The sequence below is a fragment of the Triturus cristatus genome, chromosome 1_1, assembly GCF_964204655.1.
Source record: "Triturus cristatus chromosome 1_1, aTriCri1.1, whole genome shotgun sequence".
Lineage (NCBI taxonomy): Eukaryota > Metazoa > Chordata > Amphibia > Caudata > Salamandridae > Triturus > Triturus cristatus.
Window position 1 is genome coordinate 52,406,221 of NC_140579.1, and position 72,089 is coordinate 52,478,309.

Consider the following 72,089-nt stretch of genomic DNA (forward strand, 5'->3'; position numbering starts at 1 on the left):
CTGATCTGGGTTTAATCCATCATCAATCTTTAGCTCACTCCGCCACCCCAGTTCAGACATGGCCATATGCAAATCAGTCTGACCCTGTGCCTCATGGGAACAGTCCAGCTCGAACTGCCAAGCCATGTCTTCCCTGGCCCGGAAACAAGCATCCTGGGACCGGTTTCTGACTAATCAGCTGTCATCAGCCAGGCTAGCTTGAATCCAGTGGCAAAGTGAGCAAGGGACCCACGTGTGGCATACCCTGCCAACCTAGGGCGAACAAAGCAAAACCAAAGGGGATGATGGACGGAGTGTTGAACATTGCAAGCACTCACCCCCAGTCAACTGATCTGGGTTTAATCCATCATCATTCTTTAGCTCACTCCGCCACCCCAATTCAGACATGGCCATATGCAAATCAGTCTGACCCTGTCCCTCATGGGAACAGTCCAGCCCAAACTGCTAAGGTATGTCTTCCCTGGACCGGAAATAAGCATCCTGGGACCGGTTTCTAGCTAATCAGCCGTCATCAGCCAGTGACTGAGGGTGAGTGTCTGAAAAATGTCAGCGCTCCGTCCATCATCTTCTTGTGTTTTCATAGTGACCAATAGCACAGGCAGCCTCAAATTGTCTATTATTGATTTTAAATCATCTATGAGTTTTGACGTATCAATCGATGAAATTTAACCTTCTCTTGCACACAAACTGTATCTGCAGTTTAGATATGGTATCCTTTTGGTCAAATCCTTTATTTCTAATGGGGCAGCAGGGAGTGAGGCTAGTGATGGCCAATGCCCGGCATGTGGAGGGGGGCTGGGGAGGGGGAAGGATCTCTGGAACACTTCTTGTACTTTTGCCCTCAATACTATAGTTTGCAAGTGGATTGTTCTACTGTGCAAGAATCTTGGTACTAAGAGATACCAGGTTGCTTTTAGAATTTTGAGTACCACTACATCCAGGTCCCATGTTTTCAGTGTGGCAACATTTCTCATGGCAACCTAGATAAGACTCTCCAAGTGTCCATAAGACGTGGTCGCCACCTCCCGAGCAGCTATAATAGGGATGAAACATGTGGACTGCTTTGCAAATTGTAAATGTGTTTAGCCTATAAACTTCCCTTCTGTCTTAATAATTTTATCTGTTTTATGACAACAGCTGGCATGTTTTTTAAATCTAATTTGCACTTTGTAAATTGTGTTATATTTTTCTACTTTCTTGATCTGTGTGATCGAAATAAAGTATTGTGACTGACTTTTATGATGTCAGTTTTTAGTCATTGTTCGCATTCACTGAGTAATATGCGATACTACTACAGAGAGGGGTCAGAGACTCATGTGGCCATCTGCACATTGTATTTAGGGTGAGTTTGGAAACAGTGTTAAAGACAGCGCAGAGGGTGATAATGGCAAGAGGGTTGTTTTCTTTTGTGAACAAAACATTTTCTCACACCGTGACCTCATCTGCTTTAGTGTACTCTGACCAGAGATCTTGAAGGTTGCATGACAGCTTTCTTTAGAACATAACACATTGTGGGTATTAACCTGCATTGAGAGCAGGAGATCATTGATCCCTGGTGGCAATAAGGGGAAATACTCCTGTTGAGTCAAAACAGATGTTCTGCACTCAAGTGAAAACAGATTGCATATCTTGACAGTAAGGGTGGGCAAAATTAGGACTTCTCCTGGAGAGTTGGGTGAAGATTACAAATAGTGTATTTTCCAAAGGCTGCAAATGTTTGTAAACTTTGAAAAACTTTGCTTGTGCAAGAAAATCCTTGCAGAAATAGATTTACATGAAAAGTTTCTCACACAAACATTTTGAGAGAGAGGTCTCCCATTACAGATGAAGTTTTGTTCTGTTGTATTTCCTGAAAAACATACTTTTGCAGAGTTTTATTTCCCACAGTTTAACCCCTTCCCCACTCATGACGGAACCACTCCGTCATGAGCCACGGTCGCCGTGTGCTCATGACGGAGTGGTTCCGTCATGCTGCGGCCGTTGGCGGCCGCGCCGCCCACGCGGCGCTAATTCCCCGCCTGTGCGGGCGATTAGCGCAGTGGGCGGAGTCATGACGGAACCACTCCATCATGAGCACAGCTCAACCGTGGCTCATGACGGAGTGGCTCAGTCATGAGCACTGCGCCACCGCGCTGCCCCCAACCCCCCCCCAGCGCTGCGGCGGAATTCCCACCGCAGCGAAAGGGTTAAATTAATTTTGCAGCGGAAATACTTTGCAGCTTGACTGTTTATTTTATAGAACTATTGGCAGTTTGTACGTAACAGCAGATCACAAACAGTGAGTGTACGTTGTGCACCCAGGTTTTGCGACCTACCTATAATTTTGCGATGAAACTTCTAGACCACTGTCTGCTTTTTCCCACTCCCCCCACCCTATGGATCACTACTTGATACCCAAAGGAGACACACTGCCTGCCCTTAAAAAATGAAACTGAAAAGTTTCATTTCAATTTTTTTTAATGCATCCTGTTTTCCTTTTTACTATAAGCTCTATAACGTCATCAGAAAGAAGTTTTAGGTCTTTAACTAGATGGACATGCTCACTTGCGAGCTGTTAAGCAGCTAAATGGGCTCAGCAAACATTAAAACCTGGTAAAGTGCCTTGGCAGCTCATAAATGATAGGGTGACATTTGAACTTTATAACTTGACTATTACCCAAAAAATGATGGACTAAAAGACTGCACTTACTTGAGGAGATGGAAAGCACTCTATTTTCTATAACAGAAGAGCAACATATAACATGAGGCCTTAGGTTTAAAACTATTTTGCGGTTGTAAAGGCTCCAATTTTGAGATTCTGCGAATAACCCTGATTCACAAAATCGGAGCCTTTGCAACCACAAAATAGCTTATGGGTATGTTCAGAACCTATATTTATAACTCATTACCGAATTGCAAAAATAGCTTGCAGCTGCACACCGAATCACAAATTGAAAGGTGCATGGTAAGGACGTCCCTTCCAATTTGCGATTTCTTATGGTATATATCAATGGTTTGCGACCGTAATTGCAGTCGCAATTCATTGATAGGTTGCTACCTACTCAAATGAGGTGGTAACCCACTTTTAAACTGAAAGAGGTCCCTTAGGGACCCCCTCCCGTTTGTCAATGCTGTAAAAAAACATTTTTAGGAGTAGACCGTGAGCAGATCTGTCCTTGACTGCACCCCTTGTCCTCGCTGTGACTGCGAATCTTTCCCTGACTTCGGCTCCAGTGAATCTAGCCCCAATGCCATCCACAGCCACACCCACAAAACCCCTTTTAGTGCCATCACCAACACCACCGGCGCACATATGAACGCCAATCCCGACCTCACTTACCCCGAAAGTGGAAGCAATGATGCTTTCAGATTTGTAGACCCACGCTCTACCTCCTAGCCCTAGACAATTTGCCCATCATGAATTTTAATTTTTAATTGGCTCTCATGAATTAAAAAAAGAATGCAAAAACAACAGGTTTACAAAGCATCCCTGAAAAAATATCACCATGCTGTTCGTAGAGTCCGGGTCAATGACTTTGCATAGAGGATTAAGCAATCCTCAAACTCTACTAAGGACATTGACAATATTGTAAACTCCTTCATAAAGCCCGAGTTACAAGAGGCCGGTCTCCCCCATCAGTAGAACATTGTGAACTACTTGCAGACTACCTTCTTGGAAAAGTGAGGAACATTTACAATGCTCTATCGGGTTCAGTAGGCCACAAGGGCAGGCCAGAAGGAATGCTTTTAGTTAATAGTCGTAGAACCGAACTTCCTACATTTCCACAATTGCTTAAAGAGGAAGGTATTAAAGTGGCAAGTTCAGTTAAATCATGTTCATCACTTGACCCTGCTCCAAAGGATGTTCTATTAAAAGGGGGAGATGTTATGTTTCCGCTTTGACAGATATATATAATCTGCCCCTGAAAAATTGCAGTGTCCCAGAACAATGGAAACATGCCAAAATTCGCCCTCTACTTAGGAAACCCATGCTGGACTCTGAAGGGGCAGAAAACTACAAACCCATGTCATTACTCCCTGGAGTCAGTAAGATTTTAGAAAAGACAATAAACAGGAGTTTCACAGAATACCTGGAAGCCAATAAAATCCTTCCCCTCACTCAAATAGGTTTCCTCTCAGGGTGTAGCACTGTTAAAGGCCACTGAAGATCTTAAAATGGTCCTGGATCAGGGTAGCTCAGCGGCTTTGATCCTCCTTGATCTAAGTGCTGAATTTGATACTGTCTCCTTTTTTTTTTAATTAGTTTTTTTATTTTATGCCGTCAGGTACAAACAAACATACAGATAAAGAAGTAGATACATTAGGATTCAATCTTATAGCAGTCAAAAATTAATAAAACCAAACATATATAGGAAGCAAAAAAAAAAATGAAGCATAGATGAGCCATAAATCAATTTAACCATTTCACTTTCAAATCTTCTGTTATCCCCTTTACCCTATTCCTGTCCTCTCCTCCAACTCATCATGACTTCTTTCTAACCAATTAATAACTGGGGCCCAGATCTTATCCCCTTTTTTCCTAGCTCGAAGGCCCTTGTTTTTATATAAAGCCATTTCCATATTGTATATATTCAGTAAGCGATACAGCCAATGTGCATATACCGGTGGCTCCATATCTTTCCACGCCGTGGCTATTAGTAGCCTAGCGACTGCTATTGAAACAAAGACAAAATCCCGATGTATCGATGTTAGACTAATTCGAGTATCATATCCCATAAGCATCAATGGCACACTTATTTCGATTGTATAGTTGATTGATTCATACCAGAAAGTTTCTACACCCTTTTTCAACGGCATCAAAGTTTTACATGCATAAAACATATGAGTAATGTCCGCTGGACTATGTTGACATCTAGGGCATTGATCATTGTCTCGTTTACCCCATCCGTAAAGTTTTGCTGGTGTATAATATAAATTAAAGAGGGTTTTATAATGTTGGGCCTGAAGGTTAGCAGCCATAAAAATATTCTCACGCAGCTTTAGTGACATGTCTACATCTATATCATCATCCCCTAATTTGGATGCCCACTTTATCTCTGTTTTTTCCAAATCATCAGGTATTGTTTCCATTAGTATTTTATAGAGCACTCCAATCCTCTCTTTTTCCCGATATATCATTTCCATTAGCGGTATTACTCTGAGACTCTCCTGTTTCCTGACTTGATTCTTAATACATCCCCTTATTTGGATATATTTAAAATATGATCTGTTATTGATCTTAAACTTCTGCGCCAGTTCCTGAAACGGTAATATGTCTAAATTATCGCTAAGTAGGTCCCCAATTCTCTGAATACCTACCTGTGCCCATTCTCTTGCCATATTATCCATGAGCTCAGGTGGAAATATCGTAGTTCCCCACAATGGAGTATATCTATTACATTTTGAAATATTCATAATCTTGCTTATTTGGTTCCATATCGTTCTGGCAGCTTTCAAGCATTTGGAATGCTTTTTTTTTATAATATTTGGGTTCTAATCGTCTGAGGAGGAGCGCTACTGCTTCTTTCCCCACTATAAGTTGATATATGGATGGTAGATCGTTCTCACCCACATCGCTATCTGTACCCAACAAAACACCAATTTCTTGCAAAAAGGTCGACAGATAGTAAAAGTATAAATTTGGGGCAGCCCACCCCCCTCTCTCTCGTGGGAGAGTCATTGTCTGCATCGCCCGTCTTGTTTTTTGATAACTCCAAATAAAATTGGAAAACATTGAATTCATTCTCTCGAATGTGCTAAATGATAGTTCTAATGGAATTGCTCGAAATAAATACAAAATTCTAGGAAAGATCTTCATTTTTAACACATTTACTCTACCCACTATCGTTAAATGTAATTTGTCCAATCTACGAAGCTCAGAGGATATATCCTCTAATATTGGGTCAATATTGTTTGCCCATAATGTATCCAGATCAGACCCAATCTTCACCCCAAGGTAGGTTGCAGTTTCTATCTGGCGGTGGTCTTGTAAGCTTATTGCTCTAGTGGAGATTATCTGCGTCTTCCCTTTATTGAGACAGTAACCAGATCTATTTCCAAATTCCTCCGCCAGTCTTTCAACTTCTGCTATTGCTGTTATTGGATTTGGTGTAACTACAGCAATATCGTCGGCATATGCAAGTATTTTTGTCTCATATCCGTTGGTTTTATAAGGTTCAATCACAGAATTCTCTATTATCTGATTGATAAATGGATCCAGATATATAGCAAATAGGATTGGGGAGCATGGACAGCCTTGCCGGTACCCCTTGCCACCTCTATCGGACCTGATGCCATTCCCATCATTTGTAATCTAGCATAAGGTTGACGATACATTGCCTGAAAGGCTGTTATCATTTTAGGGCCGATCCCTCGCTCCGCTAATGCCTCCCAGAGATATTGCCACATCACTCTGTCAAATGCCTTCTCGGCATCCAAGAGAATCACTGCCAGTTCACCCCCCCCTCCCGCGGCTATATCTAGCAAGGATATTATTCGTCTAATATGATCCGTTGTTCCCCTTTCTGGCACAAAGCTGTGTTGCCAGGGTGAGACCAAACTGGCAATAATTCTCTGGAGCCGAGTTGCTAGAATCTTAGAGTATATTTTGGCATCTGAATTTATCAATGAGATGGGCCGATAAGAACCTGGTGCTGCAGGTGGTTTTCCCTTCTTATGAAATATAATTATATCTGTTTCCTTCCATGTATTGGGGGGAATCCCACGATATTGAACATCTAAAAACAGATCATGAAGAAAAACTGCCAGTTCACCATGAAGCAATTTATATAACTCTATCGGAATTTTGTCTGGGCCAGCGGCCTTCCCTGAAGAGAGTGAATTTATGGCTAGAAGCGTCTCTTCCAGCGTAATCTCTTCTTCTAATTCCAAACGTATAGCTGGGTCTAATTTTTTAAGCTGTAGATATTCCCCTTCCGTTATTAAGTTGTTATCACAAAGATCTTGTTGATATAATTTAGTATAATATTGTTTAAAGACCTCCATTATCTTAACAGGGGCAGTTTCAACTTGTCCTTCCAAATTTTTGATTTCTTTTATATTATTTCTGGTGGCCTTGTGTCTAGTTCGTAGAGCCAGATGTCTACCTGCCTTTTCCCCATATTCGTACATCTGGCTACGGTATGTTTGGTATGTCTGAGCTGTCTGCTTGTGAAACACGTTATTAATCTCTGACTTGCCTATCATTATCTGGTTTTTAATGGTCATTAATCTATCCGTCTCCCCCAACCCCTGAGATTGCAATTTAGTATATTCCGTTTCTAGCTGTGCTAAATTAGTCATTAAAGAGGTGATCTGGTTTTTCCATAGTTTCCGCTGTTGCCCCACATAGCTTATTATTTCGCCCCTCAAGCACCCTTTATATGTATCCCATACAATTGTTCGCGAAGCACTATATCGGTTTATTTCAAAGAATCCTCTAGTCCATTTTTTAATATACTTTATAAACTTATCATCTGACAGTAATTTCCTATCAAACGACCAGGAACGGGATTCTCTTTCCAAAGTCTGACCTCTAATTTTTAGCATAAGTGGATTGTGATCCGAGAAGATACAAGGCAATTTATTGATCTCAGCTTCCCCCAGTAAATTGGCAGACACCAAAAAATAATCTAAACAAAAGTGTTTTTGATGCGGATAGGAAAAATAAGTATATCCTGGATCTATATCTTTTTTATATTCCCATACATCTATCAAACCATGACTGAGCTTAAAGTTGTTTATTGCCTGATGTACCCGTGGTTTACGTCCTTTATACTTTTCCCCCACTGCCTTTGAGCTATCGATATGTATATTAAAATCGCCACATACTATTAGTGGGGTTGACCAAGTAGCAAGCTCTAATTCTAACTCCTCCCAGAGTTCTGGATCGTCTTGATTTGACGCATAGATAGACACAATTGTTACACCAGTGCCTAGTGTTATGATAGCCCATCTACCCCATTTGTCTGCCAAAGTCCGTTTAATAATACCTACTCGACGCTTAACAAAAATAGCTACACCTCTTATCTTTGAAGTTTTGAGGAGCATATTGCCAGATCATATCCTATTATCTGTAAACTATCTCGGTTGTTCCACGGAATATGGGTCTCCTGTAGACAGATAATTTCCGGTGTGATAAATCGAAAAAACTCAAACACTTTTAATCTCTTGGCTCTATCATTCAGGCCCGCAATATTAACTGAACAAATATGTATTTTATCCATACTTTACTATAAGATTACTCCATCTTAACATTTTACCATTCCAACTTTTATTTATCCCTTCATTTTCTACATTTCTAATTCTGTTCAGCTTTGCGTACCTGATCTGGCGTTTCTTCCCCCCTAGACCTCCCCCAACCCCCTCCCCACCCTTGCATCCCTCCCAATCATCCCAATCCTCCCTACCTCAACCCTACCCATGAAAGCCACTAGACCTTGGCCTAGTAATGATGTGTCAGCTCTATGTGTGATCCGAAAAGACCCCCTATTTCCTATTAGCCCAAAAAAAAAAAAAAGAAAAAAAAAGACTCATTTCCTTCTTCTCCCCTTTTTGTCGGATTAATTATCCAAATTCACTTATTCATTTCTTTTTTTTGTTTTACACCTTCTCATATCATATCACCCTAAGTGAACTCTCAAGTTTTCCTGACTTTTTCCTAGCTTATCCATATATCTCTAGTCTACTCTTTCTATGATTTTTTTTTGCTTATCTCGTCCAAAAATTCCTTAGCTTAATTTCAGAGGTGAAAAAGCGAGTTCCACTTATTATTTTAAGTTTTGCAGGATTCAGGAGAAATGCCTGAGCTCCCTTTTCTTGGAATGGTGTAATCATCTGTCGTAACCGCCAGCGTCTCTCCACTGTCACATGGCAAAAATCTGGCCTTGTAAAAAATTCCACATCCCCCATATGTCTCTTACAATCAGGCCTTGCTTTTTCGAAAACTATCTGACGTAAAAGATAGTTTCCAAAAAAAACTAGCACCGCGCGGGGTCTTGTATTAGAACTTGTCTGTGGTTTCTGATGTTTCTGACTCATCGGGACCCTATGTGCGCGTTGCACTTCCTGATCCCAATTCCATCCTTGGACCTCGGGGAATGCCTTAGCCAACAGTTCAACCATATAGGTTCTCATATCCACCGCCCCTTTGTCTTCTGGGATACCCATGAACCGCAGATTATTCCTACGCTGGCGGTTTTCCTGATCTTCGAGCTTCCATTGAATATCTACAAGTCTGGCTTCCTGAGCTGTAGTCTGCTGCTGTGTATTCATCAGCTCCGTCTCCATATTATTCGTTCTAGCCTCGAGATCTGTTAGTCGGTCCGAGATCTCTGTACACACTTTTGCAATTTTGCGGACCGATCCTTGGATTTTCCGTATGGCTGCCTGGGATCGCCTATTGTCTTGTTTGGATTCCTCCCTATGTGCCATAACCGACTGCAATATTGCGTCCATGGTTGATAGAGGTACTGATTCCGTATTGGCGGTTGTCTCAGAATTACCCCCCACCAACTGACTAGTGGATGTATAATCCCAGTTTAAATCTTGTGTTCCCCTTTTTTTTTTAATTACAGCTACCAGAAATTTAGCTGGCCTACGTATCGTTGTTGCGGAGTCTCTACCGCTAGTTTCTCTACCACTTGTATTATGTGGGCTTTCACTATCGTCTTCGACCTCACTGCTACTACCACTTATAGATTGGGCCGACTCCACCAGTGACTCTGTGTCCTCGGAGAGGGAATAGTAGTAGTCTGTCATCTCGATGTCCGTCTCCTTCCCCTGTTGTATTCTCCGAAATAGCTGCTGTGGTCGTAATTGAGCTGGATTATCCGGTGCTATTATGGTTGTATCCTTTAGCTTATGGGAGGTGTGGGGGCTTGGGTTGATTTCACCTTTATCTAAATATGTCAAGTTTCCCTTTTTAAATTGATCACGATCACAATCATGGCCCTTAGCTTGCTTGCCTTTTACCCCCCGCTGCTGCTGTTGTATTAGCTGGCTTCCTTCTACTGTATCGATTTCCTCGTCAGATAAGGCAGCATTAATTTTGCCCACTGCTACCTCCTCCTGATGATTATCCAGAACCCCACCGTCCATCACATCGCTCCCCACATTAGTGTCATTCTCTCCTTGAGGGGCTAGAGGTATAGTAGGCACATCCATATTGCCCCCCCAGTAATCACCAAATCCGCTATATCCATTGTCCGCTCTTGTCTAGCATTTTGACTAGCAATGTCCTTTTCCACCATTCCCTGTCCTTCCTTCCTGGCACCGCTGGTCTGCCCCTTCTCACCATGTTTGATCTCCTTTGTTTGCCTCTCCCGGCACTTCGTCAGCAGTTCCATTACAGTGGGGCCGGTTGGTGGCTGCTGGGGCGTTCTCCTTCCCGAGCAATCCTTCCGGGTTGAATTCTGTCTGAGCCGTCCCGGGGGACATGCCTCATCTCCTCCTGCAGCCGCGTCAACCTCCGGCCTCCGGGCAGATTTCACTGCTAAACTACTGGCCTTTCCCGGGAGAGGAGGAGGAGTATCATCAGCTGGGTCCTTGGCAGCTGCTTTCATCCTTGGTTTGGGTTTCATCTCCTCGTGTTCCATGCAGCGCTGCTCCGCCGAAAGTCCTCCCTGGTCACTGCTCCGCTCTCTGCTCGTGTCGACTCCAGAGGTCACCACACGCCAGACTTGCCAGCAGGTAAAAGCCGAGGCTATGTTGCAATAGTTAATCCGTTCACTTCTGTTGTCAAGGGCTAAATTCTTGCAAAGGCCATACATCTCCAAGGTTCTCCGAGATACATTGCGATATTCATTTTTTTTTTCCGCAGCGAGGGGTCACTGGATCACATCATAGAGCTACGGCAGTCTAACCCTAGGCTGCCGCCATCTTCGGCTTCCCTTGAATTTGATACTGTCTCCTATCGGATCCTACTCCACCCGGTTCAGTGACTAAATATCAAGGGACATAATATAGAATGCCCAAAATATCGACTTCAAAATATAGAAGTACAGAATGTATAATCCCTATCTACAAACAGGTAAATACTAAAATATCGATTCCAAAATATAGAATGTTAAAATATAGTTAGCTAAAACATCGAATTTTTAAAATGTATTAAAAATAATATAAAAGTAATTAAACATTAAAAACAATTAAATAAAACATACTTAAAATAATATAAAAAAGCTAAAAATGTAAAAATAATAAATGTAATGTAAAAAAAAGTAGAGATTTTGTTGGATAGTGAGAACGTAAAAATCCAGTGGGTGCAACAGTTGGGAAAACGTTGGATAGCGTAGGGTTAAAAATTACTATTCCCACTCCAAAGAGTGCAACAGTAGGGAAAGCGTTGGATAGCGGGAGGGTAAAAATTACTATTCCCACTCCAGAGAGTACAACAGTAGGGAAAGCGCTGGATAGCGGGAAGGTAAAAATTACTATTCCCACTCCAGTGAGTGCAACAGTAGGGAAAGCGTTGGATAGCGTAGGGTTAAAAATTACTATTCCCACTCCAGAGAGTGCAACAGTAGGAAAAGCGTTGGATAGTGGGAAGGTAAAAATTACTATTCCCACTCCAGTGAGTGCAACAGTAGGGAAAGCGTTGGATAGCGTAGGGTTAAAAATTACAATTCCCACTCCATTGAGTGCAACAGTAGGGAAAACGTTGGATAGCGTAGGGATAAAAATTACTATTCCCACTCCAGTGAGTGCAACAGTAGGGAAAGCATTGGATAGCGGGAGGGTAAAAATGACTATTCCCACTCCAGAGAGTGCAACAGTAGGGAAAATGTTGGATAGCGGGAAGGTAAAAATTACTATTCCCACTCCAGTGAGTGCAACAGTAGGGAAAGCGTTGGATAGCGTAGGGGTAAAAATTACTATTTCCACTCCAGTGAGTGCAACAGTATGGAAAGCGTTGGATAGCGGGAGGGTAAAAATTACTATTCCCACTCCAGTGAGTGCAACAGTAGGGAAAGCGTTGGATAGCGGGAGGGTAAAAATTACTATTCCCACTCCTGAGAGTACAACAGTAGGGAAAGTAATGATTTAATATTAAAATAAGATTAAATTAATTATCAATACCAATAAAAAATTAATAACAAATAATTACCAATTAATGAAAATGAATTACCATTGAAAAAAATGAATTACCAATTAATAATTAATGATCAATTATCAATACATATAAATAAAAATTAATATTTACTTTATTACAATTAATTTACTTCCCACCCAATTCCCCTATAAACCCACAACCCACTCCCAATAATAAAAAATACAATTAACATTATCAATTAATAAAAATTAATTAGCAATTAATAAAAATTAATTACCAAGTAATAATTAAATATCAATTAATTATCAATTAACATAAATAAAAATTAAATTACTTCCCACCCAATTCCCCCTAATAAACCCACAACCCGCTCCTAATAATAAAAAATACATTTAACATAATTATCAATTAATGAATTAATAAAAATTAATTACCAGTTAATAAAAATTAATTACCAATTAATAAAAATTAATTACCATTTAATAATAATTATCAATCAACTAATTAATACATATAAAAAAAAATATTTTATTTACTATAATTAAATTACTTCCCACCCTATTCCCCTATAAATCCACAACCCGCTATAGGAATTAGATTACACAAAAATTTAATTACATAACATGCATTACTTTAAAAAAATTAAACATATATTACAAAAATAATACATAATTTTAACACATATACTACCATACATAACACAAATAACACACAAAAAAAATCGATATTATGGAAATCTATATTTTTACATTCGATATTATGGAAATCAATATTTCATACCCCAATTTCGATATTCTGTCCTATCTATATTTTGGTAATTCGATATTCTGTGCTATCTATATTTTAGAGTCGATATTCTGTCCTGTCTATATTTTGGATTCTATATTTTGGTTGTTTACCACTCCACCCATTGAAAGAAGTAGGCATTACGAGGAACGCCTTAAAACGACGTGCCTCCTTTCTGGAAAACCGAAGTTTTAAAGTGAGTAATGGGTCTTTCCTCTCATCTAGCCATCAGTCGAACTGTGTGGTGCCACCGGGCTCTTCTTTAAGCCTCACGCATTTCAAAGTGCATGTCCGCCCTTTGTCTGATATAATCTACTTTTCTGGCTTTACGATGGTATCTTACACAGATGTAACCTGGATGATTGTTTCTTTATCACAGACATAGGCTCCACCCCCATGAGACTTAACAGCTGTCTAGAAAAGGTCTCCAAATGGATGGCAGCTAGCTGCCTAAAGCTAAATGGGGAGAAAACTGAGGTTTTGGTGGTTGGCAACAACGCAACCCTCTGACCAGATAAGCTGGCCTCATTCTCCCCAAGTTGGTAATGTGCTAAGGGTTCACTTTGGACAAACATCTTTCCATGGCATCCCAAGTAAAGAGGGTGTCTGGCAACTGCTTCGGTATCCTTAGAGCCTTAAGGAAAACTCTGATGAAATGGCTTGTGATGGAGTCACGAAGAATTGTGATCGAAGGATTGATTCTCTCTCGCCTCAACTATATCAACTATGGCAACTCGTTGTACCTAGGCAGCCCATTGTCAGTCATCCATAAACTTCAAGTCATTTAGAACGCTGCTGTTCGAATATTGTTAGGCAATCCTAAAATAGTGTCAGCCAGTGCAACACTGAAAAGTCTACACTGGCTGCTCATAAGTTGCAAAGTACAATACAAGGTATTATGCATCACACATCGGGCAAAACGTTAAAGTGGGTCCATGTGTTCTCCATCAAGTGGTCCCCTCCCACTGGACTGACAGGGCTCTCAGGTCCAGCAACCTCAAACTTCTTGCTGTTCCCAGTTAGAAGAGGTAGAAGTGGATGTCGCTCCTTCACATTTCTGGCACTCAAACTCTAGAACTCTCAGACGATCAGCCTCAGAATAGACAACAACTTCATGAGTTTTAGAAAGAAACTAAAAACCTACCTGTTCCCCTAATCTTCTTTAGTTACCCTTACTCCAGCAAGTATTGAATGCGCTGGGAAGCCCGTTGTCGGGTAGCCGTGCACTGTATAAAACAGGTGAATAGAATAAATATAATGTACCATACTACACCCCACATTATCATTTACACAGTCTTGATGTTATGTTATTATAATTTGTATAGCACACTAATACCCGTGGGTGTCTAGGCGCTTCCGGTTCTGCACACTGTGTCAGGAAAAGCTAGTTTCTAAAAAGCCATGTCTTGAGTTGTTTCCTAAACTCAAAAAGAGAGGGAATCCTCCTACGATAAAGTGGAAGGGACTTCCATTCCTTAATGGTATTGTAGCTGAAACTCCTCCCACCCCAGTTTGTCCTTTTGAATCTGGAAGTGGGCATCAAGTTGGCATTGGCCGAACGTAAAGGTCTATTAGGAGAATACCAGCTGAAAATGTCCCGGATAATTTGTGGGCCTTCTCTGTGCAGTGCCTTATGTGCAGTGCAGAAAGCCTTGAATTTAACACGCTGACCAACTGGCAGCCAATACAAGTTATGGATACCTGACCTGATGAACTGACATTTGGGAACATCCAGGACTAATCTGGCGGTGGCGCTTTGCACCGCCTGCAACCTTCTGAGTAGGTTGGATTGGAGGTTGATATATAGACCTTTGCAATAATCCAATGTTGATAAAACCAGGGAGGTCATCACTGTTTTTCTGGTGTTTTTGGGAATAAATGGTTGAATCTTGCATAAGGTTCTAATGGTAAGGTATGAGGAAGACACAGCCTTAGAGACCTGGGACTTAAGATTAAGTTTCTCGTCTATAATGACCCCAAGATTTTTAGCTTTGGCTACTGGTGTCGGAGGGGGGCCAAGGGTGTCTGGCCACCAAGCTGGCGACAATGGTGGAAAAAGGTTCCAAACAACACCACCTCAGTTTTGCGTGAGTTCAACTTCAAGCAGTGCTTACTCATCCAGTTGCTCAGTGTGATCATACAGTCATTTAGTTTGAGGGAGTAGTTAACTTCCTTATCCATGGTAGAAATTACCAACTGGGTGTCGTCGGCACAAGGAAGTAGGGATTAGGCCAAAACTTCTAATCAGAGGAGTGAGTTCGGAAACATAAATGTTAAAAAGCATAGGGCTCAATAAGGAGCCCTGCGGAACCCACAAGGCAAGACAAAAGGTGCTGACTTAAAATCGCCTAGGTGTACTGTTTGGGTTCTATCTGATAAAAATGACGTTAAAAGGGAGAGGGCCTTTACTCCTATACCTATGGCTTTTAGTCGTTGAAGCAGAAGTGTATGGTCCACGGTATCAAACGCCGCGGATAGGTCGAGCAGAATGAGAGCTGCCGACCCTCCGCCATCCAGTGAAGTGCGAATTTCCTCCGTGGTCTTTATCAGAGCCATCTCAGTGCTATGACTAGCTTTGAATCCCCGAAACCGGTCCTAGAATGCTTGATTCCGGTCCAGGGAAGACATGGCTTGGCAGTTCGGGCTGGACTGTTCCCATGAGGCACAGGGTGAAGACTGATTTGCATATGGCCATGTCTGAACTGGGCTGGCGTGGTGAGCAAAATAACGATGGATTAAACCCAGATCTGTGACTGGGGGTGAATGTTTTGCCAATGTGCAACATTCCGTCCATCATCTTGTGTGTTTAACTTTGAACCCAACCTGGCTCTGGTCTGGGATTTGATTGTCTGCAATAAAAGTGGAGAGTTCAACATTTATTATATTCTCAAAATGTTTCGCAGGAAAAGGGAGAATCGTGATAGGACGGTAATTGCCCGGGTCCGTTATGTTCAAGTTGTTTTATTTAGAAGCGGCAATATACAGGCCTGTTTCCACATGGTAGGAAAAAGTCCTTGCAAAAGCATCTGATTAAACATCCTAGATAACTGCAGACTAATAAGATGGCTGATGTTTTGTAGGATCCTAGGAGGACAGGGATCATCCGGAGATTCTGATTTGGCCGTTGGAAGAAGCATAGCTATTTGAGTTGAAAATGTAGGGGTAACATTTAAAAAAGACGCTTTGACACTGGCTTCCTGTTCTATGACATTGGTGTTAGATTTGTGGTTTGCAAACTGATCATATATTTTATACACCTTTATTTTAAATGAGTGAGCAAGTGTGTTGCAAAAGTCTTGGTTACAGTTGACGGAATCATCTTTTGTAACTATAGCCAGGTTCTTTATGGTCTTAAAAAGTTCTTTGCTGGAGTTACCAGCCTTCTCTATTTGCAATGTGTAGTATTGGCTCTTCTCAGCAATTAACTTTTTATTATAGTGTGCCAGCATGGATTTATACTGATCTTTTTCTGGTGCTGGTGTCTGGTGACAATCAATATGATGAAGACAATATTTTTGATAACCTTCAGGATGGCTGATCTAACAAGACATTGGACTCTCCTCAACAAAGCCAACCATGGCTACAGAACACTGCATCACAGTGACTGGATGACAGGATGACTTCATCACACAGATTTGGGAGGTGGCTGAGTAACTTAACCTCATCCTGCTGACACAAAAAGTCAAAATAACTCTCCAAACAGAGGTCTTTAACACCTCACAATCTACTCAGGAACCTCTGTTCTCCTTTAAAAAGGCTTTAACCAACGTGCTGGTGTGTACCTGGAGAAAACCATGATCTTGCCTCCTCAATAGAGAGGCGGTGTGGTGGCATAGACCAGCTCCAAGAGATCCGGACTCCCCATTGAAGCATCCCACCCCAGCGAGTACAATCGTCTAGGCATGAACAAGCCGATAGAGCCCCAATGCATTCCCTACCACACCGCCTGACAGGAAGTCAAAAAGAATGTTGACATTCACTAAACAAAGGTTTCTTCACTAACCCCTGGACATGCCACCTGCACCATAACTCATCCTGGGAACCACTTGTCCTTCCTGCATGTAGAGGTTCAAACTTTCTTTGCCAACAGAGACCTAGAGAGGGTGCTGGAATCAGAGTTCTGGACTGATTGCTACTCCACTTACTTTCAGGTGCCGAAGAAGAATGGGGGACTCTGTCCCATTTTAGATCTTTGCCCTCAGAACTTGTTTCTCCGGAAGGAGAAGTTTAAAATGCTTACCCTGCCCCAAGTTCTATCTGCCCTGGATCCAGGATATTGGATGGTAATGCTGGATTTGCAGGACGAATAGTTTCACATCCCTGTCCAACAGATGTTTCCTGCAGTTTCTGGAAGGCCAGGAGCACTTTCATTTCACTATGCTTTAGCCTCACCAGCAAAACTCGGGTGTTCACAAAGGTGATTGTAGTGGTCGCAGCCCAACTGTGGAGGTTGGGAATACCACTTTTCCCATACCTCGATGACTGGCTGCTAAAGACGGACTTGCCTGAGACAGCTGCAAGCCATCTCCAGACAACGTTCCCAAGTCACACATGACTCCTTCACAATGGCTCCTCTTCATCTGAGCCATCCTGGACATGGTGCTTATTTGAGCCTTCCCTCTGCCTCAACGAGTTCAGGACATTCAAGCTCTGATCTAAATGTTTCAACCCTTAACATTTGTCTCAATTAGAGTGGCTTTGAGGCTTCTGGGACTCTTGACCTCCTGCATCGTGCTTGTGGACCATGCAGGATTGCACATGTGGGCTCTACAGTGGATCTGAAGTCTCAGTGGGCTCAACATCAAGGGAACCTGTTGGAGTCCTTCCAGGTGTCGAAGGAGATCTACTTCAAGCTGACCAGTGGCAGACCCCTTTTCCTACTCCATCCATAGCTTATGGTTGTGACAAATGCATCATTGCTGGGTTGGGGAGGACATCTGGAAGAGGTGGAGATCCGAGGAATCTGAATTCCGATGGAGGCTCACCTCCACAACAACTTTTTGGAGTTGCGAGTGATCTGCCTGGCACTGAAAACATTCTTCCTTTCAAAGGGAAGAGGGTCACGGACAACTTTACCGCCATGTAGTATTGAAACAAAAAGGGCAGAGTGGAGTTGTTGGTCCAGTGCGAGAAGGATCTGCACCTATGGTAGAGTTTGAACTTTCAGGGCGTCTCACTGATTTCCCACCTGGTAGAATTAGGTCAGGGTGGACTACCTCATCCGGCATTGCCTAGTGGATCACAGTTGGAAGTTACACTTGAAGGTGGCACATGACATCATCCAGGAATGGGAAGAACCCTGTCTCAATTTTTTTCACCACTGCAGAGTACATGCAGTGTCAAAATGTTTGCACGTTGGAATTCCCAAGGCAGTGCTTCCTCAGAGATGCCTTCTGCTAGCATTGGGGGTCAAGACTTGTGTATGCCTTTCCATGCCTCCCTTTGCTGCCAGGGTACTCAAGAAGATCAATAACGACCCGGTCCAAGTCATCCTAGTGGCTCAAGACTGGGTGAGGAGAGTGTGGACCTGGAACTTCTGACCATGAGCACAGGCTCTCCAATCCGGCTGCACCTTTGGGAAGACCTCCTGTTGCAGCAACAGGGCTTAATCTGGCAGCCGAGCCTGGACAATTTGCTCCTACAGTTGATGGCAAACAATCTTTCTCTAGAGGTGGTTGGTGTCATCTTGGCAGCCGGATGTCCATCAATCAAATCAATTAATGCAGTATGCTGGGAGAAGTTTGTTGTCTGGTGCTCTTCCCAAACAATGGAATAAATGGATGTGCAGCTATTGGAGGTTCTCCTGTTTTGTTAAGTCATTATCCCAGCAAGACCTTGCTGTGGCAACAGTTAAAGTTGACCTCTCTGCCCTTTCGGCCTTCGTACGTTAACCTGACCAGCTATCTCTCTTCAAGTCACCATTTTTTGAAGGGGCTGGTCCATATGTTCCTATCAACTCTGTTTGGTATGCCACAGAGGAACTGTGAATGCTAGAAATGTCCGTTCACTCGACTGACATATCTAAATTTGGCAGTCAGGACCTCCGCAAGGGCGACAGGGTAAAACTGAACTGTGTTCCTTGAGGGTGGTGTACAGGGTGAATCCAAGTGACTTGGCATTCAGTGGAAGTAAGGGTTTGAAGCCATCCTGTCATTAAGTCAGGCTTGTAGTGTATATTGTCTCAGCAAATAACAGGAATTCTGCCCAGTAGAACTGAGGGCTGAAGCACTGATTGTGCCACCCACATAAGCAGCCTGTAAATGTAACTCTGGCCTGCCATTGCAGAGCCTGTGTGCAGTCTAGTACTGCCATGTTGACCTGGCAAGTGCACCCACTTGCCAGGCCCTACCCTTCCTTTTTCTTACATATTAGTCACCCCTAAGGTAGGCCCAAGGTACCCCTGTTGACAGGGTGCAATATATGTGAAAGGTAGGACATGCCCTGGTATGTGTGGCATGTCCTGATAGTGAAAAACTGCCAATTTCATTTTTCACTATTGCAAGGCTACCTGTTCCCATAGGATAGAATGGGGAGTTTGCTTATAACACCTTATAAACATAACTACCTGGGAACAAGGTAGGAAAACAAAGTTTAGTATGCCTGAACTCAAAATGTTAAAATGCATCTTTTAGTGACGGTGATTTTTATATTCTGTGTTTGAAAATGCCACTTTTAGAAAGTGGGTATTTTCTTGCTTAGCCATCCACTGTGCCTCTGCTAGGTTTGTGTATTGCATGTCTGACTTTTAGATGACAGGTGCTGGGGAGGAGCAGTGGCTCCAGAGAGCCTTATGAGTCAGAGCTTGGCTGAATAGACCTGGGCTGCATTTGGAGTAGGGGGAGGAGATTTCCTTTCACCTGAATGGGCCTGGTCTGCCAAGGACAATGCTGTCTCCTCCTCCTGCCAGGAAGCTGCACCAGAGAGGACAGAACCGGTTTTGACCTAGCACAGGGCTTCTCAGATCTCCAAGGACTTGAAACTGAGCTTGCCTCCTGTTCTGAAGTCTCAGGGACACAAAGCCTTCACCACTAGCTCCCCTGAACTGCCTTGCTGGGAGTTCTGACCTGCGAAGAGGTGCCTGCTGTTGTTTTGGACCTCTAGAGACTGTTTTCCGCTGGGAGCTGGACAATCAACGCAGCACCGAGAAGCGTGACGCATCCGTACTTGTTTCCGACGCATTGCTGAAAAATCCGTCGCAGCACCTGCCGAGGCGCATTGAGTCCAAAGTCCGAGATCACTGCATCGATTCCGACGCAAGCTCTGCTGTGTGGCTGCAAGAATCCATGCATCGTCCCAGATTGTCGCATCGCATCGAGGCGCCAAGTCTTTCGCATTGTTGGGGGACGCAGTAAGAAACTGATGCATCACCTCCCCACACAGTAAGAAACCAACGCATCACCTCCTCTCCGGTAAGGAACCGACGCATCACCTCCCCCGGAGCTAGGAACTGATGCATCACCTTCCCTGAGTGTAAGGAACCGATGCATCACCTTCCCTGCCACCCGTTTTGTTTGTTTGTGTGACGCATCCAAGGTACTTTGTGTGAAAAGTGTTACATCTGCAATTGCTTTGAACTGAACTATTTCTACCATTTGAAAGTCATACTTTTATTACTGTATTGTGTACCTTTGTCATTTTGAGTTCTGTTTGGTATAGATAAAGATTACTTACTTTTCTAAACTGGTGTGGTGTCCATTTGTAGTGTTTTCACTGTATTACTGTATGTGTTCATAAATGCTTTACACACTGCCTCAGAGATAAGCCTGCTCGTGCCAAGAAACCAAGGGGGTGAGCAGGGGTTATTTTAGAAGTTTATCCCCCTTACCCTGACTAGAAGCAAGGGCCCTATTTGGACAAAGGTTCCTACCTCTTCCAACTAGAGACCCCATTTCTAACATTGCCAATGAATGGTAGGTGAGTGATTGATTGCCAGTGGTTGGCGAGATCATCAGCGTCTAGTGTAGGTTTTTTTAGGAGTGGAAAAATCTAGATGATCTTGAGAGCTTCAGGGAAGATGCCTTGATTGAGTATGGCATTGACTATGGTAAGTAGGAGTAAGAGAGCCTTTCCAGCCCATCCTTGTTTCCTTTTACAACTCATCAGTATATTTGCTACATAACATAATTGGTCCAAGGTATAATAGCTGTGCAACTGCTACCTGAAAATTATCGGCAAGGTACTTTTAAACAAAACTTCTTGATTCCTTTCTTCGATAGACTGTATGTTATTGTCAGGTCACCATCTCTGAAGGGTTAGGGGGGGACTTTACGACTCACTACTGGATCTCTCTGCAGCATTTAAGATTGTGGAACAAAGGTTGCTGGTGACACAGCTGATCAATGTTTGTGGGCTAACAAAACCCGAGTTATGGTGGTTACACTCTTTACTGTCGGATCCTGTGTAGACAGTGAAACAAAGATCTTTACCCCACTCCAGGATACCAAAGGTGTGGGGCTGGACACTGTCATTAGTTTTGCTTAATGTATTCAACCAGCCTCTTCTAAACTTGATCAGACATCAAAGGCTGTTGTTTCTGTTCTACGCCAATGAAACTGCTTCAGATCTAAGTTAATGACCAGACAAAGTATGAAAATCTACAACACTGTCTGGCTCAAAACAAGAACTAGATGAATGCCAGCTGGTTGTTTCAGCCTAAAAAGCAAACTCTCCAACACTATCATTAGAGGTACTGCACCTGAACTACTTGATCAGGCTCCCAAGCCTAGGCACAATGTTAAAAACTAGGGAGTAAAATTAGTGACTTGGAATTGAAAGCACAGATTGGTGAAGCGACACAAAGCATTTTCTTACAACCTTCTCTTCTGCAGCTGATATTTAATATCCTCCCCTCTCAATATCAACCAACACCACTTCGCAAAGAGATTAGAATGATTGGTTTTGCATCAATTTCTGCATCCTCACATTTCGCCACAGGTAGTTTTTGGCAAGTCAGTCCTGCTGAAATGTACTAGGGGTGCTAAAGTGCATGATTCTGCAGGCCACTCTCCATTTTCAGTGGAGCAATTTGTAATTAGTGGTATTTATCACACCTTGTAAGTTCTGAACTCTGAAATAATGGTTTTCATCTGGTGAGATTGTTACCTCAAACGCACCCCGGCCACTCATAATGAGGACCTTTGCAGGAATCCGTGTACAACTCAAAATCTGGTGGCATGATTAGACATAATTTTGATCACAATGCATAGTAGCAAATATTTACACCAACTACAAACTCAAGACAATCTTAATTTCAAAATCCTATTTCTGATCTAAAAAATGTTGCCAAAGCCGTGGATGGGATATTTGATTCCCCTAATTCACCCTGAAGTCCACACCAGACAACTACACTCTGACTGAAAGAAAGGAACTCTTCATGATTAGGTGTCAGAGGGACTTTCTCTTGTGTAGGTCTCAGATATTAGAATGCCTTTCCAGGGATCTACTAGTCAGGAGATCCACTATCTCAGATACCAATCTATAATCAAATCCCTCCTTGTAAATGAATTGTTAACTTAATGAACACATTATGGCAGGTAGACTATAATGGAGAGCAGCATAAAAGGACACAATATATATTGTGTGTTATATAAACCTATCCCAATCATCCATTCATTTATTTATCCCTCAAATCATCTTGTGTCCTCATAGCTCCTTCTGCCACTAAAGTCAGCGTTGCTGTAAATACAACTTTGTTCATTGGCAAATAAGTTCTGAAGCAAAAAATCTCTGAAACTTGGAAAGAAGATAGTTTAAGCAAGAACAAATGAATTAAAAGACATATTGTACGTTGCATCAAAGAGAAAGTTTATTGAAATGAACAAATAGGCAAGCAGGTGTAAAAAAGAGACCATCCCCACAACCTAAAAAAGAAACACCCAATAGTGGATTGAAAAGGAACAGCACAGCAAACGTTTCCGGATGGAAGGTTCTTGTACCCTCTTTCACAATATCTTCCAGTGATAATAATGCATTGTCACTATGGTTTCAATTGATAATACATTCACCAGTAACTATGTGTGATTCAATTTGAAACTTAGTGACATCCATAAACTGAGAACCCTCTGTTGTGGCACCTGCTCAAACGTGTGATGTCACAAGTTCTGCACTAGGATGATCTTTTTCAAGGTGAAAATCAAAAAGGGCGCTCTTGTTAAGAGAGTAGTACACAAGAGCTCTAATTTAAGCATGTGGATAAAGTGCAAAGCAGTCCAGAGCGCGTATAGTAACTCTGATGTTCTCCATTATCTGGAATCCTTTCCTCACATGTTCCATTGGCTGGGTCTGCAACATTCAACTCCGCCTCAACATTTATTGATGGTCATGTACCTGTCTTTTTGTGCTGACCGGTTTGCCATCAACTCTGTAAATGTTATGACCGTGTTGTCCTGGCAGGCTCTGAAAAACAAAATATGGAGCAAGTTAGGATGGTTCAATCTAAAATGCAGGGACCATAGAGTAGGGCAACACAGGTGTTTGAATCAGCCCTCCAGTAGGGTTTGCTACCTGTAAGTTAACGGGACTCAGCCCTGCTATCAGTGATTTGGGTTTGTGTACTGTATTAATTAGGCCTAGGTGAAATGTAAATTACGACAGTGAAATCGCCAAATTCCATGTGAAATTCCCAACATTTCCTGAAATTTTGTATTATTAGATTTTTTGCATTTGTTTCCTGCAGGGCACTAAGGGCCAGATGTAAGATGGGATTTTGCTTGCGCACACAGGTTTGTGACATGTTTGCACATGCCAAATCCCTGTGGGCCATGTACTAACACTATTTTGAGAGTCGCAAAAAACAGCAACTCTCAAAATAGTGTTTAGCGACTTCCAATAAGAAAGGGGCGTCCCAAGGGTGCCCCTTCCTAATTGCGACTTGCAGCCTTATGTATGGACTACATCCAATGGTCGTACATCTGGCCCCAAATTGCATAGAACATTTCTTGTGTTGGCATCTCAAGTGGCTTGTTTCATGTGGGAATAGAGCCCAGACACAGGACCTATGCACACGGTGTCACTGGAACCAAGCTATAACTGGTTGATGAGCCCTACCAGAGCGAACCAGTCCTAGCTTGCTTGTGTTCCGCTTCAGGGATGACCTGGCTCGTCAGCTCAGGTTTGACTTTTCCCATTGGAGCAGGATCAAGACTGATTTGCATATGGCTGAGTCCAAACTGAGATGGCATGGGGTGAAAAATATCAATAGATAGGTATTTGGCCCAAGTAATTACCAGTGCCTGAGATTAATTCAAGCATCCCATTCATAAATCTCTGTATACTTTAGTGTACCTCTCTAAGTGGGACTTGTATGCCCAGACATTGGTCCTGTGCACGCTGTGTCACACTGTGTCACTGAAACTAAGCTATGCAGGGCTGATGAGCCATAATCAGGTCGGAGACGGTCCTAGGTTGCTTGTGTTCCTGTTCAGGGAGGAACTGGGCTGACAGTTCGGGCTGGACTGTTCCCATTCAAGCAGGATCTAGACTGATTTGCATATGCTGGTTCCAAACTGAGATGGCAGTGTCCAAAGTAACGATGAGTTGGGATGCGGCCCGAGTAATTACCAGTGGCCGAGATTAATTTGAACATCCCATGTGTCACTGTATGTACCCTATTACTGGAGTGGCACACATATTACATGTTAGCAAAGAGAGAGGGAAGTAGATTTGTATGCGGACCCAAGTACTAACTTTAAAAGGGAGTTTAGCAGGTTAAGATTCTAGAGTTGCTCTGCCTAACTCATAATGAGGGCTAAGGTGTTTTACTGGGTGCTGGACTGTAACACACTTCGCTGGACTTTGTGTAGAATGTCCCTTTTGACTAGGGATTGCCGCCAGTGGTATGACGCCTACCGCACCAGGGTGGCCTCCCACCAAACACCCCATCTGTGGAAGCTCATTCCCTTTCCAGACAGTCAGATCTTGGCACAGTATCCCATAAAGACAGAGCATTTCTACAACTACCATCTTTCTCTGATTCAAAGACCACTCCATTGGTTGGGTCGACCGTCTGAAGTGTGCTTAGGGCCTCAGTGAGAAGTAGGAAAGTGCTGTCCACTGTCCATTGAGGTAGAAACTTGCTCCCATCATCTACACAGCAATATAAAGTTTAGCATAAGTCTGATTCAGCGATGGGTATCATTGTATTCTAGCTGAAAGCCTGGGTAGCAGTTAAAGGAGTCTAGTGGAGGCCAGCAAACTACACAGAAAACAGTTTAATTATGTTTTGTTTCAGTAATTTGGTAACACCCGAAGGTGATCTGCTTAAGGTTGTTGCCTTACCTTGTCCTATTGAAAACCTGGACGTGTCAATATGTGGGAAAGAACTTACTTACAGAATGCAGGATCAGCATTACAAACCTTCTGTCTGAGCCTGAATCTAGGTCACATGCTCTAAGATAACCTCCACAGGCTGAATCTAACCCAGGGCGTGGCTCTTGTGGCAGAGACTGTGTGGGGTGCTAGTGGTGATGTCAGAGCCTGTTTATTGTGAGAGTGGGGTACAGGTGTGTAGGCGCTGGGCATCACAAGAAACATTTACCTTTGGAAGAAGAACCGGTGCCGCTGTAACTGCTGCGTCCTCCTGAGCTGTATCCTGTAGAGCCAGAGTCTGACGGATGCTTAGTTTGGGAGACCTGTGAGGACCTGTTTACAGAAACACAATGAATGATACTGTCCAGAGTAAAGAGCCTGTAAGATTGGCACTTGAACAATGTCTCTCTTGAGGACAGAAGGAATGACAAACTTCATCACAGGGAGTAAGGCAAACATCTCCGGTGACATGTGCACAACAATTTAACTCGTCCATGACATTAAAATAACATTATACAACATTTCAAAGTACGCATCTTCTATATTAGTACAAATATAATGCAATTTAATACTTCCTTAGTAAAACGTTAAAATCCCTAGCCATGTATTTAATCTATAAACTCCCTACTTGGGCAACGTGCACTGCCTTAGCAATCATTTAAAATGCTCACTTGTAAGTTTAGCCAATAGCGTTGCACCTGAGAAGCTTCGTTGGCCTCACTCAAGACAGGGTGCAGGTACATATAGCCTCCAACCTATATAAAGCGAATGCCCTATGTCTGGACACCCCCCAGTATCTTATACAGAGCCTTCAGGCAAACACAGCAGCTAGGCTACTGCTCCGCATCCCAAAATCCACACCCATCAGCAGCCACCTTGGAAATGTACATTGGTTTCCTGTGCATAAGCAAATAATGTTTTAGGCAGTCTGCCTAATGCACAGAAGCCTGGCAGAAGTAGGGCCAAGCCTTATCTGGAAAAGCTCCTTCACCATCAACCGCTGAGCCTTCTGCACTCCTCCTCACTCCATCTTCCTACAATACCAGAATAAAGCGATCTATATAGGGCGGAAGAGCTTTCCCTTATCTGTCAGCTAAGATGTGGAGATCCCTCCTCTGCAGATTAGGGAAAACCGCATCACAGTCTTTTGAGGAAACAACTTAAATCCTGGCTCTCTCCACTTCCATATTCTTGACTAGGAGGCACCTCTCGCTCAGGCTGGAATGGTTTTCCAGTTCCAAGACGCCCCTCTGGGTAGATGTTCCTGCTCTAGAGATTGTCATTCATTTGCTCACTCATCTACAAGCCGTCTAGTAAAGATTCAGGACCTGATTTAGGGTTTGAAGGATTGTTTTACTCCATCGCAAATATGACGGCTATTTCATCCCCCTTATTAAGAGTGCATTCTGTCCTATGGCAGTTGTAATGAGACGGACAGGATATCCATTACGTTGTGGCGGAGCAGCCATCCGCCACACTATGAATCCGGCCCCTACTCCTTGCGCATATTCCAGGACCTAGGGGCGACTGAAGCAACTGTGGCCTAGCTTCGATTTCCACGTGGCTTACCCCATTCCATTCAACAGAAAATGCGTAGCCATGAACACAACCATATTGATGAAGCGAGCCGTCCGCCCAGCAAAGATAAAGGATGAGACAGTGGCAGCCATTGTTACAACCCATTGACTTTTATGATCTCTGATATAGATTTACTAACAGTGATCACTGGAGCTAGTATGGTTTCTCTGGAGCTAGTATGGTGCAGAGTTGTTTAAAATGGTGCAAACAGCAGCAACCATCAACTTTTATGCACGAAAGTATTTTGTGTAAGAAGAGGACAACAGAAGACTCCACAATTGCTTTACATTACAGTCTACCAACTCCTCAGTTATCTATGCAGAGGGAATGTAGCAGAGTGGGAACAGCACAAAGCACTCATAGGTTTTCACAAAAAGCAGAATCTGCTGAGGTAGCAAAAATTGACTTTGCATGAAATCCCATTGCCGACTGAAACCAGGCGCAAACAAGGTACAAGCAAAATATTTAATGATATTTCTCTACGTTACATATGTAATTTCGCATTTAAAAGGCTTTTTGGACCGACAACGACAAAAGTCAGAGCACAACTTTTTATAAAATTGCTGCTGTGCAGATGTTATTGTTTTGTTCACACTACAGAGCGACACAGATGTTCATACAGCAGAACTGCACGCAGTACAGGAGGTTTGGTATAGCATTTTGAAAAGTGAAGGGAATCTTTTTCAGGAGAGCTGAATCCTCTTTATCCTCATTCTGACTGCCTTGTGACTCTACACATGCTTCTCTACTGTGAGATCCTTCTACATAGGGTGCCTAGCTAAGGGAAGTGAAGGAATTCATCAATGGAGCTTGCTGCCACCCTCTTACCCCCCTGAGCCTTCGAGCAGACGCTGGTAGGTCGCAATCTCCTGCTCCAGCCGGCTCTTGATGTCCAGGAGTTGGTTGTACTCATCACTCTGGTGCTCCGTCTCTTCCCTGAGTTCGACCAGCTGCTCCTCTATGATGCTGATCTTGGCTTGCAGCTCTCCTAGCTGAGAACAATAGCGTCCCTCTGTCTCGGCCAAGTCCATCTCCAGGGAACTTTTCTGGTCGATCAACAAAATGGGCACAGTTAGAAAGTAGAGAACAAACCTATTGACGAACCACGTCTACAAATATTGTTTTTTTTGGTTCCTGCATCACATTGCTGGTGATTTCATGGTCAAAGGATCTCATTCTTACTCTTCCTTTTGCATAAGCTGTTCATAGTGTAGTGAAATGTCTATCAGTTGTTCAGCTATGCCTGTTCAGTGGATCTGAGTTGGGTTCTTGTGTTTCTTGACCCTTTATGGACATTTAATGTGCAGTTTTGGTGGCTGTCGAATGGTAGTGCTCCAACACTCACCCGACCCTAGAGAAAGGGGAGTGGAAACTAACCTAGGCATAGGTAAAGAGTAATGGGAATGGAAACTAACCTAGGCATAGGTAAAGATACAAGGAGAAGCTGGAATACTTGGAAGGATAGAGACCACAATGATCCAAAAGTGCTAACGAGTGGAGGACAAGGGTTTGAATTCATGTGGGCTGGCTGTTCTTACAATCACTATGTTTAGAAACACACTGAGCACAATTCACAAAGTTGGGTGTGTGTGCAAATAGCAAAATGTATGATTTAAGGGAATTCACAAAAAGTGGACTGGCACTCGAAAATCAATTCCCCCAGGTATATTAATACCCTATTGCGATGCTATATTCCACATGGGTAAAATGTATACCTAGGCTGGGAAGGAATTCAAGGACAAGGATTCCCTGGAAAATTGCAGAACACCCAGAAGCTTGAGAGTTTGTGAATATTTGCAGAATTTTCCCCAAAATGACTGTATTATTATTATTATTATTATTATTATTATTATTATTAATATTTATTAAGCGCGCAGCTACTTCCAACGGAAGTGTCCCGGCGCTGGCATCCATCCAGGAAGAAGAGAGAAGGGAAAGGTAGAGCGGCATAGGTAGAGCGGCATGTACTTGTAGATGTACTTTTGTCAAAGGCAGGAGTTAGTCATTGTACTGAGTAGGAAATGAGTAGTGAACCCTCCAAGATTGATGGAAAAACATTTTCTCTTTAGAGGAAAAAAAGTGCAGTTGCATAAATCATTGATATGATTACATAACTGGCAATAGACTTATGTTATTACACAACACTTTCAGGGTTCGTAATAGTGGGGATGCCTTCTGAGGGCTACATTTTCTCTCACCATTGCCAGTTGTGCCTGCAGCTCTATCTCCAGCGATTGCAAGGACCGTCGCAGTTCTGACACCTCAGTCTTGCTTGATTGCACCTGCTCCACCCCTGTTGAGATCTGTTGTTTCAGCTCAGCACTCAGGAAGACAAATGAGGGTTATTTGATGGGGTCTTCTCTGTTTTGTTTCAACAATGAACATAGTGGAAAGAGGAGTCCATACCCTTAGGTTGAAATCCTCTTCGGCCCGCCTGCGGTTCTCCTCTGCCGTTCTTTCATATTGCTCCCTTGTCTTGGTTAGGAGGCCGAGGAGGTTTATGCCTGGAACATAATGCATCTCCACACTGACTTCTCCTTGACTATCACTTTGGAGAGCCTTTATCTCCTACAAAGAGAAAATAAGACAAGTACCCTTAAATTTTAACATAATTTGCATACTAGAGATGTACAAAATAGAAGATCAACAATAGAAATTGGGTTATGTAAAAAAATGTTTTGCTTGTAGTACTGTAATTTAAAAATAACTTACTATTTGTCACTTGACCACTAAGTAATGTTCAGCATGCTAGCATAATCAACACACTTTACAACAGGAGTATCTAATGTTGATCTAACATCCATCGCAAATATCGGTAGGGGGAGAGAGCAGCAAAGAGAAGAAGGTATCCCACTCAGCTTCCCAACAGAGTATCAACAGCCACCAAAAGGAGTGAGAAAACACCGTGCTACATCAAGGAGTCTGCAGGACGTGAGGGACTGTTATCCGCATGAAGAGCCAACGCCAACTGAGCGTAACTTTTCCACCTTCACCCCTCTCCCCCCCGGCACCTATGGGGACACAACTATGAGTCATGAATGGGAGGACATTGCATTCTCCTGCATCTCCATAGAAAGAGCATAACTGTGACTCATATGCCCAGGTGACAGTGTCCCTTCTGTCCCACTAAAGGGATCCAAGAAACAAACCTTATGGTCCTTACGGATCTTGACAAGCACAAGTAGGCTGAAACATGTTGACCATATGTTTATATAGATGTGCAGAATATCTGGCTCTTTCCTACCCACATCTCTTTTTCTTTTAACCTTACCCGTGCCTTATCATTAATAAATTCATTTTTCGCTGCAACAGGAGGTAATTATAGAACACGGTATCTATGTCATGGATTCCACACTCTCTCTGGTGTTCGAGACACATCCTCCTGGTGGATGACAGACTAGATGATGATGCCACCACTTACTAGTATGCCACTGACCGAGCGCTGCTGTTGAGGGTCCCATAAAAATGTTTAAGAGACTCTATGATCCATGCCAGATTTGCAGCATATACTCATAACACAAATGAGCATATTCTGAATTTAAATAGTCATCAGCTATGCGGTAAATCTGGCATGGGCTCAGCCCTACTGCACCATTGGACAATGATGCCCTATAGTATATGTAGACATTTGGTGCCTTTCACTGGCCTCTAAAAGATTGTTACGGAAAATGATGGGTATTTTGGGTTTATCCCATATTCATCACTCCCAAGACCATTCTGAAACACACTGCTATCTCTTACTTCCTCGTGGTTCTTCTTGAGTGCCGCCAGCTCCTCAGCCAGGCTCTCCTCATCTGACTCCAGGTCAGATTTGGCCAGGGTCAGCTCGTCCAGGACCCGACGCAGCCCATTGATGTCAGTCTCCACACTCTGGCGAAGCATCAGCTCATTCTTATACCGAGGAACATGTTAATGTTAATGAAAGCCTCAGGCCTTTTGATAAAGCATGTTCTATCCATTCTTTTAGCTCTGTCTGATCACAGTCACACTAGTGGTGAAGATACATGGGGTGCAACAAGTCTTACTCATCCCAGCCAAACACGGGGTCAGCTACGATAGAATACAGATAGAGCGAGCCTTAGTGGACGTTATGGGAACAATCCTTGAGTGTCTTTTGGGGCAGAAAATCCCAAGGCTTTCTCAAGGCACACTTTATAAACCTTCATTCTGAGTGGTCCCTTGGTCTCTAACCGGCCAGTGGCAGGCGTTACCAACTGAATAGTGAATTACGATGGACGTTGACATTTCATGTACAGAATTACCTATGGAGTTTCCAGGGATACATTTGACAGGTGAAGCCATGAGCACATTTTCCTGGAACTTCTCTCAGCATTTGAGAATGACACAGGGAAATTATAATTTTGGGTGATAATCACTATTCCAGAGGAAATTACTCATAACATGGGGGTTATTTTGAATCCACGAATTACTGGTAAGCATGGCAACATATATGACATAAGTGGCTGTACTGTTTTTCATCAGGAGTTTTTTTCCAAGTTTCTTTTTTATCACCTTGATTTTACTTCTGGAGTTGAAAATTTGCCCTGGCATCAGTACCAACATTTGCACGAACCAATGGTTGTTTTTACACTGGTCATTCATTTAAAATCTTTTTTTTTGTTCTTGTCTGGTACTGGGGAACATTGGTGCCAAATCGCATCAGTACCAATCCAATCTATTTAATCTGGAAATCTAGGTGCAGTGGACCCGGTGCAAACAGCACTGTGTCTGCTTCCTCCCTACCAGAGTTATCTCCATTTCTCATTTTCTTGGAAGTGTAGTCATGTCAAACTGCTCCTTCCTTTGCTATGTTGCAGCAATTAATCCATTAAACATGCGGCACTGTAAGGAAGTATGTTCATCTCATATGACATAGATGCCTTGAGTAAGGTGTGGACATTGGAAGGAGCTCCAAAGAGTTCCTGCTCTGGTGGTGTCACCGGCTGCTAATACTGTGCTGAAGATACAGGCCCATTGCTGGGGCAAGTTCTCTACATGAACCTGCCCCCTTTCTGCATGTCAGACCTTCATCATTCAACAGCGAGCAGCTAACACTGACAATGCTCCCTTTATTAGGAGCAGTGTCAGTAAAGTGGATGACTTACCCGCGTCATGCATCTATGCCTTCAATGCACAAGAGAAGCTACAAGTACAAACCCCTGTACAACCCCCTTGTAACATGGCTGCCAGCGGGAGAGTTCTCTGCCATAGGGGACAACGGTCTTAGGTCTGCTAGGAGGCATCAGTGTTTCTTGAACTTCCATGCTGCCTGAATTTGAATTGTACGTGTGTTGATATGAGCCATATGCGAAACATTACTACTGTGTTTTACTCACTTGAGTTTGAAGTCCTCGGCTGCCAGCCTGGCGTTATCGATCTGCAGGACAACGCTGGCTTTGGCCACTTGGGCCTGCAGGATCTGCAAACACGAGATGGCATAAGGAAGAGTTAAGGACTGATAGTGCCAGATTCTTCTCTACCCAATTATCTACAAGAACCCTCACAGGTCGCCAGGATCTTTTTACTTGCCAGATAGCGTAGAGGGAGTGAACACAATTATCAAAATATATCTACCACAATTAGACATCATTTGGAAAGGACCAAGGACTCTGAATCTAGGATTTTCGAGATTTTATTATGAGCAAAAACATCTGAAAATAAAGGCACCTCAATACGAGGCACAAAAGATAAATGGGCACTAGTACAAAGGCAAGCCTACGCAAAATTCTCATCCGACTAAAGATAAAAAGAATTACAGATTCTAAAAGCATCAGGTAAAGGATCGTTATGCTGAAATCAATTTTTGGAATCATTAGTCAAAACATTTCAATCCCTACACTACTCTAAAGTGGCATCCCTACTTAGCATTCCCTCCCAGGCAAGAGAATCATGGAAAAGGTGTCAGAAGTGAAAACTTCCTAAGAAGTATATTCACTTAGTGAGAGCTCGATCTAGGATGCTCCTTCTAGCTTCCCGCCTAAACCTCATCTGCTCAACCCACGGGGCACTGTCCCTAATACAAAACCCCAAAATTGTAGAACACGCCTTCGACACACCTCTTCAGCCAGGTCTTCCTTCGGTAAGTTTCCATCAGGAGCTGTCTGTCGTCCAACGTCCGTTAGCTTGACCTTGGGTCCCAGGCACCTTCCATACTAGATGTAACATCTGCACATTCCAATGCACTCCCCTGTTGGCTTCTCACAGCATCTCAACTCCTAAAACAAAGACTTATTCTCACTAACGAGCTAAATGTCCTTGCACCTGCAGCAGAAATATGGCAACGAAAAAGAAAAACTCTTCGCACCTTGAGGTTTTACATTTATCTGCAACCCAAGCCTTTACCAAGGGAATCTTTTTCGGCCTACAATGTTAGCTAATATAAGAAATAAACAGGGCTTCTCTTCTAACTTATATTCGGTTAGGCCTTTACAACATTAAACACTACTAAATCACATTCTAAACATTAATCTTATGTTCCCATTTTGCAAATAAGCAACCTACATTTTTAATTCTAACATGGCACACGTTTAACCTAATACATCGCTTTATATGAAAACTAATCATTTGCATCTATACTAAATACATTCACGATAACTTGCAACGTTAATCTTCACAAAAACGTTATTACACTTCTATCACTTCTATGTTAAACGATTATAGCAAATACAATTTTATGGTACCTCTAAACATACATCGATTAATATGCGGGTGCTGACTAACGGTGAATATAATGCACCCCTACAAATTTCAGAGTCACATGGCGCTCTATCAGGCCTATCATTCATAAAATAGTACATTTAACGTGGGCTGCAAGTTGGGCCAGTTATTGTTAATGGCAATTACAACGTTCCATATTATGCTCACTAAGTGGTGCCCTTACGAGTGAGTGCTGAGCTACTGGGTGAGTCTACTGCCTAAAGTGCTGAATGTCACTCTCAAATACAAACATGAAAAACTGCATCTCTGCACTTTATTTGCTTGGCACGTCGTGGTCTTAGTGCTGGTGATAATTGACAAAAGACAGAATATCGCTTCATTTGGCTGCAGTCTAGTTCACTTGAATTCCACATTCCAGTTCACATTTTGCCCTCTGCAGTGAGTACTGTGTTGAATTCTGTAACCTTAGACTTCTGACTACGTCTTCTGCTGCTCATCACCTGTAAACGATTCACCGATTTAGCATATTCAAATCAGCTAAAAAGTTGGGTCGACATTGGAACTTCCTTGGGAAGTTGGGAAATAAAAACAGCTGCCACATTAAGAATTTTGCTCGAAGATTTCTTTAAAAAAAATGCAAACATGATTTTTCAAGTTGCTTTTCAATCCCAGCTGTTGCGATTAGTTTACATTAATGTTGTACTTCAAAGTAATTACAATATGTATTTAGTTTGCAATTTCATGCGTGTAAACAAGTTTAATTTCCTTCGTAAGGGCTACTGCAAACTAAAGCAGTCTTACTGCTCAAGGCAAGTAAATGTTACGAGCTGCTTAACAAGGCCTGCTGACCAGACTCTCTCTCTCTTTTCGGGGTCACTTGGTCAGTTTCCGGTGCCACATTCCATATTCGAGTGTACGAAGCTGCTGCCAAAGCAGTTCCCCCAAAGACTATTTATGACGTAAGGATCCTGGGGTTGGGTACAAAGGGGGTTGTGATGTTCTCCCAAAGACTATTTATGACGGAAGGATCCTGGGGTTGGGTACAAAGGGGGTTGTGATGTTCTCCCAAAGACTATTAATGACGGAAGGATCCTGTGGTTGGGTACAAAGGGGGTTGTGATGTTCTCCCAAAGACTATATATGACGGAAGGATCCTGGGGTTGGGTACAAAGGAGGGTGTGATGTTCTCCCAAAGACTATTTATGACGGAAGGATCCTGGGGTTGGGTACAAAGGAGGTTGTGATGTTCTCCCAAAGTCTATTTATGACGTAAGCATCCTGGGGTTGGGTACAAAGGAGGTTGTGATGTTTTCCCAAAGACTATTTATGACGGAAGGATCCTGGGGTTGGGTACAAAGGAGGTTGTGACGTTCTCTCAAAGACTATTTATGACGGAAGGATCCTGGGGTTGGGTACAAAGGAGGTTGTGATGTTCTCCCAAAGACTATTTATGACGTAAGGATCCTGGGGTTGGGTACAAAGGAGGTTGTGATGTTCTCCCAAAGACTATTTATGACGGAAGGATCCTGGGGTTGGGTACAAAGGGGGTTGTGATGTTCTCCCAAAGACTATTTATGACGGAAGGATCCTGGGGTTGGGTACAAAGGGGGTTGTGATGTTCTCCCAAAGACTATATATGACGCACGGATCCTGGGGTTGGGTACAAAGGAGGTTGTGATGTTCTCCCAAAGACTATTTATGACGGAAGGATCCTGGGGTTGGGTACAAAGGGGGTTGTGATGTTCTCCCAAAGACTATATATGACGTAAGGATCCTGGGGTTGGGTACAAAGGAGGTTGTGATGTTCTCCCAAAGACTATTTATGACGGAAGGGTCCTGGGGTTGGGTACAAAGGAGGTTGTGATGTTCTTCCAAAGACTATTTATAACGTAAGGATCCTGGGGTTGGGTACAAAGGAGGTTGTGATGTTCTCCCAAAGACTATTTATGACAGAAGGGTCCTGGGGTTGGGTACAAAGGAGGTTGTGATGTTCTCCCAAAGACTATTTATGACGTAAGGATCCTGGGGTTGGGTACAAAGGAGGTTGTGATGTTCTCCCAAAGACTATTTTTGACGGAAGGATCCTGGGGTTGTGTACAAAGGGGGTTGTGATGTTCTCCCAAAGACTATATATGACGCACGGATCCTGGGGTTGGGTACAAACGAGGTTGTGATGTTCTCCCAAAGACTATTTATGACGGAAGGATCCTGGGGTTGGGTACAAAGGAGGTTGTGATGTTCTCCCAAAGACTATTTATGACGTAAGGAGCCTGGGGTTGGGTACAAAGGGGGTTGTGAAACCTTAGGTTTTAGTTTCACAGAAGCTGCAAGGACCTGCCAGAAACAGCTTCCTCTCTTGATGGTTTGTTCTTGGTCTGAATAATTGTTTAGAGTTATGGGGGGATGTTTTTAGGTTCACTGTTACTCTCTAAAACCTTAGCTCGTAAGGCAAATGGGACGTTTCTACAAGGAAGACATTTTATTCGCGGCTTTGTGTATCAGAAAGTGAGGCTGTTGAAAGAAGCTGCACTCCAGTATGATGTGGCCTCTGGGTAAACAGGGGCTTCAAGATCAGAGGAGAAAACATCCTGTACTGAAGAAGACTTTCAACTGGTCATTCTCAGAAAAAGGTTAGAAAATGGCTAGGAATCTGAATCGGAAAACGTTTATTTTGTCTGTTTTGTTGCTTTTTATCAGCCAGTGCTGGGTTAGAGCAGGGATGGGAAGCACACTCTAGCATCTCCGGCTGTGGTTTGTTGTTGCTTTTTATCAGCCAGTGCTGGGTTAGAGCAGGGATGGGAAGCACACTCTAGCATCTCTGGCTGTGGTTTGTTGTTGCTTTTTATCAGCCAGTGCTGGGTTAGAGCAGGGATGGGAAGCACACTCTAGCATCTCCGGCTGTGGTTTGTTGTTGCTTTTTATCAGCCAGTGCTGGGTTAGAGCAGGGATGGGAAGCACACTCTAGCATCTCCGGCTGTGGTTTGTTGTTGCTTTTTATCAGCCAGTGCTGGGTTAGAGCAGGGATGGGACGCACACTCTAGCATCTCCGGCTGTGGTTTGTTGTTGCTTGCTTCCTGTGCTTTAAAGTCACTTTTTCCAGTTACCCATGCCAGAAAAGAAATTTATATTTTCTCCCTGAACTTATCACTATTATCATACTTTTCTATCATGATATGAGTGCCTACCTCTTTAACTGCAAGACACCTGCTCTACAACTTCTGTTCTGGTTGTATGCTGTTTGCTGCACAAGAGTGTGTATTAATTGATTGCAATGTATGCTTTGTTAGAGCAATTAGTACCAATTTATTTAGTGATGTGTGCTTCAGATAGTAAAAAATATAAAAATGCTTAACCATCACGGGCAACTTTATCTCTAAACATTTGCTTTCAAACTTTGTTATTTTCATTTTGCTTTTTTGCACATGCTTTTCTAGAACCCAGATTTAAATTCCTAGATTTTTATCCTGCAATCAAGAACGTTAGTGAGTAAAAGGTTTAGGGTACCGTTCCAGGACAGGTACTTGATACCATACAGAGGAACCCGGGTATATTTGGGAGGTTGCCAATAAGATGGGGCACATCAATTGCAGTGAACATTGGTCTAATTACACGTGCTATAGACAGTTGTTTATGTTTAAACCTCTTTTTGCATTCTCGCGAAAATGGTTATGGTAAATTGTAAAAAAAATTTTTTAATTAGATTAGGATTGAAATAGAGAAAAATGACAGAAAGAGAAGTATATAGAGAGACATATGGACGGTCTAGGATTAGGCAAACTCTTAAAGGGGAAGGGGAAGAGAAAGAAGTACCTTCACATTTTGCAGAGAACATTAAGGAATTAGTTTTGACCGGTGAGAACATTGTCTAAAATAAGGAATTAATTGAGCCGAACATGGTACTTCACCTTAGATTGAAGTTCTTCAATTTGTTTGAAATATTTGCTGTAGTCCTTTTCTCCAGGAGCTGGTCGGTGCTTTGCGTACCACTCTTCTTTTTACGCTCAAGCTCGGCGTTGGCATTCTCCAGTTCCTTGACCTTGTCTAGGTAGGCAGCCAGGCGGTCGTTGAGGTTCTACATGGTCGCTTTCTCACCGGCAGAGAGAAGGCCCTCACTATGTGGTTGGCTAGCATGGCTCCATTGGTCCTCATGGCTAGCCTGGCCCCACTGTTTCCACTGGCCCCACTGGCCCCCATGTTCACTGCCAACAACACCACCACCAACAAAGCTACCTACTGCACCACCAGCCAAGCTACTTCTGGCACCACCAACAAAGCTGCCACCCACATAGCCCCCGAAAGAACCCTCAGCATGCCTACCCTGGCTAGCACCCTGTCTACCCCCAGTTTTCTGAGCATGCCCCCAGAACTGTGTAAACTTGCCATGCTGTACTATCGCAGGTGCACCAGCTCAAGAAAGGCAGCAGAGGTGGTGACTGGATGCTGGCTAAATGGTTATTCCTTATATACAAATTGGAGAGGGTGTGTCAGCTCACTCAGTGCTGTTTCCCATATCAGTATGCAGAGTTTGCCAGCTTATCTCTCGCTCATTATAAGATCAATTACAGCCATTATTATTCATACGTGTTTCTTCCCCATGGGCGCCGATGCCCTGGCTCCAGGGCTTTTTTTGTTATGTCAGTACCTGAGAAGGGTGAGGCGCAGAATACCTTTCAGGACACTGCACTCCTGTGCTGCTTTCTTCAGACATCCAACCTTCTCCACGTCCAGGCAGGTCTAAAATGTATGTAGGGAGCACGACCTGGCAATTGAGATCACGTATCCAGGAACACCGTAGGGCGTGCATTAAACAAGATTTGACTTACTCACTGGTATCACATGACTGTGAAATGGGGCAAACAGAGCCAACTTTCACTTCCATGGTATTGAATTAGTCTGTCTTGACCCAAGAGGAGGTGATAGGGAACTATAGATGCGACAATGTGAAGCCAAATGGATCTGGAGATTTAGAGCGGTACAAAGAGGTCTGAACTTGGACAATGAATTACACTATTTTCTGCAAACCCCTCTTTTGTTTGTGAAGTGAATCAACAATTGAGGGATGCAGTGAATCAATAATTAAGGGATGATGGCTAAGATTGAAACACCAATGACATTTATCTGTCAGCATGTCCTGGAACAATGATGTCAGCTGCCATAACAGTGTCTTTGCCATGAAGCACATTGCAGCTACGAACATCTTGCAGAGACTTTTCTATCACCACCACTCACTCTATCTGCAACTGTCTGTCCTTTATGGCCCGTGTAGGACATCATTTTGTTTCCTTGAGTACCTCGTATTAGTTGGGGTGGACATGAAGACAAGACAGGAGAGGACATGTTTTGTGCAGCTTTTATGATTACACTGGTACTTACAAATACCACAGCCATACTCCCATTTCCTTCACAACTACCTTCTCTTCATCATCCGTTTGAATTTTACTTCACAAGATTTTCAAAAGTCCTCTTTTAACTTGGAATGACATGTTGATTTACCCCACTGCACGTATCAATGAGAATACGGCGCATGACTGAACCAAAACATAGTGCCAATATCAGGAACACTCCCCATCCCACATACAGCAATATTATTAGGAAATAAACCACACAACACCTTGTTTGTGGAGAAAATTACTGCAGGTTTCTTTGCATACCAAATATGCCAACATGGTGGCTTATCTTACGGGCGATCCAAGGGCAGGCAGCCCCTCCGCCACCTGCCCGCCTGATGAGCCAAATTACACCGTGGCCGTCGCCAATTGCTGCTTAACAATTTTGGGGGAGGGGATAACCCCTCCCACCGGTGGACCGCCAATCCACCCCCTTACTCACGCCCCAAAGGGGCAGAGTATCCAGGCAACCCCCAGTTGCTCAGGCTTACAACTGCCCGTAGGACTAACGAGTGCCGTCGCTCCTCCAGGGTCCAGTGCGAGTACTTGCTGGGGAATTTGGCCTTTGCACCCTTTGTGCTCCTGAAGAGGGTACCCCTGAGTACCTTTCCACCTCTGGATCACCCTGTAACTCCGCCACAGCTCTGGGTGTGGCCATCGTCACGACCAGGGACCCCCACCAAGGCCGGCCTTCTTACCTACATTCTGCTGATTCCAGGGCCTCCTCCAGGTCCAGCAAGAATAAGTCCATGCCCACTCAGACAGATGAACCCCATCTTCTTCAAAATACCCTGTAGACTTGGCATGCAGGCCAATACCTGATCCAAACCCCCTCTGTTCAGTGAATTTACGCATGGCACTGTTAACTTTCCTGCGTGAGGTTTCCACGGCCTCCCCTGACCGGGCTCCTCGCCACGAGGGGTTATTTCAGACCACCAATAACTCACATGCCCCCAATAGGTTGCTTAACCTACACATGGAGGACCTCAATTTTTGCATGAAGATCCCTCCTCCCCAAGAGAGTCAGATCATTGCCTCCCAGGTGTACGAACAGGATGTTGGGATGGGAGACATCCCCCTGTAGTCTGTGCTGCAGCTTCATCAGCAAGCTGTTCCAGCGCATGCCTGGCACTCCCAACCAAATAAACTTAGTGGAGGAAAAAACCCATCCTCCATTTCCTAAATTCGGCACCTTGTGCCACTCACACGATGAATGAAAGGCCCTTCACCCAGACCCTTGATCCTGGCAAAAGGAAGAGCTAGGTTGCCAACAGCCCTTATTGAGCACTGCACACCATCCTATACCACTACTCAAACTTGCACACAGTTTCAACAATAACACTACACCCCATTACCTCTGGTGAATCACCGGGGTGCCAGTGGTATACTCCAAATTCGCCTGTACATGATACACTTAACCTGTCTTCAGGCCACTCCCCTTGGTGGCTAAGGACGGGTGTACCTTTTAAACATTGGGATTCTCATCATCCCGCCTGCATGATGCGCTCCTCCTGTCCCTTTAATGCCACCCCCGAAGAATCTTTTTTGGATCTTGCCCTTAACTTGCTGATTCTCACGGCTCGAAGGAAGCCAGGCTGAAGGTAGCTGAAAACAGGGCATCGTCCCCACCTGCATGATGCGCTCCACTTGCATGCCCACCCTGAAAGCTGCAGTCGCTGCACCTTCTGAAAGAGTGACTGCCAAAGCACTTGCCCTGACCCGCATTGTCTGGCATTGTAAGGCATGCCTGCATTACCTGCTCAACCTGAACCTTGGTAATGGGCGAGCTGTCAGCCTGAGACAGTAAATAAACCTCTCCTAAAGGGCGAAGGGCCAGTCCTCCTAGGAGTTGCAGCACACCGCTATAAGGAATGACAACCTATGATATCCCATAGCTAGCTTCAGGAATCACGCTGCTCCTGGTACTGTACCCTCTGACCGATATGGCCAATGTAGTGCCCTGGCATTGCACCAGACCCCCCATATTCTGCTTCATAACATGGCCACATTGCATGCTGGCCCCTCACCTTCTGCCTGCGATGTCTAACTGCTGTGCTTCCAGGCTGATGTCCCCTCCTAGCGCAAGTCTTTCACTTTCCCTCCTTCGCCAATGGGAGAAAGTGGATGGGGATAGGGGGGCACAAAGTACAGCTACCTGCCTTTGCTTGAATAATGAACATGCTCACTTTTCTTAATACATTGTACCCTCTTAGTGCTTTCATACCTTGTCTTTCCCCAACTGAGGGACAGCAGCACCCTTGTACCTGTCAGCTTCCTCAACCGGTCTAGCATGAATGGCTGTCCGGGCAGGGAATGTTTACAACTGAAGCCCCCTGAACAGGCCCCGGATCCAGAGTGCAACTTGCCGAGTTGGCCCAGACATTAGCCCCGCACTTTTGGTTGCTAAACCAATGGCGACACCCGGCTGGTGACAAATCCGGTTTGAGGGACTATTTGTATTATGGCCACAATTGCAGCCCTGCACCCTTTTTGAGTGACAATTTACACCGCCCGCCAGGCTTATTTACTGTAATTGGATCCCAGGTACGCCCTACCTGCTGACAAACTGTTACCCTTGGTGCTTAAACCAGTAATAGGCCTAGTTCTCTTCTTTATCCCCGGAGTTGTAGCCCTCTTGACCAATGTTGTGTCATAGTCCAGTACCCTTGGGGAATGGCCTTTTGTTCCTCACCAAGTCCGTCAGTCCCCCACACATTAATCCGTTGTTCGACATAGTAATAAAATTGGGTACATATAAAACCCTACGGCGTCACTAGGGTTGGTGTCACCCGGTGTGGGTAACTCATGGTGTCACCCCCTCACGACTTACCGCCAATACCACCACCAATACCACCAATACTACCACCACCAATACCACCACCACCAATACCATCACCACCAATACCACCACCAATACCATCAACACCACCACCACGAATACCAATGCCACCACCACCAATACCACCACGAATACCACCAATACCACCATCACCACTAATACCACCAACACCACCACCAATAACACCAATGCCACCACCACCAAAACCACCACCAATACCACCAGCACCAATACCACCACCACCATGAATAACAATACCACTACCACTACCAATACCGCCACCACCAATAAAAATACCACCGCCAATACCACCACCACCAATACCACCAATGCCACCACTATTAACACCACCAATACTATGACCACCACCATCAATACCACCACCACCAATACCACCACCACCAATATCAACATTTGTTTGCACTTTAGTATAAAGTGAGGCAGAGAGTTTTAATGGAGAGAGGGTTGCATTTTCAGACATGTTCCAACATCTTGGCTGTTGTATTTGGTTGATAGGTTGTCTGTTTATAATCATTTATGGAAAGTGTTATGTGTCTTGTGGATTTATCAGAGGAGTGCTCCAATCATGTAACAGCAAGCTTGCATGGCATGTGGCGCAAAAGTGTAAGACTGATGGAGTCAGACTTGTGGATATGTACCATCATCCACTAACCTGAGCTGTTTGTTATCATCTATGTGGAAAGAGCAAGGCCTCCTTCTCAATTCACACTTGTCATAAATGTACTTTTCCTTGCCAGGACTAGAGACAGCTGGATTACAGCATTATATTTTGTGAGTATTGCCATAGTTTTAGGTGGATGAAGGTAGGGCCAATGATGCAAAGGGTCCAGTGAATGGTGCAGAGAAATTTAGGAGTATAAGTAGGAGTTGAAAGGCAGCTTCATTTTGGATTTACCACACAGTGTGTACACACATTTTATTCTGTGGTTAATTGTTAATCTATGAAATAGTTCTCAACTGTGAGGGATGGGGTACAGTTTCTTTTATAAGCTGAAACGGGCCTATTGCGGTTATTGATGTAGCTAAGGTGGTGAGATCAAAGTTTATCTCGCGGTGACCACACAAGGTTTATTTGCTATTACAATGAAGTGGCCTCGGATGGTGTGAATCCAGTCCACTCTGCGCATGAGCAGAGATCAGCTGAGGCAAGTTCGCCACTTTTATGTTCAAAAGGAAAGATCATCTAGTTTGAGGACAGTTTAGTTTGTTGAACCAGATGTTTGAGCGCACTAGCGCAGAAACACATGGAATCGCCCCCCACCCACCGCCCTGCACTGAATAGGAAATAGGCCACTCACCTGCTGAGTTGGTGGTGGCACGTGTTTCCATGCTTTTACTCCATCTGCCCTAACCTCGCACTTGTGCACTTCGTAGCTATGGGATGCATTTCTTTAGTATAAACCCCATTCCAAGATTGTTAGCCATTTATGTGTCAGGCATTTAGGAAAAAAAGCATTGGCAAAGTCAATATCGAGGCCTTTTCGAGCAGAAATATATTGGGGTTTGACAGTGCTACTTTCATGCTTGTACAACAGCTTTTATTTTATACTTGTATTTAGCATATATATTCTCGTTTCCCACCAATCTCTTCTTATTAACTCTTCTATTAGGTGCCTGCGTGTTCCAACTACTTTTCACGCTCAGTTCAGTATGCGGAACAGAATCCCAGATTTTTTACACCTAGTTCGTCCATCTTCCCTTACTCAGTTTCTCCCCTCAAGATTTAGTTCAACCGCCAGATCCTCTTTTGCTTCTTCTGGCTTGCCTTTAAATGTAAATATGGTCATTTTAATACAAGATCCCATTTCTTTTCTAGTGGTCGGTCCCTAGCCATATTCTCAGGTCAGCAATGCATTCCAATTTTTGCTGATCCCCGCTGATACTCCATGCACCCAATAACGTTTTCACTGTTTCTCACTACTCGCTCCAAATAACTTGGCCCCTTAATTCTTCCTTTCTGTTGCGCTTCTAGCCTTCAGTCTTCACAAAATCATTTCCATTGACGTTGAAGAAGAAAGGCATTTATAATATTTGCAATAAAAAATGTCTTTTCTCTTAACCGCTGTTCAAGCCTGTAAGAATCTGGTCACAGTATAATCCTACCTTAGCGAGAGCTTTGAAGCTGCCTTGGTGGCATCCAGCGAGCTATAAGTTCCCAGAAAACAAACCACAACCCAGAACACATGGTGCGCCTCTGCAGATCAACCACCCGCAGAAGCAAAGCTCAGCGTCTGCACAAGTAACACCCCTCACCCAGATATGTGGTACAGTATCACACACTGGCAGACAGGGGGGGGGGGGCGGGGGACTACCTCTCGGTGGCCGGCCCGCGGCCGTTAGCCTTGCTTAGAATTTATTTTCAATTTGGAAATAGAATAAAAATTAAATTATAGTGGCGCTGTGGCAGTGTGGCGACCTCCGAGTCCTCACCTCCGGCTCCTAGTCGTCCCTCGTGAGTCACGCGCACTTGGGGCCATTCACAACATCGCCGACTGCACCCGGGCCCCTCTAGTGACGACGTGACGTCAGGCGCGCAGACGCGGCGGAGGAGGGGACAGTGCGCGCTGCGCACAGGCGGCACCTCCTCCTGCTGAAGCTGAATAGAAGGTAAACCGTTTAGGTTAGGTTGCGCGCGTCGCGTCCACGGTCCTCATTGCGTTTCGGTTTCGGAATCTGTTTGTTTACTTTCAATAAAATTTTGCACGGACGGTGCAGTGCACCACAGACACACCGACCGGACCGGCCCTTTGGTGTCACCCCCGTGAGGGTGTCACCCGGTGCGGTCCGCACCCCCCGCACCCCCCTAGTGACGCCACTGCGAACGGTGGAGTGTTGCGGGCCTACTTGCAACATCTCCCATGCTCCGTCAGGGGTCCCTAAGCCCCCAGTTCCATACCCTCGTAATGTCCCCAAGGCTTTAACAGAATTGACACCCCAACCGGGGTTGCGATGTTCCGCTAGACCATGGGTACTCACAAACATTTTCCCAGGGGCCATAAGTTTGGTCTGGGATGTGACCGAGGGCCGCATTGATGCCATCATAGTGGAAGATGGGCAGGGGGTTGGCATTAAGGTGGGTGTAGGTGAAGTGAAGCATAACTGAATACCTGAGATTAATCCCAGCTTCCCCACTTTATTGAATTGTGTGACGTTAGGCAATTGTTTTATTTCCCTTTCCCACCTTTTTCTCCCTTATCACAAATAAGAGGACCTCAAAATAAATGATATTGTACACAACCTTTTCCTGTGTTTAATTTAATAAACTATAATGTTGTTCATTTATAATAGGAACCCAAGTCACCGAAAGAGAGCACATATCAACTGATTTACCTCTTTAGCTCACCATTGGTATTATTGTCAGGGAGGAGGGAAGAATTAATGTTTGTAAAGTAACATTGAAACCTTCACTTTAAATAATACTTGTCAATACACTGATATACTAAGATGAAAAGGTTCTGCAGGTTAATTAATTTTTTTTTATTTTTTTTATTCAAATCGTTTTTATTGGAAAAAAGAAGGAGAAAGACAGAAATACATGAAATGAATGACATATGTTGTCATAATAAAACATATTCATACATACATCAATCAAGCATACAAATCGATCGTACAAATCATAATAAATAAATAAATCGTACAAATCATAATAAATAATAATAACTAATAACAAATAACAAATAAAGGCATGATAGTGCACTATGCCATGAGTTACATAAACACATACCATAAGGTCCGACTGTGCAATACTAGTTGAATACCATTACTGCAAATACAATATTGCATATGCATTGCCTTGTCCAGAGCCCTGGATTGAAATCCCTATATTATACATTTCCGTACACTTCATTGAAAGTAGATCCCTTTAGGGGAGATGGTTCCACCCATTTCCTTCAGCATACAATATCTAGTATACGACAGTAAACTTCACTTCGTCATTGATTTACGTATGACTATAACACATCATGGAGGATCAAATGAAAATGATGAGGCATCAAGAGATTTCCAAAGCTTCCTGTGGGAAGCGCGCCATGGGGAGGAATGTAGAGCAGGGTTGTCAGCTCCTCTTAGGAAAGATAGCCATTCTTGCCATATCCTAAAGGACACCTCAGAAGCGCTCTTCCATTTACATAACACTACTTTACAAGCCAGAGTAAGTAAGATATTCAGCAGTTGGCGATCATGGGCGTTATCTAGGTTCTGGTCCAGGACACCCAGTAGGATATAGACGAATTCTCTCTCAGGTTTGATACTGAAAATATGTTCTATGCAGTCAAAAATTTCCCCCCAGAATGATCCTAGAGAGGGACAGTTAAAAAGCATATGGGCCAAGTCACCTATAGCTGAGTCACAGTTCCAACACATAGGGCTATCTCTCAGTTGGAGTTTAAAGAGCCTATCTGGTGTTCAGTACGTCCTATTTATTAGCATGTATTTGGTTTGGGATAATATTGGTGAGACTTTGTTCGATAGAGCAGTGGTGTGTATCATATCCCAATCAAACATTAAGCTCGTAGAGTTGGGTTCCGACTCCCACCGAATTTCATTTTGCCTGTGGGCTTTCCTTGGCATAGGGAGGAGAAGCTTGTATGTTTTCGAGACACAATGACCATCCGCCATGATACGTGTTACATGGGTCTTAAGCCATGGATCACAGGGTTTAAGAGAACGTGTGGGTAAAAAGACTTTGAGTTTCAAAAAGTCATAAAAGTCTATTGGCGCCAGGTTATGCCTGGCCTGGAGCGAGGAGAACGGTAAATGGTGTAACCCTTCGAACAGGTCGCTCACCAAATTGACCCCCTTCCTTGACCAATATTCCTATTGGAGAGGTTTTCCTTCAATCTTAAATGAGGGGTTACGCCACAAGGATACCATGGTAGTGTTTTTGATGGTTAATCCTGTTTTGTGGGCTTGATCAAGTCTTAGGAGGGCACGTCTTCTGTTTAGTAAGATGTATTTTGAATGAGGAAGATGGGAGAGATCCATAGTAAGTAGGGCAGTAAGGGGAACCTTATCAATGAGGGATTTCTCAACATCCAGCCACAACGGAGTGTAAGCCGAGACTTTAATCAGCCATTGTGCGCCTTGTTTACAAACGAAGGCAGTCTGGTAATTCCTGAAGTTGGGGAGACCCAGGCCGCCTTTCTCCTTAGATAGCTGTAGCTTCTTCATTGATATCCTGGGTTTCTTCCCCTGCCACAGGAACATGCCAAAGAGCCTGTCCACCCTGGTTAAAAAATCATCCGAAAAGGTCATCGCTAACATACTCGCCAGGTAATTCACCAATGGGGTTACCATCATTTTCAAGGTTTCGGCCCTGCCCCACCATGAGAGATACTTCGGAGACCAGCCATCTAACAATTTTGATATTTTCTTTAAGGTCAGATTTTCATTAACACGTAGTGTTGTAATTAGGTCCTCATCAAAGTCTAACCCCAGGTATTTGAAGCAGTCCGGTTGCCAAGCTAGACCAGAGTCCCCCATTAAATCTCTGTTTCCCAAATTATTTAACAATTTAATCTCCGTTTAATCTTTATTTAACTTATATCCCGATACCCTAGAGAACTCGTCAATAGTAGACATGAGGGCCGGTATAGCCTCCTCCGCTTTTTCCGAGACAACCAAGACGTCATCAGCATATGCGGTTAGCTTTATTGTACAGTAATTAAATGGAATTCCGGCAATGCCCTTACTAATCCGCAAGTGGTGGAGGAATGGTTCGATCACTAGTAAAAATAATGAAGGGGAGAGGGGGCACCCCTGTCTGGTTCCCTGTTGTAATCGAAATGATGAAGAGAACGAGCCTCCCGCTCTAACTCTGGCAGAGGGGCAGGAATAAAGGGACATCACCATCATTGTGAAGGACGGACCTAGGTTAAATTTATTTAGTACTGCCTCCAGGTAGGTCCAGTCTACCCTGTCAAATGCCTTTTCGGCATCAAGCGTAATTGCTACAGTGGGGGTAGTTAAAAGCTTCGCCTTTTCGAGTACATGTGCTAATGTTCTGGTGTTGTCACTGGATAGCCTATACTTCAAGAAACCTGCTTGGGAAGGGTGGATAAGCTTGGGCAGAACTTTCTGGAGGCGGTTGGCTAGGATCATGGCTAAGAGCTTACAATGGAGGTTAATAAGCGAGATAGGCCTATAATTTTTAGGGAGTTTTGGATCTTTCCCTTCTTTCAGAAGGACGGCAATGATAGCTTCAGATAGTGTACCTCTCACCTCCCCTGTATTATTGATTTCCTGAAACAGGTGTAGAAGTGGATGTGATATGAGAGAGGAGAAGCACTTATAGAATCTAGCGGTGAACCCGTCCGGTCCGGGGGCCTTACCACTTTTTAACGACTTAATAGCCTTCTCAATCTCCTGGATCGTGATGGGGCTATTAAGGTCAGCTTGATCGGCAAGGGAGAGAGACGGTAGTTCGCAGTCCCCTAAGTAGCCCTTAATTTTGGTTTCCTCCACTTCTATATTCTTGGCATAGAGACGCTCATAAAAATCTTTAAATACATCTGCAATCTTGACAGGATCTGAGTGGGCCACCCCCAATTGATCTTGAATGGAGTTTATCGTGTTTTTCTGCACCTTAAACTTGAGATAAGCAGCCAGACTTTTCCCAGCCTTATTTGATTCACATAGCTTAAATTGTTTCCTCCTATTTAACCAAAACCCTGCTCTTTCACTTATTATTTTATTGTATTCATACTTCTTATTGGCCAGCTTATTCAATGTATCTTCTTTCCTATCAAGTAGATGTCTATTCTCCAGGGCAGAGATTTCTCTTTCTAGATTTTCCAGGGCCTTGTTGTAATTCTTGTTCATGGCTGATCTCATTTTGATAATGACCCCTCTAACCGTACTTTTTAGTGCTTCCCAACGGATCAGATCAGTGGTGTCCCCCCTAATGTTATGTTCCAGGTAGTCTTTAATGGCGGATTCAATGGCAGACCGATGTTGCTCCTTTTCGAGGACCTCATCATTGAGCCGCCAAATTGATTGACGAGTAGACGATTTCACATTGGAAATGAACAGGGATATACATGAATGGTCAGATATAACCCTTGGTTCTATTGACGTCTCTTCTATTCTGGGGATACCATTCTTCGTAATAAATAAGTCGTCGAAACGGGAGAACGAATCGTGTGGAGATGAGTAAATAGTATAGTCTCTCCCATCAGGGTTTTGCAACCGCCATGTATCTACTAAGTTAAATCGGGTACAAAGGTTAGTGAAGGCTTTGTGAGACTTATTGCCACGGAAGGAGCAACGAGAGTCCCTATCAAGAGTTGGATCGAAGGGTAGATTGAAATCCCCTGCGAGAATGTGTATAGCTGAGTCAGGGATGGTCTCAATTTGTTTAGTGAGGTTAGACCAAAAACTTAAATCACATGTGTTAGGAGCATACACATTCGTAACATAGAATTCAGTATCATCTTTGAGCAACTTGGTTGTGACCCACCTCCCCTTAGTGTCAGATATGGAGGAAAGCAAGTCGACATTGGATTTTTTCGCTATTAATGTTAGAACACCATTTCTCTTGCCTATTGCCTCCGAACCTGCCACTTCGACATAGAATTTGTTCCTAGGTGTATTAAACTGTTTAGCATTGATTTTCGATTCTTGCAAGAGGACAATATCCCCCTTTTGCCTGCGTAGGTAATTTAGGACTTTCTGACGTTTAACAGGTTGATTAAGCCCTTTAACATTAAGTGACAGTATTTTCAGGATATTCACCCTCGCTATGCCGAGCGATGTGTCTATTGTGGGTAGTGACATAGAGAATTAATGGAAGATCGTGTCCATTCGAATAGGCAGAGTGCCTATAAGAACCGCTACTGATCCTGACCAAAGTATCACAGTGTTGATATGAGGTAAAGAACAATACCTGGACCTGCAAAGGCAGAGCATCAATAGGGATAAGAACAGCATCAATGGTGGAGCAATAGAGAACATCTTCAGAGTACTGACAGTGCGGGCATCCTGATCCTGATATGCATTAAAAAATAACGACATAGACAGAAGGCAAAGTAAAATGAAATCCAAACTCTTACCCCTCCCTACCCTTTCCCCCAACCCTCCCCCTCTCCCCACCCCCCCAAACCCACCCATCCCACCCCGAAAGAAAATATTAGGCATGGTGACACGGAAAAAACAGCGTCCCTCCCATGGCCTTGAACAGAAACCATAGTGTTATTTTTGGAAACTGGGTCAGCGATTGAACAGCTTAGAACATTGGTTGCCAGAAGCAGTGTATACATAAACCATTATACCGTAGTTCACATATGGTATAGTTCACATATGGTATAGGTACAGGTACAGCGAATCATGCCACTCTTGAGAGAATCCGCTTTACTTACTACAATCATCTTTGCTACTGATTATCACATTCCCTTCAACCACAAACCTATATACCCGATCTCCGAAAGGAACACATTTTAAGTAGGGTACGGAGTGAGCACAGTCCCCGAGAGGCTGTGTCAATAATTTGTCTTAACAGATTTGTAGGTGATTTGTAGGTGGACCTAGGACAATATACTCAGCCAAAAATTAACCTGGCAGCAAAGACATAGAGGCAGGGCTCCCCCCCCTCCACAACATCGTCTTATGTAGGACTAAATCATTATTAATCACCTATTTTGCAACACAGCAACTTAGCAACCGAGCAATTCACATTGCAATTAACAACACATTTCAAATAGGGTACTGAGTGAACACAGCCCCCTGAAGGCTACATCAATACGTTGTTGTAACAGTTATGTATGTGAACCTAGAATCATACATTCAGTCAACTTTACCTGGCACATAGACATAGAGGCAGGGCTCCCCCCCCCTTCAACAACATCATCTTGTGTAGGATTAGAGCATTATATGTAGGACCAGAACAGTATAAAGGGCCTATTTTGCAACAAGGCAACTTAGCGACCTAGCAAGGCACATTACAATTATGCGGGAACCAACGCAGGCTTCTGCCAGCAGGTGTGTAGCGTTAAAAAATAGAGAACTCTGTCGGCATATGTTATCAGAGACCTGCAGGGCAAAAAAGATATTAATTTAGGATATTAATTTAGAAGCAGTTGCGGATGCCAGCGTCGACGTGTCCATATGTAGATCCTCAGGACCGTCTAGAAGTCGCCTGAGCATTTGTGGATCTGTGAAGATCTGAGGAGAACTGTGAACAAAGACACAAAACCTTGCTAGACCTATGAATCCAAATTGGTGGCTCAGTGATCTTAGCTTCGGGCGCAGAGCAAGAAAGGCCTTTCTCACATTAACAGTCTCTTTACTATAATCCTGCGAGATGAAGATCTTGCTTGATTTCCACAGGATGTGGTTGTTTTTGCGCACAAAGGATAAAATTTGCTCCACATGTTGATACCTCAGGGGTTTACAGACGATGGGCCTGGGTTCTTTCTGACTCGGTGTGATCCTACTGGGGACTCTGTGAGCCCTGTCGAATTCGAGCGGGTGGTGAAAAGTGAGGTTGGTTGCTTGCGAGAACCATGACTCCATGAAGGAAACACAGGAGTCGTAGGCATCCTCTGAGCCTTCTGGTATCCCAAATATACGAAGGTTCCCCCTTCGGTTCCTATCTTCCAACTCAGACAGTTTCTTTGTCATCTGCTCTGAGGATATAGAGAGGCCTTTAATAGTTTTGTAAATCTTTGTCTCCGAGTCTTCTAGACGGCTGATCCTCGATTCTGTTTCCGTGAGCCTGGCGTTGGTATCTCGAATATCCTTCCGAATAGCCACGATTTCCTACTTTGTGGATTTCGCAAGATCATGTACCTCCTCAAGTTTATTCAATATGATGTCCATTGTGTTGTTGACGTCCTTCTTGCCCTTGATAGGTGAGATCGGGTTAGGAGGTTCGGCCTTGAGCCTCTTAAGTTTTTTTGTTTCTTTGTCTCCCTTAATGGCCCTACAGCTAGGAACTAGCACATACATTTCTGGTTCACCTACTAAGCAACTGGCACAGTGGCTCCTCCAATGGTAATCTCAAGCGTTAATATGGTTGTTCACGAAGATACATAGGATGCGCAGTGTGTATTATGTAATATGCCAGGATGACCTCCTTCAATTGAGAGCGCGATTCCGATCAGAGAGAGAACGGAGGATACCGAAGGCCTTCTTGGGTCATATGATCTGTGTGGGTTCAAACCGAGCGCTCAGAGGGTCCAAACCTGAGGATGTGGGTGCATTAAATCACCATCATCATAATATGACCAGTCCTTGTTTTTAGATCTCCCTTCTTGCCCAGCTCTCATATTCGCACCACCATCATGGTATTACCAGACTTCGTTTAATTCTCTCGGCTTGCCCAGCTCACATGCTCGCATTATTCTGGTGCTCATACACATGTCCCACCAATCCTCGATCCTTCGTTTGAGCTCTCCCGGTTTGCACAGCTCACACACTCGCGTTATGCTGGTGCGTGTACACATGTCCCACTCTTCCTCATAGAACAGGACCAGTAAATTGCTTGAATGTGCCTCCCTCCACGCACTATATTCATGTACGTTCCCACCAATCCTCAATCCTTCATTTGAGTTCTCCCGATTTGCACAGCTCACACACTCGCGCTATGTTGGTGCGTTATACATGTCTCACCTTCCTCATAGAACAGGGCCAGTAAGTTGCTTGAATGTGCCTCCCTCCACACGCTATATTCCTGTACATTAGGTAGGCCTGACTCTCGGAGATTCAGTTTTCTAAGCGGAGAGGATATCCATTAACGCATCCGCCATTTCGTGTGATCTCTGTCACCAACACACCAAGGAAGCACCGATAACTCGCCAGCTCACACCATGTAAACAGCGGCAGTTCAGTTCAGTACCGGCTACTCAAAAGTCACAATCTGAGTATAGCGGCAGCATTACCCCCTGCTCCGTGTTCAAAGAAAAACTCCGGTCCCATCACAGCTCGAATTGCGACCACGTTAAAGCTTAGGCGTTCGGCGCGTTGGCCATTTTGTGCTCATCGTATGCCTGGGCAGCAGAGATCGGCATTATACGTAGGCTTTCCTGTTTTCAGTTTCTATTTTTGGTGAATTCTGGTGGTGTTTTTTCAGAGTTTTCCAGGGATTTCAAAACCTCAAAAAAACAGTGCTTTTCAGTGGTTACTCATTTTTGCGCCATAAAAAACAACTGAAACTGTGTTTTACCGGTGTTTATGGAACGCTTTGCGTTTATTATTGCTTGCTTTCTTCATTGATGCATGGTATATAGACAGTGTACGTACAGTGTAGATGAGGTCCAAATACATTTTTACAACTCGAAGGTTAAGTCAGCACTTTCTGAAATTTGCCTGAAAAGGGTGGCTCTGTGCAAGGCACACCTCTTGAACTGCGGGGTACAGAGAGAACGTTTTGGAAATGAGAGATTTCTGGGGGTGTTGGGCGTTGTAGGCAAGGCAGGCAGTTCTCATAGTTCATTTAGAATCAATGTGTTGTCATTTGAAGAAAGTGAGAGCTTGGTGAAATGTTCATGGTTTTGGGCACTCCTCCCAAATCATGTAGCATGATGGCACGGCTCTGAGTAAAGCTAGGCTGGTTTTCACTGCTGTTTATTTTCCACTCTGAGATTTATATAGTGCTAACTCGACCTGAAGGTATTGAAGCGCTTCACATGAGCACCTGTTGCGTTATACAAGGGCACATTCATTTTTGTTAGGGACGGGTAGATTACATGATTTGCCCAGAATCACAGGATGTTGAGCGTCATTGCCGAGACTCTGACCACTGTTCGCCAGATTTGACGTCCACCGCCCTAATCATTAGACTACATCCTCTCCTGCTGTTATTTTCAAGGTTTATGGAAGCGCTACGATAATTATCGCCGGCTAGCGTGGATTTTTATCGCTGAGATAGCGTGCTATTAGCAACGCTTATCTCAAAAGCGATAAAAAATCCTAGCGCTAATTGCCAAACGTGAGATTATCGCTGGAAACCCAGCGATAATCCCACGAAGTTTGGCGATAGCTTGCTGATAGGGCCTCACATACTTAGCCATGATATCCACCTTACATAGGATATCATGGCTAAGTCAGTTTTAAAGCAGGCGTAAGGAAATTAGTGATAACAGAGGTTATCGCTACTTATCTTGTCGCTATGCTGCTTTGCGTGAGGCTTGATAATAGGAGAAATGTCCTTAGTGACATTTCTCCCGTTATCCTGGGGAGGAACGCCCACTTTGCATCTCATTAGAGATGCAAAGATGGGCGTTAGGAATTCAGGCGCTAAGGCAAGGTTTCACGCGATAGCGTGACCTTGTTAATATAGCGATAAAATTATCGCCGCTTTTCGGCCGAACCCGGCCACAAAAGCGGCGATAATTTTATATCGCCGCCTTGTAGATATGCCCCTTATTTTGGGGCATATTATCAAGACAGGTGATAAAATTATCGCCGCTTTAGCGGCATAAAACTGCTGCTAAAAGCGGCGATAATGGGCTTGATAATATGCTCTAAGGAATTCCAATTGAAGCCCATGTTAGATGTGAAGGACGTCTAACCTGAGCTTCAATTGGAATTCCATAGAGCATATTATCAAACCCATTATCGCCGTTTTAGCGGCAGCTTTCTGCCGCTAAAGCGGCGATAATTTTATCGCCTGTCTTGATAATATACCTCTTAGTTATTGTCTTATAGATCGCAAACTCCACCCAATGCTGTTTCAGAGCACTGTACAGAGGAGAGGTGTCAGAGCACAAGGCAAAAGTCAACAATGTGTTTTGATTGGTTTATAAAAGAACACATTGTTTACTGTATAACATTGGTTTATAGATACAGAGGTTTACAGTACATGGAATGCATACATTTTTCCCGATGGTTAAATGCATATTTAGTGGAAGATAACGTGGTTTCCAAATAAACAGTTTCATCGTTATTGTTTTAGTCTGCACGTTTTAGTTCATTCTGTATGCTCTGTCTAGTTTTAAGCACTTTTTGGTCCAGTCCCGATGTGAGAATCTATCAGTGCTCATGGCTGAAATGAGTAGGTCGAGCTTTATAGCACATCACACCTCGTGCCTGTCCTTTGGGACTCGAGCCATCTTCTTCTTCACTAGAGAGAGAGAGAGAGGGCGCATCCCCTGTCAGAGGGATCAGGCAGGCTGTAACCCCATTTCCAAGGGCCTCGGAGAAATTGCGTCACACGTTTTCTACGCTGGAAAGACGACCCCGCACACGCCCAAGCTCTCTTTTGGGCGGGGCCTCCCTGTTTTGTCCGCAAAAATGGTTTTCTTTAGTTTACCTCATACAGATACCCAACTTGTCTTCCGTAGCGACCTTAGCTTGGTAATTGTGTTCAATGCATTGCAATGCAAAAGTGAGTTGGAACCCTCAGTCAAATTTCAAATGATACAGTAGAAGCTCTGCAAAATAAGAGTCGAACTTTGAAAACAAATTTCGGCCCTTGTCACGTATCAATCCTGATATATTTCTATGTGCCTCTTATAAATCCACGTGGTGGGCACAGGAAATGCATTTACATCTTTCGATAGGACCTGTACAGTGAGGAGAGGTCAGCATTTCCTTAAGAAGCTTAAGGACACCTAGGAAGTCTTTCTGTCGCCAAGCTAATTTTATTTAAACAATGAACACACTGTCACACTTTGATGTGGCTGCAATCTGCACTTGTTGTGATATTCATTATCCTAAGGAACAAGGTCGGCCGCTTGAACTTGAGCACTTGAGGAAAAGCTGTGAATAGGTTAGTCTGCGCCCTGCTGCTACGTATACACTGCCCGATGCCACGCATTCCTCCAGGGGCATCCATTGCTAATCCCTTTCAAGCGTGTATTCCGAACACCTCGCGGCTGTTGGTGGCATGCCCCCATTGTCATTCCCCGTCCCCCTACAGTTCCCCAGAGTGTTACCAAACAAAGGCCCGGGCCCTCCCCTTTCACGGAACTGCGTGCCTACGGGCAGTGCGGCCCGAGCTCTCGTTGTGAGTGTGCTACAAGCAGACACTCATTTGTTACCAGTGGCGTAAAGACCCACGTCACGTCTCAAGCGCCGTAGTTCCGGCAAGGGAACCCCCGGTCCCTGACTGCCGTTCGGACAGCGAAAGGCAGGAACCATCGAGGCCTCGGTGCCACTGCTCCTGCTGCATTAGTGATCGCCACGCCCCTGCTTATTATGTGCACTTGCTGTCAATGTAGCTACTGAATCAGAAAGTGGGATATTTTAAATTTCTTTCAGTCCTTCACTCCACTGTCAGAAACATGCATTTAAATCTGCTGCCACTTGTAAACCCTCAGCCACAAGCTTCATTTACTAGACTGGCCCCTTCTTGAAGGGTTCACTTCCCGACGCTCCATCCAGCAGCAACTAGTTCTGTTCAGTATTGAACAAGGAAGTGTCCGTTATGTAAATGGTCTTTTTAAAGACCTGTGAAGTACTCGGGTGCGGCCGCAGTCAGACAGATGGCAGACCACAACAGCTGCTCTCCCCGTCAACTATGAAAATCAGTGACACTCGGTTTAAACCGGGTCAGCTGATTTTCATCCGGTAGGGTACTGTCAGTCAGATTCGGTTTAAACCGAAATCCGGACAGCCTAATTATACGGCATTAGATTGCAACGCAACGCGTTCCGATCTGTACTCACGGAGTGTCCCTGGGGATCCCTTCCGATTCAGGCAGGCAGGCAGCTACCGCGACTCGATCACCGCAGGGGTTGCGAGAGCTCACGGCCTCACGGTCATCGCGTTCGCAGTCACGAGGCCGGCGTCAGGGCTCCCACATATTTCTCTGCGTCGGAGCCTCGTAGAGTTCCCGGAACCGGCCACGAGGAGGACCCACGTCTCCGATCACCGGATCTGTCTTTAGAGCTGTTCTTGGTTCAGGTTAAACGCCCAAAAATACTCGTTAGGCTCTTCGCCACGGAAAACGCTACGCCGCCATTTCTCCCGGCGTCCAAACCACGCCCCTCTTAATTAAATACTTTTATAATTTTGAAGAGACTATCATATTTTTACACTTTTGCTGCACGATGTCTTTAAAATTAAAGATGTTCTTAAAGTTGAGCAGTGCAGGGCTCGCTAGTTACTTCCTTTCTTTAACACAAATTAACATTTAAATAAATGTTTGCCCGTTTATTTAGCATCTTTTTATTGCTAGTGCTGAGACAGTAAACATCAGCCAGAGCTTTTCAACGGACATAGTTGGGCTTTGCCGGAGGAACACAGGGGTACTTTGGTGTCCTTAGTTACTCTTCTGATATTGCAAAAGGTCAACACCACCCCTTGACCACCTAAAACACTTGCATGAATCTACACACCTCCTTTCCCTATTTGTCCTACACCAACTGACACTAACGCATCTCCATGCTCCTAACACAAACAGTCTTTGGAACTAAACCGCTTAGCGACACAGCTGCTGCTGAGTAATCAGTCCGCTATAATTGAAATAAGAGGTGTGTCCATCTATGGTTCCGAACATCTTTGAATGGAAGGTGTAAGAATGGTTTGTTTCTGAACGTGTCGTACACTTTGTGGACATCTCTGTTGCCGGCAACGTGGAGATTGTTGCAAGATTGTCGCGAAGTTCTGTCATTACCCTGCTTCGATCAGAGAAGCGGAAAAGTGTGGTTTTCCCTGACTGTGCCGATTATTGGGGGATGTCTGAGCCCTTGAAGTGCTGACCGCATTCCTCTTTGCAAAAAGAACAATTGATGGACAGAATGCAGAACAATGTCATACAGTCACCCCAGTACAGAGATCTGGGCCTAAATCCATCGTTTTTTTGCTCACCATGCCGTTCCAGTTTGGACCCAGCCATATGCAAATCAGTGTTTTTTGGTAGTAGTATTTCCCTTTCAGGAAAACGGAACCACACAATCATTAGTTATTTCTTTGACAATCTTTTAAGTGTGACAGTAATATGTCTATGTATTTTTATTTGTATCTATATCAGGGTGCTATTCTGTTCTTTCTAGCACCTACTACCAAAAGGTGCCAAACGCCACAACCCAAGGGTTAGATAAGCAAAAATTATACTAATTGAAAGAAATATGCAGCGCTCCCTTAAATTAATCAGGACAGTATAAGGCAATCCAATGGCTTATATGATATACAGATTAATGAGCACGTAACAGAACACGGACGCTTTTGATTACACTCTCGAATGAAACTTATCAAGGTGACTAAATTGTGGGTCGGAGTTTAAATTTGATTCTTCAAAACATATTTTCAAGCCTTGACAAAGTCTAAGGGGAGACAAAACACGTGTTGGCAGGTAGTTCTGTTTTGGATGTACCATCAAAAGAAAAATAAAAACACATTTGTGAAGACAAGCCAGATATGCGGAGTCTGCATCTTTGGGTAGTATTGAAGAATCTGTATATGTATTATTGTTCACTAACAAATGTGTGATTATTGGCTTGGTATCAAATAAGCCATTGGATTGCCATATGCTGTCCTGATTAATTTAAGGGAGTGCTGCATATTTCTTTCAATTAGTATAATATATGCAAATCAGTCTTGACCCTGCGCCCAATGGGAACAGTCCAGGCCAAACTGCCAGGCCAGGTCCTCCCTGGAATGGAAACAAGCATCCTAGGACTGGTTTCAGACTTTCAGCCCTCATCGGCCAGGATAGCTTGACAGTGGCATGGAGAGCACAGGACTCACGTCTGGGCATACCCGTCCCACTCGGGGTGACAAATGCAGAAAGAATAATTGATGGACAGAATGCAGAACAACGTCATACATTCACCACAGTACAGAGATCTGGGCCTAAATCCATCGTGTTTCTAAATCCATCGTTTTTTTGCACACCATGTCATTCCAGTTTGGACCAAGCCATATGCAAATCAGTCTTGACCCTGCGTCCAATGGGAATAGTCCAGCCCGAACTGCCAGGCCAGGTCCTTCCTGGACTGGAAACAACCATCCTAGGACCTGTTTCGGGCTTTCAGCCCTCATCAGCCAGGATCGTTTGACTCCAGTGGCTTGGAGAGCACGGGACCCATTCCTCTTTGAGCTGATAACCTGCACGGGGCGAACCTGCTACCATGGCGGCACCGACAATAGCGCGATTGACAGCCCGGCCAGAAAATTAACAGTAATTGTCATTCTCAAGCAAGGCTCTGCAGACACCCTGCGACGCAGGTTTCCTGATTCAGCAATTCAAAGGCTAGAACATGCAAATGCCGTTCTTCCACCCCAGATGTGCTGCGATCTCATAACCCCTAGCCACGGGAGACCAGTGTCTTACCCATTAGGCCTCTGGGATCACATATGAAACTCCTCTAAAATGAGCATATAATTGGCACGGAGAACCCACGCTAACACATGCAATGCACCTTTTAGAAATTATATACATTTATAATCCACTTTTCAACAAAGAAACTAATCAAGGGACATCCCTTCACAAAACAAAGTCAGGTAGCCCGTCGTGTTTTAACACTGTAAACCTAAGCAGTGTAACCCGAACGCCCCCCACAAATGCACCTCAAACCGTTCTGTGGCCATGTGAGTTTTCAGCCCAGTGTGGGCTCAGATTTTTCCAGACGCTTTGAGGCCTGCAAGGCTCAATCTCGCAACCGTATCGATACCAGCTTTACACCTAACAAAAGAGTGGGGACAGGGGCCCCCTTATGAAGAAGAGGCTGCAGACAAATCAGCCAGCGCAAGAACCGGCTTCAGGAAAATCATATTCCCCAGTGATAGGAGCGTTGCACGAGTAAGTGTAAGACCCCTCGAGTCAACAAAGCACGGGATGCGTAGTGCCACCTGGTGGCCTTGATACCTCATGGCACCCCCTAAATGCACGACTGCAAGGTGCTCATGTTTTCAGTCTCCAAGCGCAGATGGCACCGTGGCTGCAAGAAGGCACTCCAATGAAGACCAATCAGAAGCCTCTGCTCTGACATAGTATGGCGCGGTGATATGTTGAAGTGGGTGAAGTTGGCAGGCTTTGCTCTATGGAAAGTTTGCGCCATTTTGTTCATCAGGCTGCGGTCACACTCCCACCGGGACACTTTTTTGCTTGTACACAGCGAAGCCCTTTCCTCTGCCCTGCAGCCTGAAATAATGCCATAAACTATCCCGCGGATCGTACCGCCGTCACAGTGAGGCAAAACCTTTGCTGTGACTGGCCTAAAGAAACCTGCCTCTGAGCAGAGCTAGTGGCAGGAAAATTGTTCCACCGCATGAACACCGACGCTGCCTGCAGGTACAAGAATGCCCTGTGACATGAGGACAGCGTGTCCAAGAGACGGTGTGACCAGAGGCATGTGTAACAGCCGCCAAAGGTCCAGACCCTCTGCCGCAAACTACCGCCTGGAGACTCAAGTCCCCCCTCCTCCGCCGTTTGGACCGCACTGACAGCATGGCAAGGAAGCCTGGAGATGCTGAGGATTGAACCCGGGGCCCAACACATGCAAAGGATGCGGCCTACCACTGAGCTACATCCCCACGCACTTCAAGATTTGCTGATGCCTAACTGCTGCCGTGACCATATAGCCACCATATGAACAGAAATAATTAACAAATGTAAATCACATAGAAAATACGATCAAATTAAAATCGTATTTTCCCCTATTACTAAGCAGGTTGAGGACAAGCACTGCTCTACCAGTCATATCAACCCCTGATGCAAGTAGCAGAATAACTGTGCCCAAGATGTTTAGCTCAGCCACACAGTATAAAATGTCCGCACCCGTCACATGACACCTTCCCGAATCGCATACCAAGCCACCCTCGCACAGTTGCGCAGATCCAGAACACACTTCCAAAGAACCCGCTTGCGGCCCCTGCGTGAAGACCCATGTCGGGTGTGACATAGTGTGACAATGAATCATTTGCGCTGCCGCCGTCTTATCGGGCTGCTGAGGCGGTGCCCCGACATGACCAAAGCGAGAGGGCCCGGCCCCTCCTTTGGCCCCCTCACGCCTGACTTGCAGTTTGTGTCCAACGCCACGCACCCAGTCGCTTCTTCCGGGCTGCCCCAGCATTGTCACCAGTATCTAGGGCAAGTTCAGCCATGACCAGGACCCGGGAGAGGCTCCAACCGGTCCTGCAACTCTTGAAGTCCCCCTCTTCAATCCGGCCAATGCCCTAAGTCACGCCTCCCCTCGGGCTGGTACAACGCGATATTGGGCCAACACTTAGTTCACCCCCCCTCAGCCTGGCTGGCAAAGGACGAGCTCCCCCGCTCCACCCCGCCCAAAGAGAGCCTACGCAAGCCAGAAACATCACCGTGGCGCCTTAAGGCTCATTGCGCTAAGGACCGCGCAGCTCCTGAAACGCTGCCGGAGGGCCCTGGGCAGACGCAGCGGTACCCCCCGCTTAACAACGCTCGCGACAAACACTTTGCACTCTGTAGATAATAAATGCCCTACGTGAGATCGAGCTCAGGACCCTCACACGGTGACTCCAACCACAGTGCCCCCCAAACAGCTCAGAGCCGCGCCTCATTACCGACAACCGGCCCCATTAGCCAGAGCCAATCCTTGAAACGCGTCGCTGTGCTGCCCCGCCACCCAGAATCCACCGCCAGGAGCTGAAGGCAGCGCCACCCCCCGGGTAAGTGCAGCACGTCCGTGCTCCCTCAGGACCAAGCGCGCGGCCGCCCTAGGGAAGACCAGGCAATCATTGTGCCCCACAGCACTGCCCAGAGCCACGCATGCGTTGCAGCACCTGGTTCTAGCCAACAACTGGGGTAGCAACATTAGGGTGTTGGATATGCGGTAGACCACCCCACCCCGTTGTCCCTACCCCGAGCCACAGTGTAGCCCATTCACGGCCTTGTACAACAGCTGCATCTGTGGCTGGGCTGCGGGTGACTCGCATGAGGCAGAGGACAACAACAAAAGGGGGAGCACGGCCACTCACCACCAACTCCTGCCCATCCTGCGAACGAGACGCAACCAAACAACGGCGAGACGACAGCGTGCAGGAAGGCCAGCAGAGAAGCGGCCTGAAAACGGCATCAAGGGCAACGACAAAGAGGTCGCCAGGTGGGCGACAGAAGCACTTATACCTCATCCCCCCAAACCCATTCCGGAAGTGACGCTGCGCACGGACCCCTAGGGGGTCCCACAATTCTGGACTGTCTTGTGTGCCCTCTTGTGGCACTAAGGCGGCCGACCTCTTATGAGGGTCCTCTTCGTGGACCACGGGCAGCCAACAGTACCGCGAGAACACACAGGATTTGTACAATGAAGTGGTCTTGTTTAGGGTAGATATATTGATATAATAGAAAGAAATACGAGCTGCATGGTCCCCATGTTTACGTAGATTTTTCTACACAATACGCTCGTGTTAAGTTACGCCGCAGGACAGAACCATCACTTAACCGCACTTCGGGTAGTCATCAGCCTAGTGTTTGATTAAGGTGAGGTAGAAAGCTCAATGCTTTCGTGAGCACGTCATACATCGTGTTCAGTCTCAAAGGGCAGAAAAAACACTGAATTTCCTGGGAGTACCGGCATTGTAGTTATAATAGGCAGGTCTTTTCATACTTAAGACGCGTAATCACGCAGGTCTTTTCGACCGATTAGCATTGCGATAGACAGGACGTGAAGTTGTGGTGCCGTACTAGGGTAAGGGTTGAGAGCTTTGTGGAGTGCGATTAACTTAATAGGACCCTTTGTGCTGGTTTCAGTTTACTTTTCAGACCATCACTATCTGGGGGTTAGACCCTTACGGCGGAGGTTTTTTATATCATACAAATAAATGTTGGTATAGATAAAGCTTGCACTGCGATACACGCAGTGGAACCAATCCATGATTCGAGGAACGGGGTTAGTACCATTATTGGCAAAACACCCCACCCACACAACAACAGAGCATGCATGAATAAATAAATGTACAACACAACTTTTGTTTGAGAAATATATTGCTGCAGGTTTATTCCATACAAAAGTATGCAATATGGTGGGTTATCTTACGGGCGATCCAAGGGCAGGCAGCTGTAAACAACCTATGCTGCTCTGCCCGCCTGATGAGCCAAGCACTGTGGAGAAACCAATCAGTGCAACACCTTATGGGGTGATCCCCTTTCCGGATCACGTGGCACATTGGTCCCTTATTACTCATGTCCCTTTCAGGGCAGTGTGTAGCAAGGCAAGCCCCTGGTTGTTCAGGCCCACAACCGCCCGCAGGACTAACGGGGCGCCGACGTAATTCTTCCAGGACCCTCCCTTGAGGCTCCTGGGCTTTGGCGCCCCTATTGTGCTCTTGCAGAGGTACCCTTCTGTACCCATGTGCTTCCAGATTGCCCTGTACCTCTGCCACAGCTCCGGAGGCGGCCCCTGTTACCTAGAGAGCCCCCCCACCAATACAGCTCCTTTCTCACCTGCAACCTGCCATTTCAAGGCCTCCTGCAAATCCAAGGGGAGCAGAACCATTCCCACAGGTGACAAGTGGACCACATTTTTACCCAAGTAGCCTTTAAAATTGCCCTGAATCAGGTCGTGTCTGATGAATCCCAGACCATTCTGATCTACGAATTTAGGCCTTGAACTGTCCATCCAGACAAACTGCGTCTGGGAAACTGCATGACGCTATTTATCCTTCTCTGGGCAGTACAACTGCCTCACATTATCTGTAGGAACATGATGGCCTCCTATGAGGGAGCTCAACTCTTAGCATAGCTATATTATGGGACAGCAGCACCCTTGTTAGATTACCGCTTCCAAAACCAGCCTATCTACTGGGGCTATTAGGGCAAGGAATATTGTGCTTAACTGAAGCAGCCTGACACCTGCCCATAGAGCAGGCACATACTCCGTTGCAGTTGACCAGACATTTGCACCAGACCTTTTTGATTGTTAAACCATGGTGACCAGGAATGCTTGTATTGCGCACCCCAATGCAGTCACAGCACCCTGTTCGAAGTGACAACTTCCTCCGTCTGCCGGGCTTGCTTAACTTAAGCTCGATCATGTGACCCTTGGAGCTCAATCCAGCTAGAGAACTAGTTCACTCTGTTATCCCTAGAATGATTGCCCTCCACAAATTCAACTCCACATTCAGCTTACCTTCTAGTCACCTTAAATTTCCGGGTGGGACATACATACCCACATGACCAGGGAGTCGTGTGTATATTACCAATGATACTATTAGAATCTAAGGTTCCCAGTGCCAATTGGTGATTATCCCGCCATGGAATATGTGACATTATGCAAGGGAGTCTTCCTGTGCTTGCCATTTATCCCTCCTTTCGTACAGTAATTTTGCCTTTGCAGTTTAATCTGTGGTATTCGCCCCCAGACTCCCAGGCTGTGTAGTGCTGGCCATGTGCGCAGCTGCTGACGTAATGCGGGCATCTCACAGTTGCAACTTGCAATAGAACAACGCCCGCCTGAATGTGCTAAGTTGTAAGCGATAAAGGGGCAGATTTACAAGAAAGTGACGCATCTGTACAGATGCGTCACTTTCCCAGCGCCACCCTTAGAAACCCTTGCGCCACCATAGATGCGCCGTATTTACAATACGGCGCACTATGGCGCAAGGATTGACAGATGCGCCAGAAATTCTGACGCATCTTTTGGCGGAAAGTCACGCATTGCTGGAGTCGTGTTGCAAGCACAACGCAACTCCAGCAATGCGTGTTGAGGCCTATACTCACTGCACTGCGTCAATACTTACGCCTGCTTGAAGCAGGCGTAAGGTTTTGGCGCAGTAGCGTCCTAAAAGTGGCGCAGTGAAATCTTGTAGATTTCACTGAGTCACTTTTACGAGGCCTTCCTGCGTGGGAACGCCCACCCTGCATACATTATACCTGACGCAGGTATAATGTGAAGCAGGGCTTTACAACGTGACGCATCTCCCTAGATGCGTCACGTTGTAAATAGGCCGCATTGTTTGCGCCGCTGTTGCGTCAAAAAAGTGACTCAACTGCAGCGCAAAAGTCACGCAAGGGGCTTGTAAATCTGCCCCAAAGTGTCTAACTTATATCTCTTCCCCTTGAAAAGATACCACAAACCGCATTGGTCATGAGAACCTTAAGAAGCACACTATTTTCATCTGGGCGTATCTCTAAATGAGAATGGCTCTAAACCGCCGTAAGGCGAGAGACACACATATCTTAAATATATTTACTAGTTTTGCCACTTGGCACCTTACTGGTTGGTGATACGGAATCTCCTACCCAGCATAAGCTGACAGTCTTGCATTGCCGTCACACCACCTGTGTCCCTTGAATCACCCTCCATCCTCCCGTGCAATAGTCATACTGCTAAGTGGGTGATTAATTCAACATCCCTCCTTTCCTGCCAGACTCTTGCCTGTTCAGTTTAATCTGTGGTGAGTGCACCCAGACTTCCCAGGCAGCTTAATTGCTGACAATGTGAGCAGTTGCTGACATTGAGGGAATATCACACTTGCAACTTACTGCGATTATTTAAATTAACATGAAACTGTGTGTCTGAATGAACTATGCACAGGTAATTGACTCTCTCCCACGTGCAGTTGCGGTGAAATGTTTTGGACTAGTCCATCAAATTCAGCCAGCCACCCCTCTAGGTGGAGTCTTGCTCTCCCAAACTTCTGCTAGTGTAAACCATGGTTACGCCTCCTGTTCAGTTGAATTTAGTAAACCACGACACTGACAACCATAGGGGCCTAATACTGGGCTGTGTAAATGCGGCCCAAGAGGACCTTAAATAATCGGATTGGTGTGGATGGGTGTTAACATTGCCTGGCTGAAGTGCAATACCCTTGACAATCACTCCTGACAAGATGTGCCAATGCAGGTAGAAGTACGAGTTATCAGGCCCGCCTTACTTCCTTTCCCAGTTATCTGTGTATAGCGCTTGTTGGAGCATGACGCTTGTGTATTTGTGCAGTGCAAGTGTTCCCGTAGGCATGTTGCTGTTGGATCAGAGAATATTTCTTACCCCGCTTACTGATATTCATTTTAACCGCCACAGAAGGAAGAAAGGTTGATTGAACACCACGAGGGTTAGATCCTAATACCATGAGGTCAAGCCGCCACCAGACCTAAAAGCTGCATCGGTCCTGGTTTTCTTTGCCATGCCCCTTCCTGCGCCCTTTGAAATCACCTTTAAATCCGTAAGTGGCCAATTGGCTGAGACACCAGCGGGACCTGGCAGTCCTATTTAACCTTTATATCCTTACAGCATAGCAACACTCACCGCTGCCAAATGCCTTGGTGCGAGAACGTCCGCTGGTCGTACTAGTCAATACATCTATCATATAAATTAATAATGCTATGCATATGAATAAAACTATGCACCGGCAGCTGACAATTTCACGTGTTAGTAAATGTGAAACCTTTGGATTTGCCCATCGAATTAAGCCAGTCACCACCCTAGGTGAATTCTTGCCCTCCCAAACTTCTGCTAGTATACCAGGGAGCAGACAAGACAGTGGGAACAGGAGGGAAACAATATGTATCAATACCTGCCCTTTCTTGAATACTGGGAATGCCAAATGTTCCTTAATACATTGTAGCCTATTTGTGCTTTAACTTTAACTTACTGCTCCAAACCAGTTTGACCCCAAAACTTTGGGACAACTTTAGTAGTAACCTGCCCTTTTGTAGTAACATGCCCTTAATGGTACATGACATTCTACAAGTACTGCGCAGAAATCCCCTCTGACCTGCTCGAACCTGTGACCATTCTGCTGAAAGCCTTGTGGGCCTGGGGGAGGGAAGTGCTACTAACCCTCAAGTCCTAGGCCCTCAGGAAGCTCCCTCACTGCTGCAAGTGCCCCAAAGCATTTATTATAAAATATTTAATGGGCAACAACCTGATTTGCGCCCACCTTAATGTGCCATGCTGTGAGCAATTTGGTACTCCACATATCTCTTCCGTATGAAAATATGCCCCTTCTGAATTAAAATGCCAACTGTACTGGTAATTGTCGGCATTTGTGACCCAACCACATATTCCAAGACTGTTGAAAGACAGCACACCTTTCATGAAGCTCCTGGGATGGTGAGACTGAAAGTACCTCCCCATAACATGTGTTTATTGATACTCAACTTAATGGTGATCGCCCTCAGAAAGATGAAAAGCTAGGTGAGCCTGCCGGGAATGACCTGTGACCATGGGTAAAGCATGGACCAACCGGTAAAGTAGCCCTGGTTAGTCCTTCTCATATCCTAACCCCGTTTCACAACCAACAGTGAGAAAGATTATCCATATTCACGAGCCAATGCCAAACCCGATGAACAGTCCCCTCTTTCAGAAGGCGCACAATTCCAATCCTTCAATCTGTAAATGGAAGACAAGACAAAAACCCACCAATGCTTGCCCAAGGCCCTTGCTGGGCCCCAGCAATGTCTCTGATCAATGCCATTAATTTCCTAATGCCTGACATTCACCTTCGCCATTCCCCTACAGCACAGTTGTCCCTCACAAGCCTTGCGTTCTGGCGCCAGATTGGGAAAGATCCTAGCCATCACTTGCTACCCCCTGGGGCAAATACAGTGCCCTTACACTGTTCACAACGACTGTAATGCCCCCGTGTAGCATCTGGCGCTTGGTCAAAATCACTTGCCAACTACTTAAACCTTAAGAGCAGATGAAAAGTGCACTGTGATGTCCTAGACAGCTATGTATGTCGCACCAACCATGGCCTAAGGCCTACATAACATGTGGCTTAACTGCACCACCCTAATTGGCACTTCTATATGCCCACTAGCAAGAGCAATGGCCTGCTCATGAGAAGCACCCCCTTTTCCGGCGCCCCCTGCTGCACCATAACTACAGCACCTAGAAGGGCTGGGCCCAACCCACTTGGGAGAGACATCTCACAACTAGTGAAATAGTATGTGGCAGAGCCACAGAACTTAGTTGCATCAACCAGACATTTGCGGGGGGAACTGTGCTAAATCTCACGCTTACTACACTGCAGAGTGAGCCCAATACATTTAACAAAATTCCTTTACCCTTTCCGTTTCTGACTGCAATTGGGATGAGATTGCCAGATTGTCTGATACAGGGGACTAATGCTTTAGGATCCTTAAAGCAGGTAGTGACCACGCAGTAGGGCTCCTTCGCTACCGATTAATAAGTATGTACACTTGAAAGCTCAGACGGAGGTGCAGGCGGTATTTCCTGATGATATGAGCTGTGTGCTGCCCCTTGCCGCTGGGTCGTCCCACCCGATTGAAGCAACTTCTAAAAAAGACCAGGGAAGAATTTATCCCCCCTAATCTATCCTAGGTGGTTTCTATGTGGCTCGTGATAACACATTAAATCGGTGTTCTATGGTAGACTTATAGGTTTAAACTTCTACGCTGCCATAAAGGGCCACCCAGACCGGCAGAGTAACCCGGGTCCTGCGATCTGCTTTGTACACTTATTTATTTAGCAGGCATGTAGGTCCACAGCGATATCTTCTTTGAGTCAGAGTTTCCCCAAGTTTGTTTGTTACTATTACCTGTCTCCAAAGGCAATCTTATAGCTTAGGGAGACTGAAATCACTAGTGTGATCATTAAAGTTAGTAGTTGTGTTGTTAGTATCAGGGAAGTATAGCAGGGGCACTGCCGACATAAGATGGCCAAGGGCGTGGGCAAACCTCAATTATTTGAACGTACCAGCAGCGCTTAGCTGCGGGCCTTGGTAGCCAAGCCCGGTGCTCCACCTGGTCTACCAGCCCTTTCCTCCCCTGGGGCCCAACTTGGCAAGCCGGGAGAGGTGGCACTGGAACTCTTGCAAAAGGAGGGGGGCCTACCGCCAGATTGTCACTTACTCTGCCCGCCAACCATTGCCCATCTGAAAATCTTGGCATCCTTGTGCCTCGTACCACAAGATTGGCGCTCAATCGCCCATCACCTCAAACCACTCCAAACAAATTACCATTCCTTCTGCCACTCTGGGACAACCTCACCAACCTGTGAGTTGGGGAATCCCACAACCCAACTCAAATCCAAGAGAGAGCAATGACCTCCCATCACACAGATGAGGCGCGGCCATCGGACAAACCTGCTAATTAACGCTGACCTATCCAGTGTAAACCTATGGCGGTGTAACCAGGCTGCCCTGCCCCCCGCACAAAACAGCAGTCCGTGGCCAGGAAAAACACAAATGGGGGGGGCCGTGACTGCACACAGGAGCGCTCACTACAACACCCCCAACTCTCACTCCCACCAGGCCGACCGTTAAGCAGCTCATTCTCTCCGCCCCTCGACCTCTATTCACCTGTGGTTGCCTCGTGCCCAAAACACAGGTGGGCGTCACGAACCAGACGAGCTGGAGACCACCGGACTGGAGGTGGGGGGAAAGCACCGGCCCCAAAGACGAGGAGCGACTAGGACGAGAAGCGCTACATCAAAACAAGTTACCATAGCGCCACTGAACCCCAAGCAGAGGAAACAAGGCATGATCCACGTGCCTTCCCCAATCGCCAGCCGTGTCACCACCCATACAGGCATTCCTCCAAATTATTAAAGCAGCTGATGCAAAGAAAGACACAGAAGATAGCATCTCCATTTGAGGCGATCAATGCACCTATAAAATGGCCTTAGGACCGCACCAGGCGAATTAATTGTCCAATACAGGCAGGAAGAATGTGTGATTTCTCCCGTCAGCCCATAGTCACTTGAACTCCCCCGGGATGCCTGTGTTCCTCGGCAACGCACCACTGGGTCAGATCGTTCACAGGGCCCGTCCAATGAGCTGTGCAAACAACTACCTCTAATACCTTCCCCCTGGCTCCCTCCATAGTGGGCCCGCCAGCAGGAGCTGAGCGGAGAAAACAGGCGGGTTGTATATGGGGGAGCTGGGGCCTCCTAAACTCTAAACTGCGCTCAATCCAGATGTCTGAGGTGCCAACATGGGGACGCGCAGCCTGCATCTCATTAAGCCTGGAGAGCACTATCGCATCTGCTGGCCCCAGATAATTGTAACCGTTTCCCGTGCTAAGCCTCACAATGTAACAACAAATCCTGCCTCCCGAACGTGATCTGACAGGAGAGGCTGCCGGCACTTGGCCACAGCAGCCCTAATGTTCCTCTCCCACCAACTTTAAGTCGAGGGCTGTGCGCCGTTGTGCCCCGCAGTCAAGGGGCCCACTTTGTCAGCCAAGGCAGCAGCCTTATGTCCCGTAGTGCTTCGGTGACCTACTTAACCCCTCTCCCCTCCCTTCTTCAGGTACCTTGTAGGTTGGGGAGTGAGTACCCGATACAATAGCAATTCACGGGGTTGGAAGGGGAGGGCCTGCTTCCTACCTTGCACTCCTGCAAAACTCACCACCGGACCCCCCGGAGATGCGACGCACCCAACGTGTCCAGTGGGCAATAGTTCACAAGCGAATAGGATGACCGACTACGTCGCTTTAGTCTAAACACAATTACTTTCATACATCATGATAGTACGCCCGTGAACTCGCCCTAAAAACATGCCCCTCATCTCAACACAGTCGGGACCAAGGCCACAAAACATTACAACCCACATCCGTGGAAAACGCACCACCGGGCTTCCATAACACAAACCCCACGGTCACCGCTACGCTCAGGGTAAATGACAACCCAGCTGAAACAATGGCTGAAAGCAGATGCACGAGCATTGCAGTACAGCATTTTCAGTATTGTATTGTTTCCGGTTATCAGCGCTTCAAAGCCTGCTCCTGCTTCTCCGACACAATAAACTTCACGGGGAACCAGCAAAGCGAAATAATGATGGAATGCCTCTCCGTCCCTGTCCCCCCTCCACGCCGGGGAACAAGCCACGCACACCGCCTGAATGGTTCCCGGACACACCATACCATCGGGGTCTCTCGCGCCACGCCACCACGGCTAATACATGGTACAGCCTAAAGCCACAACAGCCGGAGATACACCGAGCAAGAGGCAGGGACAACACACTCAACCCTGACTCACCTTAATAACCCCAACGGCAAAGACGGCCCTACGACGACCCTGGCGTGCCTGGACATCGTGTCCAGCGCAAAGAGGACGCCAGGATGGCCGGGAAAGGCATAAATACCCTTCCCACCTCCACGGTGTAATCTGGTAACCCGATACACTGGGGTCCTTTGGTTGGGTAGGTGCTAGCTGGGCTATAGGGACCAATTAGGGGCCAGGGGCCTAAAACACTATTGCGCGTTGCATCCCTGTGCCGCCAGTCACGTGCCCTGATATCACGTTTATTTATACTCCCTGGTCCGTGCCCGGTCCAGGGAGTTGTCTGCAACAGAGGAGAGTAGGGGCCGGGTGGCTCACTACATCCCATCTAACCAATGGGCGAACAAAACAACAAACTAACACAATAAACTAACATAACAAAACAGTGCAATGTCCGCAGTGTCCAGACAGCTGCTCACAGTTGGCAAACAAAGTCTTTCCGTCGGGTGCTGGGTTGAGGGTTACTCCATAGCTGGTAACGGTGTCCTGCTTGCTGCTTAGGTCTCGCTTCCAGTCCACTTTGGGTCCCCTTGGCCACACCCTGCGTCGGGGTTTCTTGGTCTTCGCCACTCTCCTCGCTATATTTGGGCTCAGAACGCTACGAGCATATCGCCAGACTCCACACTACACCACCAGGTGCGCACCCAGTGACCTCCTGATGAAGCGAGCAGTCAGAGATGTGATTCCCGCCAGTGAAAAATGGTCGCCAGCAATCTTGGATCCGGTGCGCACTCAAGCGACAAGACAACGCACCAACGACAAAGCCAGCCAGAGAAGGAGAGCCAGGCCAACAGTAATCAGCAGGGGAGATTACTTTGTTGTCAAGGACAGACACCCGGGGTCCAAGTTTCGCACACCATTTGAACAAGAGCTGTGGGAGGTGATACAAGTGAAAGGGTCCATGATCACAGTGAGAAGAGGCTCTCACCAGTTGGTGCGAAACACATCATGGTTCAAAAAGGCTACCGTACCAGCAACTGCTCAGACAGCGGAAGAGAGCGGAAACCTGCATGTTTGCGGAAAAAAACAACTTACAAACGGGCTTTCTCCGGGGCCACACCAAGAATATGGAACTCCCTCCCACCCGCCATTAGAAGGATCCCTTCACTGGCACGCTTAAAACATTATGCCAAAACCTTCCTTATGGGTAAATTCCTTGTTTAAACTCTGCCTCTATCCACCACAGAGCCCCTGATTACCTACCTACTACTGCCTCCCTTTGGATCACCTAGTCGACCCACCAAGAAACCTGGGACATTGTTCTTGAGAAATTGTAAATGTAAACTGTACATATGTGTCCATACTCCTTATGTATCCAGCACTCCCGCCCCCTCCCATTCGCTACATACTCGGTAACTCGTAACCTTTGTTCAACTTTATGATTCCTGTAAAGCGCTCTGATACCCTAACGGGTCAAGTTCGCGCTCTATAAAACACAAAAATAAAAATAATAAACTACCCTATTTCTCACCCTATACCTCTCTCAATATATCCTCTAACCTCAACTTTATGACTCATCTCAAACCTTGTTTCTATTACTCTTTCCAATGCGCTACCCAATTTCTCACCCTATGCCTCTAGCAATATATCCTCTGCCTCCAACCTCTTATTCACCCCAAACCACACACCACTACTGTGATCACCAAAATAAACCTTTCTAGACT

At 45.1% G+C, this 72,089-nt stretch overlaps 1 protein-coding gene and 1 pseudogene across 1 annotated transcript; both read right to left on the reverse strand.

Moving 5' to 3' along the window:
• Positions 1 to 22,594: 22,594 nt before the first annotated feature.
• Positions 22,595 to 37,433, reverse strand: LOC146869354 (keratin, type I cytoskeletal 17-like). Its single transcript, XM_085651367.1, has 7 exons — positions 37,261 to 37,433; positions 32,755 to 32,913; positions 32,035 to 32,117; positions 28,897 to 29,266; positions 27,527 to 27,744; positions 25,350 to 25,453; positions 22,595 to 23,209 (listed from the first exon to the last, which is right to left on the reverse strand). The coding sequence occupies exons 4-7, from the start codon at positions 28,897 to 28,899 to the stop codon at positions 23,184 to 23,186; spliced, it is 351 nt and encodes a 116-aa protein (XP_085507493.1). The 5' UTR covers positions 28,900 to 29,266; positions 32,035 to 32,117; positions 32,755 to 32,913; positions 37,261 to 37,433; the 3' UTR covers positions 22,595 to 23,183.
• Positions 29,015 to 37,738, reverse strand: LOC146869355 (keratin, type I cytoskeletal 13-like; annotated as a pseudogene).
• Between the last annotated feature and the right edge of the window lie 34,351 nt (positions 37,739 to 72,089).

Excerpts from the sequence above, each read along its gene's own strand:
- LOC146869354 (XM_085651367.1), bottom strand. Across the intron at positions 25,454-27,526 it reads CTGCTCGAAGGCTCAGGGGG|GTCCTCACAGGTCTCCCAAA; the intron begins GTAAGAGGGTGG and ends TTCTGTAAACAG. Across the intron at positions 23,210-25,349 it reads CACCGGTTCTTCTTCCAAAG|AGCCTGCCAGGACAACACGG; the intron begins GTAAATGTTTCT and ends TTTGTTTTTCAG.